We start from the raw sequence: 72089 nt of genomic DNA, 5'->3' as shown, positions 1-72089 counted from the left end.
CTCACACGGCCATGTCTGGGACACGGCCAAAGAACTCTCCTTCTCTAGATTCTTTGCATGGCCATGTCTAGTACACGGCCATGCTCCCTTCCTTCTCTGCAGACTTCACACGGTCGTGTCTGGTAGACACGGTCAGATCCTTTTCCTTCTCTGCATCCTTTGCCTGGCCGTGTGCAGTACACGGCCATGCCCTATTTTACTCCATTTGATGTTTACTCTCCTAATCCACTTCTCCAATACTTCCATGCCCATGAAGAAGTCATGGCCAGCTCATGGAAGTAGATTTCAACCTAAAAACAAAACTAAAACATAGTGAAAATAAAATAAAGATGAAAATACAAACTACAACTAACAAAAAGAACCCTTGGATTGCCTCCCAAGAAGCGCTTGTTTAGGGTCTTTAGCTCGACCAATCCAACTTATTCTTCTCGTTTCCTTGCCCTCGGAGGGCAAACATATTTTTCATTTTTGTTGGGAGTTCTCCTCCCAACATCCTCCACCAAATTGTTCTTTTCATTAGGTGGCCTTCCATGAGGATGGAAATTCCATTCCTCAAGTTTGTAAATGCTTGCCCTGCTAAAGCATTTAAAAGAGAAGAAACATGGTTAGAGACATTAGATAAATCATACTCCAACCGTTCCTTACCAATTACCAATGCCAACTTATGATTTTTAACATCAATAATTGCTCCAGCTGTAGCAAGGAATGGTCTTCCTAATATGATAGGAATTTTGGGGTCCTCTTCCATGTCCAACACAACAAAATCTGTGGGAATAATACTCCCACCAATTTCTACTGGCACATCTTCAATAATACTCATAGGGTACCTGCAGGAATGATTAGCAAGTTGTAATGCCATAGTAGTAAGTTTAATATTTTTGAGACCTAACTTATTACAAATTGAATAGGGAATGAGGCTAACACTTGCCCCCAAATCACAAAAAGCTTTTTCAATGAATTCTGTTCCTATATTGCAAGGAATATAAAAGCTCCCTGGATCCTTCAACATCGGGGATGTGTTCTTCACCAAAAGAGCACTGCATTCCTCAGTAAGTGCAATGGTCTCTTCATCTCCTCTCTCTCTTTTATTTGACATGATGTCCTTCAGGAACTTGGCAAACTTTGGCATTTGAAGAATAGCATCTATAAGAGGAACTTCAACGCATATATCTTTAACCTTCTCCAAAAATTTACTAAATTCTTCATCCTTTTTAAACATATTGAGTCTTTGGGGAAAAGGGATAACTTTACTCTGATGATTCAGTGGGAGAGTCTCTTCAACGTCAATGGTATTCTCCTCATTATTAAAAATCTGATTAGGTGTAGGAGGAAAGAGCTCTTCTTCATTTTGCATCCCTTTTTGAGCAATCACTTGGGGATTTCCCAAGGTCCGTCCGCTCCTAAGCTCAATTATGTTGCAATGCTCCATAGGATTTACATCAGGTTTTCCAGGAAGTTGTCCTGGTGCTCTAGAAGATGAGGAAGCTAGCTAGATAATTTGGCTATCCTGAATCTTTTGATGCTTTTCAGAATTATCCATTCTTTGAGTAAGCTTCAATAGATCCTACTTCATTTCATTTTGAGTGGAGATAATTTCTTCAAGCATCTTTTCAATTTTGGATGTAGGAAAGCCTTGAAAAGATTATTGCTGGAAATTTTGTTGCCCAGATTGAAAATTTTGATCTTGCCCCCATAGATGGTCCTTGATCTTGATTATTTCTGTAAGAGAAATTTGGATGATTTTTCCATCCAGGGTTGTAAGTATTTGAGTATGGGTTGTTCTGTCTTTGATCGAAACCCATGATTGCATCGCATTGCTCCAATTGATTAATTTGTGCAGTGATAGCTCCCAATGGACATGAATCATTTGAATGTTCTGAACTCCCACATACTTCACAAGATACAGCAATGACATTTACCATATTTGAACTAGTCCCCATATTCTCAAATTTGTTTGTAAGAGCATCAAGTTTTGCAGCCAATAAAGTCACTACATCAACATCAAACTTTCCTGATGCTTTTGTTATTGGGTTTATTGAAGAATGACCACCACTTCTTTCATTTGCCCATTGATGATGATTTTGTGCTACACTCTCTATGATTTCCTCAGCTTCATCTAAATTTTTATTCATGAGTGCCCCTCCAGTAGCTGAATCAAGGAACACTTTGGTATGATAATTAATACCATTATAGAAAGTGTGCAACACTAACCATCTTTCCAAACCGTGGTGAGGGCACTGTCTGAGCATACTATTGTATCTATCCCAAGCTTCAAATAGAGATTCCGAGTCAGCTTGTTTGAAACTTGCAATCAAATTCCTCATATGAGCAGTTTTACTTGGGGGATAGAACTTATCAAGGAATTGTTGCTCACATTGTTCCCAGGTGGTGATACTGTTAGGAGCCAAAGAATTCAACCATTGCTTGGCCCTATCTCTCAAAGAAAACCCAAATAATAATAACCGTACTGCTTCAGAAGGAACACCATTCATTTTCATTGTCCCACATATTTCATAAAAGACCTCTAAGTGCTTATTAGGGTCTTCATGTGGTCCTCCACCAAATTGATTTTGCTGCACCATGGAAATGATTGCAGGTTTGATCTCAAAATTATTTTCCTCCACTGAGGGTCTTGAAATACTAGATCTAAAACCCCTAGCATAAGGTGCTGCATAATCCTTTAGTGGTCTATTAGTCATGTTCAAATGCTCTTGTTCTTCAATTTGTCTCTGTAGAATTCTTCTTCTATGAAATGTTCTATCAATTTTAGGGTCAAGAGGAAAAAATTCTCCTGCAAAGTTAGATCTTCGCATACACAAGAACAAGATTGCAATAGAAACTAAATCGAACAAAGAAATTTAAAACAGAGAAAAGTAATATTGGAATGTTAGAAAACATAAGAAATGCAGAATTAAAATTGCTACAAAAGAGTTTCCAAGAAGTTAGAAAGTATACAAGAAAATGAAAACACAAAACTAGAGATTAGTTACAAATATGCAAATAAAAAAAATAGAAATGTTATGTTTAGTCTAACTCAATTGATAATTTCCAATGTTATAGTGCAGTCCCCGGCAACGGCGCCAAAAACTTGTTACGTTCCGCAAGTGTACGAAAATGTCGCAAGTAATACAAAAGATTATCGTATCCACAGGGACTAGAATAAGCACTAGAAATATCTCAAAGCGAATTAGCTAAACAACTAATCAATTGGTTTCAAATGCTAAGGATGAAAAACAAATCTAAAATGAAAGACTAACAAACAAGAATTTGGGGGTTTGAGTTATGATAAAGGGAGGTTCTAGGAGTTTTGGTTTCTTTGTAAGATCTCTTGAATGTATATGGTTTACCAATTCTTATTTCTCAATTGTCTAATAATTGTAGAAGGTTGTCGGTTCTCTCTTGCAATAGATCACCGACTTAGGACTGAAAAACGTACCTAAATGTAATCAATTAGATGTGAATTTACGTTGTCCTTACACAGGATTGCACCTATTACTATGCTTCCCTCGGATATCAACATAGAAGTTCATAACTTCTTAACCCATAAAGATACAAGGATTGAATCATAAAATCTATCCTACCCCTCTTGAATATTCTCATTTCCCCTTCAAGATTATCCTCCAAACGTCCTTACACAGGCTTGCACCTGTCATGTGGATCCCTAGGGAAATCGAGTGAGGGTTTATCCCTACAAAGTCTATAAGATATCCAAACGATCAATCAAGAATGAGAATTAAGCCCTAATCACAATTAATCATTCAAGATCCAATCGATACAAACTAGGCAACATCATAGAAAACAAGAAATGGCAAATCCACAAGAGTTTACATCAATTTATCTCACAAATACTCCCTCCATCCTAGAACAACAAGATCTACTCCATAAAACGAAGGAAGAAGACCAAAGATAAGAAGATTACAAGCATTCTTTAATCCCAATCCAAGAAGAGGAAAGAAAGAAAACTTATCTACAATATAGCTCCATCTTCGGATCCAATCCTCGCTTCCGGTGTCGAATTCGCCAAGATCTCCCTTTAGATTGCCCAAAAATCCTCCCAAGAATCGGAGGAATCCACCAAATCTTGCTTTCTCCCAAAGGGGAGAAGATCCCCTTTCAAATCTCCAAGGAGGCCTTAAATAAAGGGAAGCTTTTGGGCGCCACACGGCCCCGAGGCATGGTCGTGTGAGGTTCACACGACTAGAGCCTTTCCCCTCTCTGCCATCTATACACGGTCGTGTGTGGTACACGGCCGTGGACAACTCTCTTCAAGACCTCCAAGCACGGTCGTGTAGATCCACACGGCCTAGACTGCCCCAGCTTCTGGAAACTTGGCACAGCCGTGTGGTGCACACGGCCAGAACACTTTTAAGCTCTGGGAACCCTGCACGGCCATGTGGTGCACATAGCCAGGGCCTTCTTAGTCTCTGGAAACCTTACACGGCCATGTAGATCCACACGACCATGTAAGGATTGAACTCTGATTTGCTTCAAAACTTGACACGGCCGTGTGAGGTTCACACGGCCTGGACTTCTTCCTTTGCTGTTGCTGTCACACGACCTCTGAACTCCACACGGCCAGAGCTCCCTACCAATGCAAGGTCGTGTCTGGTACACGGCCAGGTGCTTTCTTGCTTGCTTAGCTCATAAGTTTTATCCAAGAATGCAGAATTTTCACTGAATTCTACTCCTGTGTACAGAAAATGCACAAAAGCAGATCTTCGAACAAAAAGAGTAAATATGCTAAAAGGAAGACTGGAAGTACAAAAATGCATAGATCAAGCATGCTCAAAGTATGTAAATGTGTGTCAAAACATGCATAAAAGTATATAAAATCTACGCACATCACTAAACCAGGGAAGTACTAACTACCAACACTAGTAAGTATATATAAACTGCACATATCATAAGACACTATCAAGAGATAAGTCAAAGGGTACTCGTCTCAAATAGAAGGTACACTCAAGTAATTCGCGGTCGATACGCTCGTCTCGAATCAGAGTCCTGCGTCAAACAATATATATATTTTTTATTTAGCTAAATCCAAATGAATAGCTAAATAAAATCCCTCAACTAAATTAAAGCAAAACCCTAATCACATCAATCTCAACCTACCTAATAAATCTAACGGTCAATTAGGGTTAGTTATCTAATCCCTAATCACCAGTTAGATTAGTAATCTAAACCTAAATTAAATCCAATAGTTGATTAGGGTTAATTACCCTAACCCCAATCATTCCATTAAAATAATCTAAGCAATTAAATCTAATCCCACTAATTATGTATCAACTAGTGATATACTAACCAGCTAGTAATCCATATGATCTCCAATTCAACACATACCTAATTCATCAACAATATAAATCAATTACCCTACTCATACCTCAATCCAGCTGTTGTTGATTACTGGAACTAGAGAAGCTACTGGTTGAAGTGTTGTCGGAACCAAGAACAACTCCACAGCAAGAACAGAACCTCACCTCACCTCACTGGATCGGATCAAGATGAGGAGATCACAAATTCAACCAAGCATTCCAAATTCAAACAACAACCTAATTCTTGAAACCAAACCTTACCTTCAACCGTGAGCTCAATTACACCAAGAAACAGAAAAGTCCAAGATCTGATCCAGCGACGTCAGTAGGAAGAATCGAAGAGTAAGGCTCGAAGTTAGGGCACAAATCAGAGAAATAGAAAGAATAAGGTTTGAATTACTTACCCTTGAAGCCCTAATCGCCCCTTCACGTCGGCGATCAAATCTGACTCGATTCCAGTGGTGTCTGCAGTCGGCGCGAGGGAGGAGAGGGAAGGTCTACCGATGGGAGACGATGCAAGATCTAGCTCTCACCGTGCCCTAGCCACCGATCGTCGACACTCGGCCACAGAAATCACCGAAGCAGCGACCCCTCGGTCGAATACAGCTTGGATTCTGTCGAGCTCCAGCGACTTCCTCCTCAGGCAACACCGACGATCGCCGAAGGTGCTCCTCCGATCTCGACGCTAAGTTGTTCATGAGAGATAATCGATGGCGAGGAGAAGAGATCGGGGAAGAGTGGAAGGAGGAGGTCGGGTCTGGGAAAGGATCGGCGATGGGGTTTGGGGAAGAAAAATAAAGGAATTATATAAATAACACATTTCCTCACTTAAATAGGTATTCCAAACAGGCTTTAAATCCGAACCCGAAATTGATCACCTCAAAACTCGTCGTACGAGCTCCGAAAAATTTCCAGAAAATTTCTAAAATTTTGAAAAAATTTTATAAGGTTATTTCCCAAATAACCTATTTATTTAAATTTTTCGATATCTCACAAGCCTAGATTTTGTATGAACATTTGTTTTGAAATATTTTGAAATGAGAATCACTTTGGTCAAATGTTTGCATTTTATATTTATATATATATCAATTCAGTTGTCTATTTAATTTATATTGTAGATAACATGGTGTGTGGTGTCACATAGAAGATCATGTTATCGATTCTTTATAAATTATAAATAGTAGCTCACAACCAAGATGGATTGGAACAAACCATTGAAACGGTTGTAGTTTAATTTGGTATTAGTCCGTCTTGACTATAAAATTACACTAGTACACTATGTGTGTATTGAGCAGGACCGTTTGAGGTTGTTTGATTTGTACTGACTACATAAAAGAACAGAACCTCTGTTATTATGGATGTGCGTCCTCTTAATCCCTATATAATAGCAAGCACGCATACTTAGTATTTATTTCTTTAACTTATCAATGAGTGAGATTTATTTGTTAAATCAATAGGCCCGATGAGTTGGGAGATAATACTATTTATATGGTGTGTTGTTAATTATAGAAGGAATCTGTGTCCTAATTATTTAGGCTGATGATGCCCCCTTGAGGTGTAACGCCCCGCCCCTCCTGCTAAGGCGACGGGGGTTACTTGCGACACATACATACTTAACACAGCGAAAGTCTTACTTAGAGAATTTAAAAACCTTTTCTTACTTAAAAATCACCATAGACATAAAGGAACCACATAGCATACCTATCATAATTTTTTTGAGTCTTGATACCCAAACACATACTTAAGGTCATGGAGTCATAAAATGAAAACATCAACATGGCATATTTCTTATTAAACAAAAGCAGGTCTTTTCCTTTAGCCAGTCCACTACCGCACACATCCTTCTAGCCCCTCCTGCTGCTCCCCTAGTACATCCATTCCTTGCCTTTATCTGTGGTACAAGAAAGTAAGCTGTGAGCACTCATGGCTCAGTAAGTTCCTTTCCTACTCACAAAAACCGTAAAGCATATTAAAATCACAAGTCATAAGGCATAAAGACAAATGTATCATGTCAAGAGCATATCATGGCATATCGTAACATAGCATAAAGTATCATGGCATAACATAACATAATCATCAACATATCCTGTCATAGCATAACATCATCATAACTATCATGGCATAATCATAAAGTATAAGCATGGTAAACTCCTAACATATATCATGCAACATATGCAACATGTCTTTTGAAAACTTATACAATACATACTTAAACATAATCTCAACATGATTGGGGCCCCGGCTTGTACCACATACATAAATGCACGCGTCCTATGTAGGTCCAAGGTAGCAAGTCTTGAACCCTACAAGGCATACATACTAGGCTCGTTTCTTAGTCCATTGACCTAGGGGCACTTAGGAGTCCATCCCTAACGAGGCCCGTTTCTTAGTCCATCGACCCCGGGCGCTTATGGAGCCCACCCTTGGTACAAGCCATGCATAAAGTAAAGTAGCATGTCATACATATCATAGTTCTTATTCTTTCATGCATATCATGTTTCTTGACATATCATAAAACATGCATTTTTTTGGGCACACAGCACATGCATGAATCATAGCATACAACATGAACATATCACTTATCATATCATAAAGCATGCATATTTGGGCACACAGCACATGCATGAATCATAAGCTTGCATAATGAACATATCATTTTATCATATCCTAAAGCATGCATGATTGAACACATAGCACATACATGGATCATAAGCATACATAAAAGAGCATATCACTTATCATAAAAAGGACATAACCATTCATTGAATCATTAAATAACATCTCTTGATTCATTCATAGCATGTGAGGTACATCTAGGTCACTAAACCCATATGACCGAAAGTCATGAGTAGAGGCATGATCTCTAGACAACATACAAACATAAAAATCTCATGCTATCTTCACATACTAGCATAAGAAAGGTCATAAGCATGTTAACCTAAATTTTTAAGCCCTCCTAGGTTTCCAATTCTTTCATGGCCGAAACCTTTCATGAAGAGAAATCAAGTTCTAAGCAACATGCAAACATGTAAACCCTAACCCATATCATATCATATTTCATAAGGAACTACTTAAGCATATTTAGTTTGGGTTCTAAGTTCCTTAAGCTCCTAATCTTATCATGGCCGAACCCTAGCATGTCTCATTCTAGGTTACAAGTAGCATGGAAGTGTTGAACCTTAAGCCAATATCTTATACATTTCATGAGGAACAACATAAGCACATTTGTTTTAAATTTCAAACTTCCAAGACCCATTAACTTGTAGTGGCCGAACCATACCTATCATGGAACTAGGTTTTTAGTGGCATAAGAGCATGGAAAACACAACTACATTTCATAGCATGCATCACAAGACATCATAAGCATATATAAGTTGGGTTCTAAATTTTCTCTAGGCCTTTAAACTTGTAGTGGCCGAAACACATCAAGCATGGGACTAAGTTTCTAGTGGCATAAGAGCATAGAAACCACAACTACATTTCATAGTACTTATCACAAGAAATATCATGAACATATATAAGTTGGTTTCAAAATTTCTCTAGACCTTTACACTAGTATTGGCCGAAACCTATCAAGCATGAAACTAAGTTTCTAGTGGCATAAGAGCATGGAAACCACAACTACATTTCATAGTACTTATCACAAGAAACATCATGAACATATGTAAGTTGGGTTCTAAGTTTTCCTAGGCCTTTAATCCAAAGGTGGCCGAAACATGTGAGCTTGGTTTTGTTTTTCATATGGCCTAAAAGCATGGAAACCCTACCCCATTCTCATGGCATGATAACAAGGAACAACATGAGTAAACTTAGTTAAAAATCTACACATCCTAGCTTTAAAACTTAGTGTGGCCGAAAGTTACATGTAACCAAAATTCTATGTAACAAGCAACCATAAAAACATCAACTAGTTTCATATCATTTATCAAGAAGGTCATGAGCCTCCTAGCCTTGGTTTAAACTTTCCTAGACTTCAAATCTCATCATAACCGAATCTTCATAAGCATGAAATAAGATTCATAACTAACATACAATCATGGCATAACATTTTAGCTTCATGTCTTATCTTAGGAGAAATCTTAGCATGCTTAGTTTTAGGTTTGAAACTCTCCTAGGCCTTTACTTCTTCCATGGCCGAATATTCATGAGCATGGAAATGGAGTTTCAAACAACATACAAGTAAGAGAAAAAGTTAACAACCTCATTATCATAGGGTACATAACACAAGAATAAGGAAACATGCTTAGTTTGAGTCTTAAACTTACCTAGTATTCTTGTTCATGCTTGGCCGAGAGTCTAAGGCTTATGGATCTAAGTTTTCATTATTTATTCTAGCGTGGAAACCTTAGATTAACCTCTTACATAAAAATACATGTCACAAGAAAAATAATGAGCATATCTAGTTACAAATTTCTTAGTCTCTTCTTCTTGTTTTGGCCGAATTTTTCATAAAGCAAGTCCTAGGTTTTTAAGCGATCTATCTTCATGGAAAACCATATAAACTATTGTACCATAGGTGAGGGGAAGCTTACCTAGTGTTCACTTATAAATCTTTAAAGAATTGGTACCCTTGGTGAAGAGGAAGAAGGGAGCTTCTTCTTCTAGCACTCCTTTTGATTTCTCTTGCTTGGAAGGGTACACCTTGAAGGCTCCTTCTTGTAGTTTAGTTTTCTCTTAGGGAGAAACCTAAACTTGGCTTGTGGAAATGAGGGAGGAGGCTTCTAGTTTCGGCAAGGGTGAGGGAGAAGGAAAAAAAATGAAATCCTTTAGTTCCTTTCCTTTTTATGCTAAGTGGGTGGAAGTTACAAAGATGAACTTTGCTTCCTTTCCTCCTTAATTCATGCATGTATCTTTCTAATGATAATATGTCCTCATTCCTTCCCCTTAACTCTTCTCTTCATTGTTCTCTTAAACTCCACGAAAATAGAGAAGAAAAAGGAAGAAAGACAACTTGTCTTTTGCTACTCCTTTTTCTTAACCAAGAGGTAAACAAGGGGAAGAAAGTTACTTGATTTTCTTTTGTTCCCTCACTTAATTATATCTTTACTTGTAACTACAATTTCCATCATTTCCCATTCACATGTTATTCATTATCCTAGTGGTTATCATACATAATTTTATTTCTATCCTTTGTGAGAGGTTCAAGGTTCAAACCTTAACCTCTTCTTTTATTTCTCTTATTTCTTTTTCTTTTTGATTCTTCTAACCTTTATGCTCTAAAGCAACTAACACTCATATACTTATCTTATAATTTTGTGGGTGTTACATGAGGAGCTCATAAGGATTATCATGTAAATCATGCAGGTGGGCTTAGTACGACATGATAATAAAGTTGAGTGGTACTACTCTTGGAATCAGATGTTAATTAATTGGGTTGTCAATAACTCAATTAATTAACGGACATACGATATCTTAAACACAGGGAGATTAACGCACTCATGATAAGAAGGGGCTCATATTTGTTAGTTAGAGCCCTAGAGCCAATCATTTGATGATTGTATGGACTCATTGTATCATATTCTTGTATATTAATAAAGGCATTTGTTTGGTTATTATACTTATTTGTATTAGTACCAAATAGACTAAGTATAATAGTGTCCTTGAGTAGAAGGTTTATACCTATATCAATCGATTAGTTGAATCGATAGTGAGATGATATAGGGAACACTACTCTAAATCATTCCTAGTCGAGTATTAACATTCAAGGACAATGTTAATGCAATAAGACTAGCATGTAGGTCAGCTCGATGACTTGATCTCACAAGTCATGGATATAGAGATATCAAGCTGACACATGGGTATACATTGGAGAATGTATACTGAATGACCCGCCATGAGAAAGTATCATGGATCGTTATATGAGTGTCATGTACTTTCTCATGTGGCTATTAGTATGACTATTAGTCCTTAGACCTGAAGTCACCATGGATCCCTACATAAGGAGTTATGTACTTTGGGTTCGTCAAACGTCACCCGTAACTGGGTGGACTATAAAGGCGATTACTGAGTATATAATGAATTATGCAGAGGGATGTGAGTGATGTAGATGGGATCTATCCCTCTCATATGATGAGAGCGACATCGGTATTCTTGATAGAGTGAGACCACTAAGTGCATGGTCATGCCCAAATGAGTCAACATTAGATGTTGAGCTCATTTGATTGAGTGAGTCTACTTAGAGTTCAAGATTTAGATTGATTAGAGGATGACACGGTCTATGCCTCACATTGATCAATCTAGATGTCTAGGATAGAAGGACAATGTCACATATTGTGAGGAGTCACAATTAGTAGTCACAAGGTGATGTCGGATCTCGACATTCTTGTAACTTGGGTAGTAATGATGTGTTGCTAGATACTGCTCATTACTTATGCTCCTAAATGGGTTTAGGGCATTGCCAACGTTACAAGAACCTATAGGGTCACACACTAAGGACAATTAGATGGAGATTTGGTTCATATGATGAACCAAGAGGATTAGATTCATTTGATGAATCAAATTGGATTAAAAGTAATCCTAATTGGGCTAATTGAGATGGACTCAAGTTGATTCAAGTATTCAATGAGTCTAATTTAGATTATGACTTATTAAATCAATTTAATTTAATGAATTAGATTCATTATATTAAGTTGGCTTGAATCAAATGGTTGGATTAGATCAACCATGGTAGAGATTGGGTCAAGTTTGACTTGACTTGAGAAGGAAGACCAAAGGTCAATTTTGACTTGACCTTTTGCCACCTCATTGGTGAGTTGGCATTAGGTGGACCAATGATGATGTTCCACATCATCATGGTGTGCCACCTCATGGGAGTTACATACCCATTCTCTTTAATGAGGCATTAAATGAGAAATGAGGGTTACTCTTGGAGAGGTGGCCAGCCACTTTAGGGGGTTAATGAAATTCATTTTCATTCACTCCTCATTCACTCCTTTCTTCTTCCTCAAGCTCTCCCTCTCCCTCTCCCTCTCCCTCTCCTCCTTGCTTGGCCGAATCTTACCAAGGTGCTAGCACACCTTTGTGTGAGGTTTTCTCCACCTACGTGTCCGTGTGGATACTTCTAGAGGACCGACGCTTGACGGTCTAGAGATCCGGCAATTCCTTGGACGAGCGGGAACGCGAAAGGGCACGCTTCAAGGTATACTTCTTAATACATAGATCTAGGAGTAGATCTAAAGGTTTTGAAACTCGTACTTGTATTTCATTCGGTTTTCCTTGCACGGATCTACGGCTTTGGGTGATTCGGGGTTTTCGCGACGTGAAAAGTGATTTTCGCGGCCCAAAAAATCCAACAGTGGTATCAGAGTCACGTTCCCCATTCATCACAAGAAAACCAAAACCACATAAACACAGCTTGCAAGGAGGTTCCATCACAATTCCCCGTGCTCAAACAAAGCACCAAAATCCACAAAAGAATCACATCATATACCAAGTCTTACCAGAATTCATATATACCAATACCACCAATGTAATGCCCAGCATAACCTTCACCGTGACAGTATCTTAATCAAAACACGATAATAAAAGATGCACCATCCAAGCACCATAAACCAACAACCCAAACAACAATATCAAGCAAAATCTGGAAACAACATATCCTTCATCCAGTCACCAGCTCCAAATCAAATCACAGCTCTGACAATTGAACGGAAAACCCAGCATGCCCAATCTGTAAATATCCAAACAGAATCCAAAAATTTCTAACAAAAATCCCAGCCGGAAAGGAACACCAGCTTCACAATAAAGGAAAACCTGTGATCAAAAAACAAAAAAACCATGTAACTATAACACATAAGCATCCCATAAACGCCCACTGCATTTGCACAGACTTCGGCCATAGAACCTTTATCTGCAACACCAAAAGAAACCCCTATAGCATAAGGATAAGCCAAGCCAGTGCTCCACAATAAGAAACCCATATGAAAAACCTCCAGCCATAAATGAACACCAAAAGAATTATACCACAAGCTCTTCACAATAAAGAAAAAACAGAGCTATTCATAGCCTCAACACAAAAGGAAAACCAATAGCACCATATAAAGAATTCCACAAAAGAGAAAAACCTGAAGATCAATAAGCGTCTGCTCCCATGGATTATCTCCACCAACAAAAACATAAATGAACCCTCGACCTCATGGTTTAATCAGAAGCCCCAAATCAAACTCCATGATAAAAAAAACCAATTGGAAACCACTTCACCACACACAGAAATGAACAATCATTCCAAAGCTCTACTATTTCCAACCACATATTCGAGCCTCCAACCTTCATCTAACCTAGTTTAGAAGAAAATCGAATATATGGAAGATCACTCGTGTCTAAATTACAAATTCCACAAAGCTCCTTATCGATATCATGATTATAACATATTTTATCTGTGTACAAATCAAGAGGTGCATTCAAGACATTATCCACGAGCGAAATAAAAGCTTAATTGACAAAATAATCAGCCGTTGTGTTAGCCTCTCTATACACATGAGAAAAATATACCTGATACTTATAAATAATACCTTTAATTTTACATATCATATTACAAAATTTCCAAGAAAAGTATGAAGATGACAGAATTTTTAAAGCTACCAAAGAATCATACTCCAGCCAAATCAAGAAAAAAAATTTCACACAATTTCAAACCTTTAAGAATTGCCACCAATTTATCCTAACATTCGACCCCATTTCAATTAATCCATACTTTACCATCAAAATCACAACACCATAATCTTTTATAATAACCCCAAAAGAAGATAAACGTTGATTCTCATCCGAGCACCCATTCGTATTCACCTTAAAACACCCAAGTTTTTGTTAGTGTATGTACTTATGTGCCAAGACACTACTTATGTATTTTGTGAATAAATAATAATTATTTAATAAAGGTAAGAATTTATCATTAATTATTACTTTCCTGTACGTATATGATTAATGATAAAGTCCCACAGATTAATGGGTATATTAATCTGAAAGCAGTCCTTGATCGGATAGATATCTAGAGGGGACATGGATATCTAGATCAACGCTGAGTATGACTAGGTCGAGATAGACCGGAGGGATGGATATCCAAGTTGTACTTGGGGGTGCCTTGAGTTTAGAGGTACACTGGACACGATCCGCTCAAGAGGAGACCACATATTAAGCATCATTGGTTATTCCTCTTATGAACGAGTGTAACTAATCTTTTGACTTGAGACCTTCATTTATTCTATGCGTGGAGTTATGTACTTTGACGCCGTTAAAAGCAATCTTTAATCGGATTGTGATTAATACGGTAGTTGGGTGTATGACAAAATGTAGAGAGAATAGTGTTGAGTCAATAGAGGATTCATCGCTCTCTTGGATTAGGAGTTAACATCCTGGCTGCTTGATAGAGATATTAGTGACTCAAAATCTATGGTCATGGGAGGAATGATTTATCATTCAAGAGGAGTCTATTATATCTTGGAAATCAAGTAAAACAATTAATTTGGTAATGATACATAATGTATCGAATTAATTGGGATGTAGGCTTTAGATGAAGAGATTGAATTACACAGTAATCGGTTCATAGTGGTTTACAGTTTATGACTGATATTAATTTTATCGCGTTGGGTGGCTAAAAACTGTTGCTAGACGGTTACCTTAGTCTGTGTATGGATTTACACTGCCTTCGTGTATAAAACCTAGAGGGTCGCACGCATAACACGTAGACATGAACAAGAGTATCCGAAGCGAGTCAAGATCAAGATCAAATAAGGATTTATTTGATATAAAGAAGAGAGAATTCGAATAGCCATAATCATGATGATTAATGGAGAATTCGAAAAGTCATTATAATGATAATTAATGAAGAATTTGAAGAGTTATCATAATGAAGGTCATAAATGAAGAATTTATGGAGCCTATAACTCTTCATCTTCCTTATTAATGAAGATCATAAATGATGAATTAATTGAAGGCTTAACTCTTCGTATGTCTTGGAAGCTATAAATAGCCATCCTCGGAAAGATTCAACGTAAGGATTTCATTCTCTCCGTTTCTCCTTCGTCAACTTCGTCTTCCATCGGAAGAGATCAGTAGTGCTTCCAAGACTTTGTCGATCCAAGTGGTTAGCACCTAACGGATCGTGTCAAGTTGGTGATCTAGTGCGCGTGGATACCGCTAGAGGAGTCACACGTGGGGCTCTTATCTGTCTTATTTGTCCGTGATATTATTCACACTCATCGAGGACTCGAGGTATGTTTTATATTATTTTTGTGCAAAACTATATGTACCACGAAAAGATCCATGATCAATATATGTCTTCCGCTGCGCTCCGAACCCAACAGTGGTATCAGAGCAAATTCGTGGTCGGATCATATAGTACGAAACCGATTCTTCAAAATTTATTTGAAGGAATCAGTGTTTCGAGAGATTTCGAAGAAATCTTAATTTCTTTATTTTAAGTTATATGCCGTAATATTTCATGATAGAAATAAATTTTGTCTAAAAAACTTGTGAAGTAATGCATGTTGTAATTTAGATATAAATTCCTTGTGGCATAAGTAGATTAATATGTTAAAATCTCCGAAACCTATTGTCTTAAAAGACTATAAGGATTAATGGAGATAAATCTCGTAATGAGATTGTGCAAACGCACAAGAAGTTAATCATGGTGAGACATTTTAATAATTATAAAATCCCTTAAATATATTAAAGTCAAGATTTGTTAAATGCCCTCCACTAATAACTATGATGATAGTTAGAGTTTTTACATAAAATCGGTACAGCTCAGCTGTGGGCTTATGTCAAAACATTTATAATTTATTATAATTATTAGTGGGTCGACTTAACTCAAATTCGTTGACTTGTTTAGCTCAGCTAAGGTTAACTGATTTGAGGGGCAAGTGTTGAGAATATAAGGCTCAACAAGAATATACCGAAAATCACATAGATTTGTGATTGGCAAGTTAAGGCCTACTTGATGAATATAGCATGTAGGTACAGCTCAACTGTGTGCATTCTATATGATTCAGGGTTTTGGTCCTATTAGGAATTGTTACCAACTAATTCCCGATTCTGACAGTGAGGGCTGTTGGACTTGAATAAAATAATAGGAGTTATAAAAGACCTTTATTAAATAATTCCACAAATACTAAAACTCTGCTTTAAATTTTAGATGGCAAACACAAGTACCTTATCTCTGCGAAGCATTCTCGAGAAAGAGAATATCCTCCTCGGTTCCAACTACCTAGATTGGTATAGGAAACTGAAAATCGTCTTAAGACATGAGAGAAAAATTTATGTGCTTGAAGACGAACCACTGAAAGAGCCTACACTCGATGCTTCAGAGGAAGATCAGTCATATTATTCTCAGTATATGGAAGATGCACTGGATGTGCAATGCATCATGCTGTCTTCTATGTCTCCCGAGTTACAGAGACAGCATGAGAACATGAGTGCTAGGGAAATTGATCAGCACTTGCGTGAGCTCTTCCAAGAGAGTGCGAGAGTAGAGAGGTATGAAACCTCTCGAGCACTGTTTCGTACCATGCTGGAGGAAGGAAACCAAGTTGGGCCTCATGTACTCAAGATGATCGGGTACATAGAGAGGCTCGAGAGCTTAGGTTCCAAGTTAGACCAGGACTTGGCTGTTGACCTAGTCCTATCGTCACTACCTCCATCATTTTCTCAGTTTGTGTTGAACTTCAACATGAACAGCATGGACAAGAGTTTGACTGATTTGATGGTAATGTTGAAAACTGCTGAGAAGGATATGAAGGTAAATCCTTCACTGCATGCAATGATGGTTAGAAAGACCAACAAGCGTCCAAGCACCGGGAAGTTCAATCCCAAGGCTAATACAGTGAAGAATCCTAAATATCAAGCTCAGAAGAAGCTTAAGAAAGGGATGCAGGTACCCCAATCTGATGAGAAGGAGGCAATATGCTTCCATTGTGGCAAGAAAGGTCACTAGAAGAAAAACTGCTATATTTTCATGAAGAAGAATGCCAGTGGAGCGGATGCTTCGGGTATCTTTATGATAGAGTGCAATCTTTCTATTTCTTCATCATGGGTCATAGATTCTGGAAGTAGTTCTCACATTTGTGCGAACATGCAGGGTCTAAGTGACTGCAGACGGTTGTCCAAGGGCGAAATGGACCTACGAGTAGCTAATGGAGCGAGAGTTGCTGCGTTAGCTGTAGGAACATATTCAATAAATTTGCCTAGCGGACTTGTTTTGAACTTAAAAAATTGTTATTTTGTTCCTAGTTTCTCAAAGAATATCATTTCGGTGTCAAGTTTAGACACCAAGGGATTTGTATTTCAATTCAAGGACAAGTTATGTTCCTTTTATTTGAATAATATATTCTATGGGAATGGTTCATTGAATAATGGTCTTTATGTTCTTAACTTAGATGAACCGATCTATTGTATTGAAAGTAAGAAACAGAAATTACATGACTCAAACTTAACATATCTCTTACTGTACACTTGGTCATATAACCCAGAAACACATCGCTAGATTACTCAGTAATGGATATTTGGACTCTTTTGAATTAGAGCCCATAGATACATGTGAAGCATGTTTACAAGGCAAAATGACCAAGAAGTCATTCACCAAGATAGGTGAACGGGCAAAGGAACTACTAGAACTCTTACATAGTGATGTTTGTGGGTCATTGCAAGTTCATGCTAGAGGAGCGTATACCTACTTCGTAACTTTTACTGATGATTTAAGTTGATATGGATATGTCTACTTAATGAGACATAAGTCTGAAACTCTAGACAAGTTTAAGGAGTTCAAGAAAGAGGTGGAAAATCAACGTGGCAAGAAGATTAAGGCCCTTCAGAGTGATTAAGGTGGTGAGTATCTAAGCCAAAAGTTCATTGATTACCTAAAAGAGTGTGGGATAATTTTCCAACTTACACCTCCTAGAACGTCAGAGTGGAATGGTATTTTAGAAAGGAGAAATCGCACACTCATGGATATGGTTAGATCAATGATAAGTCATGCAAGTCTTCCAATGTCATTTTGGGGCTATGCCTTAGAAACAGCAGTATACACACTTAACCGAGTTCCAACTAAGACAGTAGATAAGACTCCTTATGAGTCATGGTTTGGAAAGAAACCAAATCTGTCTTATCTAAAGATATGGGCTTGTGATGCTTATGTGAAGAATGAAAATTCTAATAACCTTGCAGCAAGATCCATAAAATGTATGTTTGTAGGTTATCCCAAAGCTACAATGGGATATTATTTTTATCTCCCAAGTGAGCACAAAGTTATTGTTGCTCGGTATGCTACTTTCTTGGAAAAAGAATTTATTTCTAAAGAAAATAGTGGGAGTAAAGTAAGTCTTGAAGAAATTATAGACTCTACAAACAGGTTGGAAGATGAACAGTTGGACAATGAGACAGTGCCACAAACACAAGTGTCTCCTTCATCCGGGACTGCTCAAGAAACGCGAGATCAACATAAGTCTACAAGAATACACCGAGAGCCAAACAGATATGGTTGGCTGGTAACCCAAGATGAGGAAGTGTTACTCATCGAAGATGATGAACCGTCGACTTACGAGGAAGCAGTTGCTTCAAATGATTCTGAGAAATGGCTGGAAGCCATGAAATCTGAAATGGACTCCATGTACACCAACCAAGTTTGGGAGTTGGTTGATGTGCCAGTTGGGGTAAAACCCATAGGATGCAAATGGATTTTCAAGAAAAAGATTGACATGGATGGGAACATAAGTACCTATAAAGCTAGGCTTGTGGCAAAGGGTTTCAATCAACGTCATGGAGTTGACTATGATGAAACATTTTCGCCCGTTGCAATGCTTAAGTCCATCAGAATTTTGCTAGCTATAGCAGCTTACAAGGACTACGAGATTTGGCAAATGGATGTTAAAACTGCTTTCCTAAATGGAAGGTTACAGGAGGAAGTATATATGGTACAACCTCCTGGTTTTATAAAATCCGAGAACGCCGATAAAATATGTAAGCTCAAGAAGTCCATTTATGGACTAAAGCAAGCATCTCGGAGTTGGAATCTGCGATTTGACGAAGCCATTAAAGATTTTTCTTTTGTCAAGAATCCAGAAGAACCTTGCGTTTACAAGAAGGTTAGTGGGAGCAAGATTACGTTCCTAGTGTTGTATGTTGATGATATACTTCTTATAGGCAATGACATCCCTAGCCTAGAATCTACCAAGACTTGGTTGGGAGAGTGTTTCTCAATGAAAGATCTTGGAGATGCAACCTATGTCTTAGGTATTAGAATATACCGAGATAGACAAAGCAGGTTACTAGGGTTGAGTCAAGGTGTATACATTGATAAAATGTTGAATAGATTCGGTATGCAGGACTCCAAAAGAGGATATTTACCAGTGTCACATGGTGTGCATCTTTCCAAAGCTATGTGTCCAGGAACACAAGAGGAAAGAAGTAGAATGGACAAGATACCTTATGCTTCGGCTATAGGATCCATAATGTATGCTATGATATGCACTCGACCAGATGTCTCGTATGCATTAAGCATGACGAGTAGATATCAGTCAGATCCTGGAGAGGGTCATTGGACTGCGGTAAAGACTATCCTCAAGTATCTTAGAAGAGCAAAGAAGATGTTCTTAGTTTTTGGAGGAGACGAGGAATTAGTCGTCAGAGGATATACTGACACAAGTTTTCAGACAGATCAGGATGATCTGAAGTCGCAACAAGGATATGTGTTTTGTCTGAATGGTGCAACTGTTTGCTGGAGGAGTTCCAAGCAAGAGACAATTGCAGATTCAACAGCTGAGTCCGAGTACATAGCAGCTTCAGAGGCAGCAAAGGAAGCTGTGTGGATCAAGAACTTCATAGCGGAGCTTGAAGTGGTTCCTAGCATTGTTGATCCAGTTGTGCTATACTGTGACAATAATGCGGCCATAGCACGGGCAAAGGAGCCAAGGTCTCACCAACGATCCAAGCATGTACTAAGGAAGTATCACCTCCTTAGAGAGATTGTTCAGAGAGGTGATGTGTTGGTTAGCAGAGTAGATACCAGCGAGAATATCGCAGACTCACTCACAAAGGCCTTACCTCTACAGAAACATGAGACCCATGTGAGGAGCCTAGGACTGAGAGTCCGTAGTGTTTGGCAATAGTGCAAGTGGGAGATTGTTAGTGTATGCACTTATGTGCCAAGACACTACTTATGTATTTTGTGGATAAATAATAATTATTTAATAAAGGCAAGAATTTATCATTAATTATTTACTTTTCTGTACGTATATGATTAATGATAAAGTCCCACAGATTAATGGGTATATTAATCTGAAAGCAGTCCTTGATCGGATAGATATCTAGAGGGGACATGGATATCTAGATCAACGCTGAGTATGACTAGGTCGAGATAGACCGGAGGGATGGATATCCAAGTTGTACTTGGGGGTGCCTTGAGTTTAGAGGTACACTGGACACGATCTGCTCAAGAGGAGACCACATATTAAGCATCATTGGTTATTCCTCTTATGAACGAGTGTAACTAATCTTTTGACTTGAGACCTGTTAGAGTGTATACTAAAAGCCTAGCTTTTGGTATAAACATTTATCTAGAAATAAGAATCACATTGGTCAAATGTCTACATTTGTGATAAATGTAGTTGTTCAATTAATTTATATTGTAGATAACATGGTGTGTGGTGTCACACACAGAGGATCATGTTATCAGTACCTTATAAATTATAAACAGTAGCTCACGACCAAAATGGAAAAGAACAAACCATTAGAAGGTCGTAGTGTAATTAGGTATCAGTTTATCTTGACTGTATAATTACACTAGTACACTTAGAGTGTATTGAGTAGAACCATTTGAGGTCGTTTCTTTTATACTGATTTTATAAAGAAACAAAGACCTCGGTTATTATGGAAGTGTGTGCTCTTAATCCTAATATAATAACAAGCACATATATTTGATATTTATTTCTTTAATTTATCAAAGGGTGAGATTTAGTTCGATGAATCAATAAGCCCGATAAGTTGGGAAATGGTATCACTTATAGTGTGTGTTGTTGATTATAGAAGGAAACTGTGTCCTAGAGATACTAGGTTGATAATGTCCTCAAGAGGAGCTCATAAGGATTGTCATGTTAAACCCCGCAGTGGACCTAGTCCGACATGATGATAAGGTTGAGTGGTACTACTCTTGGACTAAGATATTAATTAAATGAGTTGTCAAGAACTCACTTAATTAGTGGACATTCGATATCTTAAACAGGGAGACTAACACACTCATGATAAGAAGGAGCCCAAAATGTAATTTGGGATTGGTGCGGTAGTTCAATAATAGTTCTCTAGTGGAATGAATTATTATTGATAAAATTAAGTTGTGTGTTCGGGGCGAGCACGGGATGCTTAATTTTATCGGGAGACCAAAACCAATTCCTCCTCTCGGTCCCTATCGTAGCCTCTTGTATATAGAGATTTATACCCACCACATACCCACCTTCTTACCCAACCAATAGGGGCCGGCCAAGCTAAGCTTGAAGCTCATGCTTAGGCCCGGCCAAGCCTAAAGGTTGGCCTTAAGGTGGCCGGCCAATAGCTTGGAGCCCAAGCTTAGGTGGCCGGCCACATCATATTAAAAAGGATTTTTCATTAAAATTATTTCTTATGTGGATATCATAGTTTTAAAAGAGAGTTTAAAAATTAAATCTTTCCTTTTAAAAGCTTTCTACAAAAGATTAAGAAAAGATTTGAAATCTTTCCTTATTTGTTGATTGAAATGAGATTTTATTTTTAAGAAAAACTTTCCTTTTTAACCATGATAATAATTTAAAAGAGAAGTTTAAAAATTAAATATTCTCTTTTATTAGTTTCTACAAAAGATTAAGAAAAGATTTGATATCTTTCCTTATTTATAGATTGAAAAGAGATTTTATTTTTAGAGATAACTTTCCTTTTGGAAATTATCCACATGTTTAAAAGAAGAATTTTAATTTATAAAATCTCCTTTTTATTAACCACCATGAAGGGAAAATTATTGGAGAAATTTTTTATAAATTTCTGGAGACAAATTAGGAAGTTTTAATTAATTAAAACTCTCCTTGTTTATAGCTTGATGGTATGTAAATTGAGAATAGGAAAATTGTTTTTAATTAAATAAATTTTTCTTTTTCATGGCAAAAGAATTAAGGAAGTTTTTAATTAAATTTCCTTATTTGCCAAGACCAAGGATTATAAAAGAGGGGGTAGAGGTGCCTTCATGGGTGATCAACTCTATTATTCTTCTCCTCTCTTTTCCTCCTTGGTGGCCGGCCCTAGCTTCTTCCTCTTCTCTTCTTCTTATAGCCGGTGGCAACCTCTCTTGGAGCTCTTGATGGTGGCCGGTTCTAGCTAGGAGAAGAAGGAGAGAAAGGTGGTTTTGTTTCTTGCATCCCTTGGAGCTTGGTGGTGGTGGCCGGACCTCTACTTCTCTTGGAGAATTGTGGTGGACGAAACTTGCAAGGTAGAAGAAGGTGCTTGGTGGTTCTCATCTCGGAAGATCGTTGCCCACACAACGTCCGAGGTTAAAAGAGGAATACGGTAGAAGATCAAGAGGTCTTTTTAGAAGGTATAACTAGTAATTTTTCCTTTCCGCATCATGCTAGTTATTTATGGAAATAATACCAAATACAAGAGGCTTACGATTCTAGTATTTCGAATATGTTTTTCGAAGTTGTGTTCTTTTATTTTTCTTTTCCTTGTGATTTGATTGTTCTTTTTGGTTGACCGAAAGTTATTTTAGGAAATTAAATATTAGCTTTCCATAAAAGGTTTTGTCTAGTCGGTGGTGGTTGTTCCCGTATCCAAGAAGGCCATGTGCCTCGCCACGTCAGTACTGGGAACCAATTATGGAAATTAATATTTAATGGAATTAATAACTTAGGTGATTTGGATCAAACGTGTTAAGTTCCGCAGGAGATCCAAGTCTAAACCTTAAAGAACAAATAGATTAAGTTTTGGATCAAACGTGTTAAGTTCCGCAGGCGATCCAAAAATTTAATTTAAAAGAACACATGGTAGCTAGGAAAATGTTCAGACCTTTGTACAAAATTTTTGTACAGTGGAACCTCTAGGTTTTCCGAGTAGCAACCAACAATTGGTATCAGAGCTAGGGTTTTGCCTCTGTGTATTTGGTATTAGGTTAATTATGCACATGTCATACATAATTTAGGCAGGTTAATAGTAGGATGTGCTAACTTTGTGGATGCAGGATCCAACTATTATGACTTTTAATTATTATGTGTGTGATTGGACCCTTGGACATGTCAAGGGCATTTATCTGTGTGTGCATGATTGTATTAAAATACAGCAGGAGCTGTATTTAGTTTTATTAGGATTTTATTTTTGATCTAGATACATGTACATTCCTTTTATGGAATATAGGATCAAAATGTAAAATTCTATTTATGTCGCGGATCGAATCTTGCAAAGCGTGGAACCTTCTAAGGACCAGAGGCGCAGCGGAACTAGGAGCAAGATGGATGCGACAGCTAGACCCGGTGGTGGTGGCTACACTTGGGATGACAACACACGGAGAACAATTAGAGATAAAAGCCATAATAGTTGAAAATTAAATTTTCTATTTATTGTTTTTATATAATGCTGTGTGTGCATGTTAGTTTACAAGTTTTAGTAGGCTAGCATAGTTAAAATTCCTCATTTATAAATAACTAAGTGGGAGAGAGATTTTTAAATAAATCCCATGGTCTCCATTACTGGTTTGTAAGTGATGCAAACAAGCTTGCGCGTTGGCTCTGAGTGCCTTCCTCCATAACGAATGAGCTTGTTTGCGGATCACTAGAACAGACTTCCATTTTTGGATGACTATAGGAAGTTAATTAAGAGCGTGTGATCTTCCCCAACGGAAGGGGCATAATCTTATTAATGGACTTAGTGTCAAGTAATGGTATACACTTAGACACATCTAATAGTATCCTCCCCATCGGAGTCACTGCTATTATTTGCGTGACCAAATGAAACCAACTATTAATTTGTCATAAAATTAGGTTGACAAGATAATAAAATTAAAGGGTTAAAACCCCTCTTACAAATGATTGATTTTGTATACGTCCACACTAACGTGGCATACAAAATTAACGGTGTTTGAGATAATTTTATTTGTCATAAAGTTACGTTGACAAGATAGTTAATGGGTAAAACCCTCCTTTTACAAATGTTGAATTTGTATACGTCCACACTAACGTGGCATACAAAATTCACGGTGTTTGAGGTGTTGGTGAATTTAAATAATATTGTTTGAGGAATCAATATTTTTTTTTAAAATTCAAAAGTTTTTGACCAAATATTTGATCAAAGACAGATCAACTATTAATTTTATTCGTCATAAAGTAAAGTTGACGAGATAATAAAATTAATGAATAAAATCTCCTCTTCGATTTTGTATACGTCCACACTATCGTGGCATACAAAATTTATGGGAATTTTTAAGGAGTTGATCTTGACCAAGTATTTTTGTGATTCTTAAGATTTAAAATGTTTGTCAATCCCCTAGTAGTCATACTATAAGAAAGACTTAGTAATCTCAAGTGTAATGATTGGAAATAGGACTTGGCCATTAAGGTAAACTGTCTTCTTAGAACTAAGAACAATTTAGGTGTATTTAATTCATTAGTTGAAACATGTCTAGTGGTGTTATCTACCAGAACCTGGAGAGTAGATACAAGATGCCATTAATCATGTCTGCAATTCATTGCAGGGTTCCAGGAAACCCGACAACTAAATGAAAGGTAAATCACCGTCCACATGGGCACTACTGTAAAAGTGGTAGCTATTGCAGTGGGAGATGTTTATCCTTTGATAAGAATAAAATATGGATTTTAAGTAATTGTCTTTACGTACCAAGTTTAGAAAGAACCTGATTTCAGTTTCTAAACTATTATAGATATTGTGTCTATTTTGATAACAAAGTTGTTATCAAGAAAAATAGGGAAGTTATCTATTCTGGTATGATGGTTGATAATTTATAATCCAATAACTCCCACGATGTAACAAATGGAAATTAGTAACACATCTTCTAATTTTAAGAGAAAGCAACCTTCGGAAATGAACCAATTATATCTTTGGCATCTAAAAGCTAGGTTATACTTGAGTAGGATTCATTGGTAGCTAATGAACTTTTGGGTTCATTGGTAGTGGAAATATTTCCAACCTGCGAGTCTTACTTGGAAGGAAAATAACCAAGAAACTTTTAAGTCCAAGGGGTATGGAGTCAAAGATATGTTGAAATCGGTTCATTCTGATTTGTGTGATCCTATGACTATCCAGACAATAGGTAGTATTGAATATTTTGTCTATTTTATAGACAACTATTCAAGATACAAATAAATTTACTTAATGTACCGCAAGACTAAGTACTTTGATTAGTTCAAAGAGTACAAGGTTGATGCGGAGAAATATTAAAGTAAAAAGTCACTATGGAAGATCGTAGTGGCAAGTACCTCTTGAGAGATTTTAGGAGTCACTTATCAGTAGTTGGATTTCAACCCCAACTAACTGCACCTGGTACACCCCAACAGGATGGTGTAGTAGAAAGAAGGTAAAGGACTCTTATGAAATAATTAGATAGATGATGAGTTATTCAGAAAATTACCAAATTTGTTTTAAGGATAAACTCTGATAACGAAAGTGAACATAGTACCTTCCAAGTTAGAACTCTCTACTCATATAGAATTGCTGAATAGGTGAAAACCCATTTTGAAGCATATTCGGATTCGGGTAATCCAGCACATATGTTAAAGAGAGACAAGGAAAAGTTGGATAGGAGTTCACTTGTTTGTAAGTTATCCTAGATAAACAAAAGTAGGTTTATAGTCTTAAAAATCAGAAGGTCATTGTTAGCATCAATGACTGATTTTTTAGAAAAAGACTATATAATGAACCACGTGCTCATAAGTAAATTTGTTCTTAAGGAAATAATAAAGGACATGTCTAACCTAGTACCAACTGTACAAGATGAGATACCACAAGAAAACTGTAACACGTATCACAAATTGATACACAATTACAGAAAGTGTCTTGTTGTAGTGGGAGGGTTGTTATGCAACCTAAATAGGTTCATGTTTTGGGAGAGTTTTTGGACTCGATCCCTGGAGGACATGAACCTGATCTCCGGTCATATGATGAAGCACTCCAAGATAAAGATGCAGCATCTTGGCAAAAAGTAATGAATAAAAGAATTAGAATATATGTATTCTAATAAAACTGAAGCTTGTAGAATCACCAAATGGTGTAAAAGCCGTTGGGTGTAAAAAGTCTATAATAGGAAAAGAGGATAGACAGGAAGGTGGTAACTTTCAAAGCAAGGCTTGATGAAAAGGAAACTTTTCACCGGTAGTCATGCTTAAGTCTATCCGGATTCTTTTATCTATTTGGCAAGTGGATGTCAAGACAGCATTCCTTAATGGAAGTCTTGAAGAAAACATCCATATAAAGCAACCAGAAGGGTTCATTGCAAAGGGCTAAGAGCATCTTGTGTGTAAGCTCAATCAGTCTATGGACTGAGGCAAAGCTTCAAGGTCTTGGAATATCCGGTTTATCAAAGTAATCCAGATCTATGGATTTAGTAACCGGATAAGTCTTGTGTATACAAAAGATGTGATGGAAACGTGGTGGTATTTTTTGTACTATACTTAGATAACATTTTTGGTAGTTGGAAACAATATCAAAATGTTGTCAGAAGTAAGGGTATGGTTGTCCAAACAAATTCGATATAAAGAACTTGGGAGAATGTATATATTCTTGAGATCAAAGTAATAAGGGATCGCAAGAAAAGAATATTTTACTTATCCCAAACTTCATACATCGGAAAAATCCTTGTTTGTTTTAAGCATACAAAACTCCAAGAAAGGTTTCTTACCTTTTCAGGATGGAGTAACTTTATCTAAAGATATGTCTCTGTAGACATCAAAGGAGATAAAGGAAATATAGGTAGTTCTTTATGCTACGGCTGTTGAAAGCCTAATGTATGCTATGCATGAGATCAGAAATCTGTTTTGCCAAAGGCATAGTTAGCAGATATCAAAATAACCCTGGACAAGGACAGTGGACTGCAGTAAAGCATATATTGTAGTACCTTAGAGGCACTAGAGATTATATGCTAGCTTACAAGACAGTTAATTTGGTCCTTGTGGGTTGCATGGATTTTGACTTCCAATCGGATAGGGACAATAATAAGTCAACCTCGGGGTTTTGTGTTTACTTTAGGAGGTAAAGTCATAACTATGGAAGAGTGATAAGCATAGGTGTTTTTCTGGACTCCACCATAGAAGCTTAGTATATGGCAAGCCTCTGAGGTAGCTATAAAAGCTGAATGACTCAATAATCTCAAGATAGACTTAGATATGATTTCTAGTTTGTCCAAAGATTATTACAATTTATTGTAATAATATCGGTGCAGTAGCAAACTCGAAGAAACCATAAGTCTATAAAGGCAAGTAAACACAAAAGAGCGCAAGTACCACCCAATACGAGAAATCGTATAAACGAGGAGAAGTTGTTGCCGAGATTACATCGTGTGATGACCTATAGATCCTTCCACCGAGGTCCTTAAGGCAAGAGCTTTTGATGGACATGTTGAAGGGTTAGAATCAGATGTATGGCAGCATATAGCAGCTTAGTCTTTTAGTATAAGTGGGAGATTGTTAGAGTGTATACTAAAAGCCTAGCTTTTGGTATAAACATTTATCTAGAAATAAGAATCACATTGGTCAAATGTCTACATTTGTGATAAATGTAGTTGTTCAATTAATTTATATTGTAGATAACATGGTGTGTGACACACAGAGGATCATGTTATCAGTACCTTATAAATTATAAACAGTAGCTCACGACCAAAATGTAAAGGAACAAACCATTAGAAGGTCGTAGTGTAATTAAGTATCAGTTTATCTTGACTGTATAATTACACTAGTACACTTAGAGTGTATTGAGTAGGACCATTTGAGGTCGTTTCTTTTATACTGATTTTATAAAGAAACAAAGACCTCGGTTATTATGGAAGTGTGTGCTCTTAATCCTAATATAATAACAAGCACATATATTTGATATTTATTTCTTTAATTTATCAAAGGGTGAGATTTAGTTCGATGAATCAATAAGCCCGATAAGTTGGGAAATGGTATCACTTATAGTGTGTGTTGTTGATTATAGAAGGAAACTGTGTCCTAGAGATACTAGGTTGATAATGTCCTCAAGAGGAGCTCATAAGGATTGTCATGTTAAACCCTGTAGGTGGACCTAGTCCGACATGATGATAAGGTTGAGTGGTACTACTCTTGGACTAAGATATTAATTAAATGAGTTGTCAGTAACTCACTTAATTAGTGGACATTCGATATCTTAAACACAGGGAGACTAACACACTCATGATAAGAAGGAGCCCAAAATGTAATTTGGGATTGGTGCGGTAGTTCAATAATAGTTCTCTAGTGGAATGAATTATTATTGATAAAATTAAGTTGTGTGTTCGGGGCGATGCTTAATTTTATTGGGAGACCAAAACCAATTCCTCCTCTCGGTCCCTATCGTAGCCTCTTGTATATAGAGATTTATACCCACCACATACCCACCTTCTTACCCAACCAATAGGGGCCGGCCAAGCTAAGCTTGAAGCTCATGCTTAGGCCCGGCCAAGCCTAAAGGTTGGCCTTAAGGTGGCCGGCCAATAAGCTTGAGCCTAAGGTGGCCGGCCACATCATATTAAAAAGGATTTTTATTAAAATTATTTCTTATGTGGATATCATAGTTTTAAAAGAGAGTTTAAAATTAAATCTTTCCTTTTAAAAGCTTTCTAAAAGATTAAGAAAAGATTTGAAATCTTTCCTTATTTGTAGATTGAAAGGAGATTTTATTTTTAAGAAAAACTTTCCTTTTTAACCATGATAATAATTTAAAAGAGAAGTTTAAAAATTAAATATTCTCTTTTATTAGTTTCTACAAAAGATTAAGAAAAGATTTGATATCTTTCCTTATTTGTAGATTGAAAAGAGATTTTAATTTTTAGAGATAACTTTCCTTTTGGAAATTATCCACATGTTTAAAAGAAGAATTTTAATTTATAAAATTTCCTTTTTATTAACCACCATGAAGGGAAAATTATTGGAGAATTTTTTTTTATAAATTTCTGGAGACAAATTAGGAAGTTTTAATTAATTAAAACTCTCCTTGTTTATAGCTTGATGGTCGGCCATGCAAATTGAGAATAGGAAAATTGTTTTTAATTAAATAAATTTTTCTTTTTCATGGCAAAAGAATTAAGGAAGTTTTTAATTAAATTTCCTTATTTGCCAAGACCAAGGATTATAAAAGAGGGGGTAGAGGTGCCTTCATGGGTGATTAACTCTATTCTATTCTTCCTCTCTTTTCCTCCTTGGTGGCCGGCCCTAGCTTCTTCCTCTTCTCTTCTTCTTATGGCCGGGGCAACCTCTTGGAGCTCTTGATGGTGGCGGTTCTAGCTAGGAGAAGAAGGAGAGAAAGGTGGTTTTGTTTCTTGCATCCCTTGGAGCTTGGTGGTGGTGGCCGGACCTCTACTTCTCTTGGAGAATTGTGGTGGCCGAAACTTGTAAGGAAGAAGAAGGTGCTTGGTGGTTCTCATCTCGGAAGATCGTTGCCCACACAACGTCCGAGGTTAGAAGAGGAATACGGTAGAAGATCAAGAGGTCTTTTAGAAGGTATAACTAGTAATTTTTCCTTTCCGCATCATGCTAGTTATTTATGGAAATAATACCAAATACAAGAGGCTTACGATTCTAGTATTTCGAATATGTTTTTCGAAGTTGTGTTCTTTTATTTTTCTTTTCCTTGTGATTTGATTGTTCTTTTTGGTTGACCTAAAGTTATTTTAGGAAATTAAATATTAGCTTTCCATAAAAGGTTTTGTCTAGTCGGTGGTGGTTGTTCCCATATCCAAGAAGGCCATGTGCCTCGCCACGTCAGTACTGGGAACCAATTATGGAAATTAATATTTAATGGAATTAATAACTTAGGTGATTTGGATCAAACGTGTTAAGTTCCGCAGGAGATCCAAGTCTAAACCTTAAAGAACAAATAGATTAAGTTTTGGATCAAACGTGTTAAGTTCCGCAGGCGATCCAAAAATTTAATTTAAAAGAACACATGGTAGCTAGGAAAAGGTTCAGACCTTTGTACAAAATTTTTGTACAGTGGAACCTCTAGGTTTTCCGAGTAGCAACCAACAAGACCTTCATTTATTCTATGCGTGGAGTTATGTACTTTGACGCCGTTAAAAGCAGTCTTTAATTGGATTGTGATTAATACGGTAGTTGGGTGTATGACAAAACGTAGAGAGAATAGTGTTGAGTCAATAGAGGATTCATCGCTCTCTTGGATTAGGAGTTAACATCCTGGCCGCTTGATAGAGATATTAGTGACTCAAAATCCATGGCCATGGGAGGAATGATTTATCATTCAAGAGGAGTCTATTATATCTTAGAAATCAAGTAAAATAATTAATTTGGTAATGATGCATAATGTATCGAATTAATTGGGATGTAGGCTTTAGATGAAGAGATTGAATTACACAGTAATCGGTTCATAGTGATTTACAGTTTATGACTAATATTAATTTTATCGCGTTGGGTGGCTAAAAACTGTTGCTAGACGGTTACCTTAGTCTGTGTATGGATTTACACTGCCTTCGTGTATAAAACCTAGAGGGTCGTACGCATAACACGTAGACATGAACAAGAGTATCGGAAGCGAGTCGAGATCAAGATCAAATATGGATTTATTTGATACAAAGAAGAGAGAATTCGATTAACCATAATCATGATGATTAATGGAGAATTCGAAAAGTCATTATAATGATAATTAATGAAGAATTTGAAGAGTTATCATAATGAAGGTCATAAATGAAGAATTTATGGAGCCTATAACTCTTCATCTTCCTTATTAATGAAGATCATAAATGATGAATTAATTGAAGGCTTAACTCTTCGTATTCCTTGGAAGCTATAAATAGCCATTCTCGGAAAGATTCAACGTAAGGATTTCATTCTCTCCGTTTCTCCTTCGTCAACTTCGTCTTCCATCGGAAGAGATCAGTAGTGCTTCCAAGACTTTGTCGATCCAAGTGGCTAGCACCTAACGGATCGTGTCAAGTTCGTGATCTAGTGCGCGTGGATACCGCTAGAGGAGTTACACGTGGGGCTCTTATCTGTCTTATTTGTCCGTGATATTATTCACACTCATCGAGGACTCGAGATATGTTTTATATTATTTTTGTGCAAAACTATATGTACCACGAAAAGATCCATGATCAATATATGTCTTCCGCTGCGCTCCGAACCCAACAGTTTTGGCTTCTTCCAACTCACCATCAAAATGGTATTAGCAATTTTTAGCCTCACCAAAACCCTTAAATTTTGAGCCATCATGGTAAAACCCTTCCAATGCCTTGATTTAATGATCTCCATAGTTATACCAGAAATAAAATATTGAAGGACTTTCCAAATAGTCTTCTTTGCAATCATCCTTATACATGCTTAGCGTCATTTCGTGCACACCATAAATACCATATAATCAAAAATGGAATAGTCTCTCTAACATGACTACCATGAGACTAAAACGGGCCAAATCTCCACCTTTCAAACACCAAAAATTGATCAACTGTAAACAATTGGGAAAAATAACTCCACACTTCTAATACAATAACTCCATGATAAAACAAATGATCCCAAGACTCCACAGAATCACAACAATAATATTTTGAAGCTAAGTAAACGCCCTTCCTCTATAACACTTCATCTACATATAAACGCTTGCTTAAGAAATGCCAAACAAAAATAGGGATACTTGGGAAGATAAGACTGAAATTGATTGATAATTTTAATTCAGCGTATTCTCCTGTATCTCCGGTAATAAGCAAATGGTTAGCTGTTGGTAATTGATGATTTCCTCCCAATTTTTTCATCATAGTTTTCTCAGGTGTTTTCTTAATGATGATTCTTCAAACCAAACCGGATTCAGTTGTTCTCGAGTGGGCTTAATTAGGAGAAAAAACAACCGGGTCGGAAAGTCTCTCTGACCGAGCCGAGAAGGCCGGTTCGGCCAGCTGGGCCTCTATCTGACTATCTCCCTTCCCTTCTTCTTCCATGAGATCGCACAACCCGCGGCATCTCCTCTTCGACCACGATCGGTCGATCGACAACTGAGAAGCCCTAGCTTAATCCCAATGGCCGCGAGCCTGTGGCGATCGGTGTTCGGATCCACAGCGTTGGCCGCCGCGGAGGAGGACGGCGGTGTCGCGTTCTGGTCCAACCCTGAGCGCGCCGGGTGGCTGACCAAGCAGGGCGAGTACATCAAGACGTGGCGCCGCCGCTGGTTCGTTCTGAAGCAGGGGAAGCTCTTCTGGTTCAAGGATTCCCAGGTCACCCGCGCCTCTATCCCCCGCGGCGTCATCCCCGTCGCTGCCTGCCTCACCGTCAAGGGCGCCGAGGACGTCATCAATCGAGCCTTCGCCTTCGAGCTCTCCACACGAACCGAGACCATGTACTTCATCGCCGATTCCGAGAAGGAAAAGGAGGAGTGGATCAATTCCATTGGCCGATCCATTGTCCAGCACTCCCGGTCGTTGGCCGATGCAGAGGTCGTCGACTACGACAGCGTCAGACGTGCTGCCATAACTTCGTCCTCCACTGATGCGAAACCCTCCAACACCGATCAAGAATAGCTGATCCATGATGTACAAATAGGTGCGCCTCTATAAATCTAGGGTTTGTATTTTGTCACTATGTTTTGAGTAAGCTCAATGATGCGATTTCTTCTTGTTGATTGGAGATATCTGTGCAATCTCCATGTTTAGTTGGATGCTACGTCGATAATGGTGTCTTACCTTTCATCTGCTGAACAACTTAATCGGCTTGTAAAATTATCCTTTCAATAATTTCAGACATCATGTTCCTCTTGCATTTTGCTCGCTGTTCTTTGTCAGATCTGAAATTTCTGTCCCATAAGCACCGTAGTTGATTATTCCAAAAAGTTACTCGTCATGAAAAGATTATTTTTCATTGAAGAATGGTATGCAGACAATTGATATTGGTATAGCCTTGGCCCCTGTTTTAAAAAAAATTGTAAAAAGTAGGCTTTGTATAATTTAATTGTAACAAACTGATTGTTTCCTAAAATCACATAGTTGGTTGCTTTGGAGTGTTTTTGTGCTTTTCGCTTTACTAGACATAAAGGGTGACAGATATGTCATTTTTCTCATGCTTGCGGATGATATTTGTGTTATCATATTTTATTAGTCTCTGTATAAATTTTAAGCTGTTCTATGTTGAGTGTCTTGTTCTTGAACCATATATTGAGGATGGTTTAGAAAGAATCATGTCAACTAATCAAATTCTGTTCCTTTATTAGAGTTTTCAGTGCTTCTTTGAATTTGTTCTCATGACCACATTACTAGCCTGTCTGCAAATGTCTAAATGCTACAAAAATTAGGTTGTCCGAATCATTTTGATTTATTTTCTTTCATTTGATTAACTATTAGAACTATATCTAATTGGCTATGGCTATGATATTAACATTTATTTTTACTTAATTATAATAACTCCACACATCCATTTTTGTATTTTTCAGCTATAATAATTCTTCTATACATTGTTATATCTCGTACTGTAATTTTTAAAAAATTTAAATTTCTCAGTCTCTTTTCATTTTGACTATGCGATATAGTCTCATGTTATCTCAACTCTTTACTATACAACTTTATGTCTATTCCAATTGACTTTTTTTTTTTTTTTTTTTAACAAAAATTTAGTTTTGGATCAACTTATCACAAGACATTTAGGATCTTCCCACAATTCGATCTTTGAATTTAATTATACTCTTATTAATTGACAAACTAGGTAGGGAACAATATGTTTTTCCTTTCGATTTGGACCATGTAAACAGATGAACAAAATAAAGTGAAAAAAAGCTTCTTCAGTTCTTGCCGCCTTATTCTCTACTGCAAACGTAGCTTTACATCACATCAAGTGTTGAAAGTGAAACTGTTCGATTTACCTTCACCTAAGCTACTTCATTTCTTGCCTTCTTGCTTGCTCGCTACTGTAAGTTCTTGCCTTCTTACTCTCTGCTGTAAACGTTGCATTACATCATATCAAGTGTTGAAAGTGAAACTGTGCCATTTGCCTCAGTGCCTCTCCTAATTGTTGTTTATTTATTTTCTGAAAAAAAAGGGTTATCAAGAAAGTTTCTGGATATGTAGTAAAAGGGAAAAAGAATACTTACAGGTCTGTAATGAAATGAATTACCTGCCCTATCTCCTCTCTAATAACTATCAGCTACTGAAGATACTAATAGAACTGTGGAAATGAATACAACTTTCCACAGTTAATAAAATTGAGCTGCTAACAGAAGTAAGATCCAGCTGATAGACCTTCCAAAACAGTTTACTTTCCCAGTGGGTCTTGTCGTTTAGACACTCACCATGTTGATCGCTCCTCACATTATGGCACATCTTTGCACAAGGTTACCAGCTGAGATTCTTCTTCTTCTTCCTGTTAGTTGGTGAGTTCATAGAGAACAGGCCTCAACTGCAGCAAAAATGTGAAGCTGTTACTTTAATCCTTTTAGACGGCCCCACGTACTCTAGGAGGGGTCAATCATAAGGCATGTATGGCCGTTCAACTTTTATGTTTATAATTTGTCTGTGACAGTGCTGCTCGATTAATGGCATGTCGGAGAGTAAATGTCAGATTGCTGGAGCATCTACTTGTGTTTCCTAATGCGTATTATTTGGAGGACTAGGGGTATTAAAAATTTAGTATATAGCATGTATTCGTGCACGGAGTCATACTGATATTATCGATATATTAAAAATTTTAATAAAATATTATATCGTACTGAATTTTTCAAAATCAATATTATTAGTGTAATATTTCCTAAATCATTATTGATCAGGTTGACTAAATTTGAGTTGGCTCAAGCTGGAGTCCTGAAGTTAGAGTTTCGATATTTGACAATATATGAAAATTGCAAAAGCAATCGTCTGATTGGGGAGATTGAAATGTAATTCTCCTCTGGTTAAGCTTTGACCAGTTCGATGTGAAGTAGAATCAAGTAGGTCAAAGTTGATCGGATACTTGATTGGGTAAATCCTAACTGGAAGTTAGAAAGTGGAAGTCTTGGTGAGTAAAGTCGGACAGTTGAAAATCCTGGTGAATTAAGTCAAGTGAAAGACCTAGTGAGTGAAACTAGACAGTTGGAAAATCCTGATAAGTGAAGACAGGTGAAAGACCTAATGAGTGAAGCTAGACAGGTGAAAGTTCTAGTAAGTGAAGCGGGGCAGTGTGGAAGTCCTGGTGAGTGAAGTCAAGCATGTAAAAGTCCCAGTGAGTGAAGCAGACAGTGTGAAAGTCCTAGTCAGCGAAGCCAGACAGATGAATGTCCTGATGAATGAAGTCGAACAATGTTAAAATCCTAGTGAGTGAAATTAGGTGAAAGTCCTGGTGAGTGAAGTCAGGCAGATGGAAGTCCTAGTGAGTGAAGCTAGGCAGATGGAAAGTCTTGGTGAGTGAAGCCAGACACAAAGAAATCCAGATGGGTCAAGGGTGACTGGACATCTGGTGGAAGGAAGTCCAAGTGGCTCATGGAGGACCGAACACTTGACACGAGATGGTAAGTCCTGTTAGGGTCGATTTGTAGTTAGAGGAGAGGGGGGGGGGGTGAATAGCTCATCACACTTCGTTTCCTTATTTCAGTGTTGTTGATATGCAGCGGAAAGAACTCAAAACAAGACTCACAATGCTAACTCATAGATTTACTTGGTATCCACCTCAAGAACAGTCGATTCACACACGACGCACTCTCCACTAATAAAATCACTCCTCAGTAACTACCAAAGGCTGAGAAGCCTTGTACAATTTCTCAATACAACAAGAAGAAGCAAAGAAGGAAATATAAAGAAAATCTTACAAGATTTTACACAAATGAAACTCTAGCTAGCTTCTTCTTCTTGTGTGGAACATCTCTTGACCTTGGAAGTGCAACAACACTTTGCTCCAAGAAGCTTCAAGAACTAGCGAGAAACTGTAAGATAAGATTGCAAGAAGTGGAGAGTCAAGAGCTTGGAGAGATGATGAATCACAGCGAGGAAAATGGCTTTAAACTCAACGCTTCCTTCGTAACGGTCACATCCCAATCGATTGGGGAGGTTTGAATCGATTGGTCAATCGATTCAGAGCGCCTCTGTACTCTGCTAGAAAAGCTTGAATCGATCGCCCGATCAATTCAGCCTTTATCGCGTCGCGCGCGATTTCCAACTACTAATCTATCGGGCGATCGATTGGTAGTGCACAATCGATCGACTGATAGATTGGGGAGGTTTCTGTGCGCGCGATATAAGCTCCTAATCGATCGGTCAATCGATTGGGCTGTTGTTTATCGCAACATTCTTCCAATCGATCTGCAGATCGATTGGGCTTTGGTTCAATCAATCGGCTGATTGATTGAGCGCCTTTGACTTGGTTAACTCAAGCTCAAGGGCCCCCAATTCCAACATCCGATCAACTGTGACATGTTGGGGCTTCTTCATACCTAGCATCCGGTCAATTTTGACTTGCTGGGACTTCTTCACCAAGTGTCCGATCAATCGTTTGACCCGCTTGGACTTACCGTCTTGTGTCAAGTGTCCGGTCCTCCATAACCCACTTGGACTTTCTTCCACCAAATGTCTGGTCACCCTTGATCCATCTGGATTTCCTTGTGCCAAGTATTCGGTCACTCCTTTGACCTACTTGGACTTTCCAACACCAAGTGTCCGGTCAACCTTAACCCACCTAGATTTCCACGTGTCTGGCTTCACTCACCAGGTCTTTGCATCTACCTAGCTTTACTCACTAGGACTTTCCATCTGCCTGGCTTCACTCACCAGGATTTTCCATCTACCTACTTCACTCACCAAGACTTTCTATCTACCTGACTTCACTCACCAGGACTTTCACATACCTTCACTCACTAGGATTTTCCATCTGTCTAGCTTTACTCACCAAAACTTTCTCACTGCCTGGCTTCACTCACCAGGACTTTCACCTGCCTAACCTACAGTTAGGACTTTTCCAATCAAGTATCTAGTCAAACCTTTGATCTACTTGACTCTTCTTCACATCTAACTGATCAATCCTAGACCACAGGAGAATTGTATCAACAATCTCCCCAATTGGACGATTGTTTCTGCAATCTCTATATATTGTCAAACATCGAAATCCAAACTAAGACTTAAACTTGAGCCTACTCAACTTGGTCAACCTTGACCCAGGGGATATTGCACCAACAAGTCCAAGTGGGTCAACGTTGACCGGACACTTGACACGAGGAGAAAAGTCCAAGTGGATCAAAGGTTGATTGGGCACTTGGCACGAGGAGAAAAGTCCAAGTGGGTCAAAGGATTGACCAGACACTTGATGAAGAAACCCCAGCAGGTCAAAGTTGACTGGATGCTAGGAATAAAGAAGCCCCAACAGGTCATGGTTGACCGGATGTTGGGTTTGGTAACCTTGGGCTTGAGTTAAGCAAGTCAAATGGAGCTCAATCGATCAACTGATCGATTGAACCATGGAGCAATCGATCAGTCGATCGATTAAAGGTGTATTGCGAGTGAAGGTTGGACCAATCGATTAGGAAGCATTATCAAGAGCATAAAATGGTCTCCAATCGATCAATCGATCGATTGGGCATCACCAATCGATCGGTCCATCGATTGGGGTTGATTTTCTCGCGCGGACACGAGGAAACCTGAATCGATCGATTGATCGATTCAGGCTGTTTCCAGCAGAGCACAGAGGCACTCTGAATCGATTAGGCGATCGATTCCTAATCGATTCAAGCATCCCCAATCGATTGGTCAATTGATTGGGAAACAACCGTTGCACAGAATAAAGGTTTTGGACGGTTGAGATCGCTCGGATCTGATGTGGCAATCGATTGGGAAAGTGCCAAATTGATTGGGAGCCCTAGAAGTGCAGATATAAAGGCGATGACGAGTTCAAATGTTGCAATGATTCTCCTAATCCTTCTCTACTAAGCTCACGACTTTTCCGCAAGTTCTTGGAAGCTCTTTAGGACAAGTGCTCCTGCACTTCCAAGGTTCAAGAAGCGTCCTTCATCAACAAGGCCAAGCAAGAAGAGAGTTTTTCATTTTCATTTTTGTATTTTCTTCTTGTGTGTGTTGTATCTTATTGTGTGAGTCTTGTACAAGGTTTTTCCATCTCCGGTAGTTACCGAGAAAGAGTGTTTTTCATAGTGGAGAGCGTGTCATGTGTGGATCCTTGGATTATTCATCTCTTCTTGAGGTGGATACCAAGAAAATTCTCGTGTTAGCGCGGTAAGTGTTGCTTCGAGTTCTATCTACTGCATATCATTATCACGAAGCAAGACAACAAGCGGGACGAGCTATTCACCACTCCCCTCTAACTATAAATCAACCCTAACAGATATTGATATGAGATTTAGTATCAGTATATCGTATATATTGTACCGATTATAAAATTTTAATATAAATTGTAGGGATTTAGATTATACCAAAAATTCAGTATATCAAAATTTTAGTACGGTATCAATATGAATTTTTTTATGCCAAATTTTTCAAAACAATATGTGATATATGAATTTAGGATTTGATATAATTATCAAACTCTCTATGTAGGATCCAATCTTCCTTGATTATGAGTTTCATGGGTTGACATAGTAGTAAGTACATAGGTAATTGCTCCAATAAATCATCATGTCAATTCAGAGAATATAAAATGTCTGGTTAGATATCTAATCTAATATGCAAAGGATTGTTATGTTAGGATAAAATGCCCCTACGATTTACTTATCTATATGTAAGAGGGACTGATGATATTAGGTTATTTGAGATTAGTGTTATCCTGTTTTTGCTCAACTCTTTATGATTTTGTTTCAGTATCATATATTTCAATTTAACATAATGATGATTTGTTTTTAGTTTGCTTTTGATAGGACCATACCTATTAGAACCCAACTGGTAAGTGAACTGGAAAAACTTCGGATCACTAGTTCTAGTTCAAGTGGAGATCAGCCCGGTCAATACAACTAAGATAAACATATTTAGTTTGTAGAATCTAAAAAACATGCATATTAGAAAATCACGAATGTATAACTTTATCAGATGGTTTCAAAAAATCTGGCCGGTCGAACTGGTTTAAAACCAACAACGACGTCAAAATAACTAGCTTCCAAGGGTTTATTCCACTCTCTTATTATTTGATTACGATGAGAGTTGCGTCGATCACTGGACTCTCGTATTTTTATTTTTAGTTTTATTTTACACTTGATCGACAACAATTATATTAGCTATACACATTCCCATGGCATCATTATTCCATTAAGTGATTTAACCATATTAACGATGATTTTGTTTAAAAATTTAAAAATATTATAGTAAAATTTTGAAACTCAAAAAGGCTTGTTAAAAATATATATAAAGTTCAAGGAAGCAAAAATGCAAAATCCCTCCGTGGAGGTCGGGTCGGGTTTCTGGACCGGCTGGTTCAACCCGTTTCGTTGACCAGAGACTGGATTGAACTGGTATCGTCGTTGGCTTAATTACCGTAGCGAGGGTCCGGAGACCGTAGCGCGTCGTCCTCCGAGGGCAACCTGGAAAGCACTTGAATTGGTCCCTTTCCAATCGCCGGGTGCGGCTTCGCTTCCTCCCACAGTTTCTGCTGCCTGCCTCTCCCAACCCCCGATCCCCTGCCGCAGTTATCGCTTCCACCCTAGCTCAATTCGCCATTCCCATCCTCTGATTAAACCCTGACACCAACCGCAAGAGTGCTTTTCACGATCAGCGAGGAGGAATGGGTGACGGAGCCAGCAGCAGCCGGAGCGGTCGAGGAGGAGTAAAGGAGAGAGCGAAGGAACGAGGGGGGATCGGCGAGTCGGTGGTGATTGATCATGGCAGGAGACGTAACTCTTGCGGATACTGCAGATCCACATCCGCTTCCAGCGTCTCCCACGGTATGAGCCAAAACACTTGTTCATCTTCCACTTCCTACTTATCTGTTGCTATTGATTGATCAAGGACTGATCTTGAACGGGTGCTTGCGTTGACTGACAAACTAAAGATCGCAATTTCACATCCGGCCAGTTTGTGTGTTTCAATCGTACTTTTGTTCCTCTATCATACTGTTCTCGTTGAGCTTTCGCGATTAGAAGATTTTGGCGTCTCATCTCCATTTCTAAAAGACACTTTGAAAAGTTGTGTTTATAGATTGATATCTCTCGGTAGGAAGAAATTGCGTCAGAGCCCAAAGGTGACCGAGCTGTATATAGCATGCAACTTTCGAATTTACCATTTGTTATTTGTTCCTGAATCAACTTTTTTCTTTCATTTTTTCTAAAGACTTGGGGCTTCACGAGCTACGTTGCCTTCTTAAACAATATGCACTCTTATGCTCTAGCTTTTCAATGACATTGCTTATAATTCTTAGTGTGCTTGTGCAGGTTTATGGGCGAATAGTTTAACTGCTGAGGACTACCAAGGTTGGAGCCTTTTTTACCAATTCTATATTTCTATACTAGGAATTGAAAATGTGTAATGATAAATCAAAAAGTTAATGCAACATGTGAATTCTCCCTGACCTAGTACTGATGTTTGCTTTGCTTTCAAATTCATGTTATCAAGTGTTTTCAGGTATAAAGTTGTTTTATGTATATAGTGCCCATGCTCACTTTATATTCATGGAAAATTCAATCAAACAAGTTCATAATTAAGAACATTCAATGCTTCAAACACTAGAATCATGAAGCCATTTAACTACCCACTATGATTTATTCCTGCATTGCATTCTATGCAAGGCCTGGAACATATATCTTCATAATTCACATGAACATGAAGACTTGCAAATACAAGAATGAAGAAAACAATGCTTTCAATTGACGTGAGTGAAAATGTCATCATCATAATCAAATTTCTCACCAAAATCATGTGAAGCATCTTTGATATTCAATTCCAAATGCAAACATTTACAACAAATGACCTTAAACTAACAAATCACTACACAATCTTCTATTTTACAATTCATGAGTCTTCTCGAAATAAACATAAAGTACAAGGACTGTATTTATGGTTCAACTTGGAAATATTAGGACGATACTCTCACAAAGTAGGGGCATAGCCACCTTTTTAGTGAAACACTTTTAACAAATTTTTTGAAAACTAAACTTCTCATTTTCTAATGACTTCAATAGTATAAAATTTTGTGTCAATATTTCCAATACTAATTATCTTACTGATATTATCATTAAATGTCACAGTGCCCTTCTTTGAAGGGGAGTTTTGGCGCAACGGTAAAGTTGTTGCTTTGTGACCAAAAGGTCACGGGTTTGAATCCTGGAAACAGCCTTTTGCAAAAAGCAGGGTAAGGCTGCGTACAATGGATCTTTCCTCGGGACCCTGCATAGCGGGAGCTTCGTGTACCGGACTGTCCTTTTTTTTTTTTTGTCACAGTGCCCTTCTTTACTTGAGAGCAAAATGAATTAATCGTTGTTTCCAAACATGTGCTTTGAGTATCCACTATGAATGATCAAAGTTCATTGAATCCAATCCTTGCTTTTCTCTTCTTACAAGAGATCTTGTAGAAATCACTTTAAATACATAAATAGATATTGAGTTTTGGGGCTTAGATACCTTAAGAATGTATATCCTTTCTTTTGTTTCCTTTATTTCTCAGGCACCTATGTACTGTATCATCAGATCAGGCATGTAGCAATTTGAACATTAATCAGTATTTTTTGTCCAGCTTAAGTGGAGTACTAGTGTCTGTTTTTAGAATGCATAGGTTTAGTTCTGCAAAGAGTATTTAGTTAGAGTTCTTATTGTGGAGTTGTGTTTACGTGGGTCGAACTGTTTGCCAACTTCTGAATAATATAGTTTTCTCCTTCCAATTGCACCAAGCCTAAGAAGGTTGCATAGGTTTTTTAGATCAAGGTACTTGACTTGGATAGACAAGGAAGTTCACCATTTTACATCCAAATCTATCCTAAACTATCAACTTCATTATAAATTGGCCACCTTTATTCTAATATTATATATCCAAGTCTTTAGGCAATAATATCTTCTTTGATAATTTGTTGCATTTTGATGTTTTGAGCTTCCTTTTACACTTGTTCCTTAAAATACAAATTAAAGTATCATGAGTTCTCTATCTTAGTTTGTTGTCAAATTGTCATTAAAACATCTCTTGTAATTACATCAAGAAATAAAACCTTGGTCTTACTCCTTGATCTAGCAATCCTTAGTACCCTAAAACATACTAGATTACATGTGTTTGATGAAGTAACTTGGTTTACTTTTATCTCAGGTGTCACATTGATACAATTTTTAGCCATTAAAATTGGATAAATGGAAAAATCTCATAATTCGCTGAATTTTCCTTATACATTGTTTCCTTAGCCATCATGTAAATATCTCCATCCATATTTTGTCTTTTATATAAAACTTTGTTGTATTCTGACAGCTACATCTTTCTATTGTGAATATGACCACAGAGCTTCTTGACCATGGTTGGAGGAGATCTGGTTGCTTTCTTTACAAACCTGAGATGGATAGAACATGTTGCCCATCTTATACAATTCGTCTGAAAGCCAATAATTTCTATCCCTCTAAAGACCAAGATCGTGTATATAAAAGAATGCAAAGGTATTTCTGCATGTCTCTCTTTCAGATAAGGCACTTTTCAGGTTCTTTAAATGATATAATCTACTATTTTCGAGATCTTTGGCCTCTTGGCTAGTATATAAGCAAAAATCCAGATTAGTTAAATTTTTAAAAAATATTTGACTTCAATATGCAGGTTCTTAGATGGTGCTACATCAATGGATAAATATGACAATTTAAAACAAACAGCTAACTCTTGTAAGGGCTCGGTCAAGCTGGTCTGCAGAGAGTCCATACCGGAAATCACAGCAGTATCAACAAAAGGATCTGCATCTAGTACATGTGAAAAGCTGTCCAGTGAATCTGTTATTATTCATGCTTTGTCAGACATTATTGATAAAGCTGTGAGCATTCTTTGCGGGAGTATATCTCTTCCTGTTGCTCAGTTTCCAAAGGTTAATGTGAAGAAAGTTACAACCCAGGCCAAAAAAAAGCTGATGAATATATCAGAAGATTTAGCATACACTAGTAATATTGCATTTCAAATAGCTGCAACTATTCGACGCTCTCAAGCTGCAGATGCAATAAATAAATCCCTGGAGCCAGAATTACCAGATATCAATCCAAGGACTATTGCTGAAAAGCTTTCGGGTCTAGTTATGCAACAAGAGGTACCTTCTGAGCTTTTAACAAAAGCTTGCAATGGCCACCTAAATTTCTACTCAACCACCAAACAGATAAGCTCAGAAGCTAGTAATCTGAAACAAAAGGCACAAGAACCTAGAGGCAGTCAAGGTAATGCAAAAAGGATCGCTACCTCAGAAAATTGTATAATTATGCCTCCGAAAAGAAGAAAGCTTGAAATCCGGCTGAAAAGATCTAGTTTTGATCAGGAAGAATATGCTCTATATAGAAAATATCAGATTGAAGTACATGATGATAAGCCAGAAAAAGTTACAGTAAGCTCATACAAACGATTCCTGGTGGACACTCCTATCATTTTTTCTCCACCAATTAGTGGTGACAATTCTGTTGTACCTTGTGGATTTGGGTCTTTCCATCAACAATATTTGATTGATGGGAAACTTGTTGCAGTTGGTGTAGTGGACATTCTTCCCCGATGTTTGTCAAGCAAGTATTTGTTTTGGGATCCTGATTTTGCCTTCTTATCACTTGGAAAATATTCAGCTTTGCAGGAGATAGATTGGGTTAAGGAGACTCAAAACTGTTGCCCTAGCCTCCAGTATTATTATCTAGGCTATTACATTCACTCTTGTAGCAAAATGAGATACAAAGCGGCATATCGTCCATCTGAACTGCTTTGTCCTCTTCGCTACCAGTAAGTTTCTCTTTACTTTTCATCCATATTGTGTATATGTGCATGTGTATGTATTCCTATTATGGGAATTATCATGTGGATACTTGATGCTTATATATATCTTATGCATCATTTACCTATGAAATGTAGTGTTATTTATTGATTAATACACTTTGTATATTGCTGCTCACTGCTTCTGTGGTTTGTGCAACACATTTATATGTTCTTTTTCTAGTATGGTGAGCTTACACATTAGTTTGTATTGGCAATATTTTCTAATCAAAATGCAAAAGCTTATGCTATCAATTATGCTTTGGCATAGGGATGCGGAAAGGTTTGGTACCCACTGTTTTTGCTACCACCTAAATCATAGTTTGATTAAATTCCTTCCTATAGGAACTTGTCTCATGTTTGTTTCTTCTGCCGTGACCTGTGGGTACCGAATTAAATCTGTACTACGTGGGTATTAGGTCCATGTCTGGGAACTTAATCAAACTTGAAGCCTATTTGTGCAAATTGCTATGTGAACCAAATTTGATTATTATCCTTAGCAAATTAAGTAGGTCAATTCAGTGCAAAAACCCTAAAATAACAGTATGCATTGTCATTCCCATTTCTGGCATGAACTGTTTAAAATGACAGATAATGTGTGATAGGAACTTGTGTCCTATCTGGTAGGAAAATAGAGAAGAGGATGAAAGAAAGGGGATGAGATGATCATTTCGAGGGGATCGACCTCCAATAATCAAAGTAATTTGATTAATTAATTGAATCTCTTTATTGCCTGTGTCAAAAGATTACACAATGTCTCTCTATATAGCTATATAATAATGCCAAATCAATATAAAAATTATTAATAAATCTAATAACCTATTCTAATATTTTAATAGGGTAAATAATAATAAATCTTATAACCTATTCTAAATTATAATATTTAGAAAGAGGAAATTAATAACAAATCGAATAGCCTATTCTAAATAATAATATTTGAAGCGGTTATTTGAATATGTTTATTTGGGAATCGTATCAATGTGAATCATAAAAATGCAACTGATGTGATTTATGGAAATGTTGTGAATACAGAACTTCTACAGTTGGGAAGATGAGTTGTGTATATGTGGTTTATTAGGTGCAACATTAAGATGTTGATCAAAATTGATGAATTAGTTTGATAATCTTATTTACTTTTTTTTTTCCCATTTTCACATAGCCTCTATTGTCAAATCACAAAATCATAATTAATATAAAGTTATTCCCTGTTGCTTTTGTGCTTTATCTATTGACATTGTATTGGTCCTGTTGGAAATGGTGTGGCATTTGTAATGGTGGTAACTACAAACGATGACAGTTGGAACGATGGTGCTAGATGCAAGGAAATTGTAGTCACTGCAAATGATCATATGATGGCAGGAGGAGATTTTGTGTTGTAGATCGTGGTATGGTGGCATGTAGTTTCTAGCAATGGAGGTGGAAATGCTGATAGTAGTGATGATCATGACTCATAATTGCAAGCGGTTCAACTCGATTCAGTATTTACAGTGGTCTGGATTCAGTACCATCTGAGCTGTAACAAATTTATAAGAGGAAACGAGTTACCATAAATATTGTGCTGACTGAACAAGCCATATATGCATGGACCAATATCTGTTCTTTTATGGGTAGTTGTGTGCTTGCTATACTAGGCAATAGCATTTGAGATATTGAACTGTCACAATGTTGATGATGATGATGGGAAGAGTATGATGAGGTTCACCGTGTATATTAATATGACATGTGAACTGGCACAAGGGCAATGTCAAATATGATGATAATATGACCAACTGCTAGAAATATTGGTAGAATTATAAAGTGATTATGGTAGTTTTCATGGAAATAACAGTAACAATGTAGCATAACTGATAGGGCATCTAATGAAGGTCCAGAAAGCATTTGAATGATATTGGTGCTTCAAGCCTGCTTCAATGATTGCTGAAAGGTGGGAATGATTTAACTGTACAATGGTGACAATGATGCTAAAATGATGATTTTCAATGACAGAAAATATGATCAAAAAGGGGAAAAAAAATCCAATTGAAGGTTTGCAAAATCTTGCAGTTTGAAGATTTCAAATAACTAAAATTTAATTAGAAATGTATATCCCATGATCAAACAACCAGGACAATTAATGCTTTTTAAATTTTGCTCAAATAGATACAGGAATTTCTGTTTTTTTTTTTATCCAGCATGTCATTTGTAGATCCCCACTTTTCACATTCCCACTTCTCACAGATCTGATGTAGCCAGCATGTCATTTGTAGATCCATAGTTTCAATTTTTAACAAATGTGAGAAGTTGTTGCTACAAGTACAGATTGTCATTATTGTGTTACTACATCAGATGCTTGTATTATCTAAGGTTTTGACAGAACGGCACATTATTAGAAAAGATAATTATTGATTATTGCAGGTGGGTACCATTTGAAATTGCAAAACCTTTACTTGAGAGAAAACCTTATGTTGTCCTATCTGATTATCTGGTCGAGCAACAATCTGCAATGCTATCCAAGCATGCTAGTTCTGTCGAAAGATTCGACACTGATACTGCTGGTTGTGCTCATATAGAAGATTCGTCTGATGAAGACAACGATGAAATTGACTTCCGATATAAAGATACAGATATGGATATAGGGGATGAGTCAAGTTTCTTAGCCGATGGTGCACCAGTGGCTGATGGTTCTCCAAACTGTGATGTTGGTGACATTGTGCTTGCTGTGAATGGTTTGCGTGTCAAGTTCAAGGTGTGTTCAATTTCCTCTGGACTTTTCTTAAATCCAGCTATTATATTGACCTGTTAAGTTATTTGCAATTTTCGCCAAGTCCCTCTTATAATTCTGACTTCTATATCAAGTCTGAATTCATATATTTTCCATACCCAAGCGAGTAACACATGATCGTTCTAGCAGACTGAAGATTTACCATTGTAAAAACCTTACATGACTCTGGAAACAGTTTTTTTTTTCATCCGTTTGATCCTTTCGTTTTGTTTAATATTCTCTTCAAGTAATTATAAGGTGAGAATCTCTAGTAGCTTCTCTTTAAGTAATTATAGAAGGATGATCTGATGTAGTATTCCCAATCAAAACACTTCCAATGTATTTGCGTTAGCTTGACCTGATTTATTCTCCTTTGTTTCTGAGTGTAGGACCTTGAGAAAGTTCTCGGCTGTGTTGATAAGAAGGTCATTTCAGGACTTGAAAAACAACTGATGAGTTATGTAAGAGTAGTTGGGACGGAGCTTGCTGGCCATATGGTATACTGCCTCTCTTAAATCTATTTGCTGTAACCAATGCCACACATCATTGTCTCAACTGTTTGCTCAAGGAACCTGAAATCACGGATCGCATTTATTTGACGTTGGAATTGCTATAAATTATGTCATTTAATGATACTTGACATTGTGTTTGGATGACTAATCTCACTCTTTAATATACTTTTTCATAGAACTAAAACTACTGACTGTTTCAGCTGCTCAAGACCTTGAACTTGAAGTGATACGTCTCGTCGTCTATTTATTCATGAGGTAACTTCTTGCAATCTGTACTTTACATTATGATCCTCCAAGTCTCCATCTATATGGCTGTCTTATTGCATGTTCTTCTTCGTTATAACTTCGCAAAAAAAATTGGAACTTTTTTCCTGACAGTCAAAATTTTATTTGCACTGATTTAGTTAGATGCTGATGGATAACTAAAAAATGGGATATCCGATCTAACAATTAGAACACCTTCAAGGCATTCAGGAAAAATTAACACCATTAAACGGCAATATTTTCTAGTTAAATTGGTCACATTAGAGATAATTCGCCACCACGTCAACATAAAATCTAAAAGCGACAGGATTCAAGCATAACGGTATATTACATCACACTGACAAAAAACAACGCTACTTGGAGATATCGCCGGCGCGCGGCAGCTGGTTTAGCGGTGAGTCTGCTGCGGCATGGGGCCGGCTGCCAGCGGCGGGGGAGGTGGCTTGGGGCACTGGTAGCACTTGGCGAAGAGCCCGAAGGTGTTCACTTGCCTCACGAAGTTGGTCGTGCTCGCCCAACCGCCGAGCCCGAATCCGACCACCAAAACCCACCCCACAATGAAGGCGTTTACGACGAACATCGCCGTCCAGTTAGGGAGGAAGAAGGGCGGCTTCTCCGCCGCATTCTGCATGAGTCGGAGTTCAGCAAATTTTCATCAAAATGGTCAGTCGGAGCTAGATGGCATACGGACCTGGCGCGCGGCGGGGGTGCGGTAGGTGAGGATATGAGCCATGGCGGGGATGACGTAGACGGTGAAGCTGACAAGGAAAGCACCGACGGCGGAGTTGATGGGGCCAAAGAAGGGGAAGATGATGGCGAGGAACCAGATGGGGACGACGACGGGGAGGCGGGCGACGGCGCGGACGCAGAAGCTCTTGGTGTCGTGCATGCCGATCACCTTCTCCCACACGAAGTACAGCGGCGTGCACGCGAAGCCGAAGGTGATGAACTGGTGGATCAGCATCAGGATCACCGCCGCATCGCGCCACCCCGACTTGGGCAGCAGCGAGAACGCGTTGGAGTGCGTCAGCAGCTCGTCGCCGAACGCCCAGTAGACGGCCGCCGCCGACGGCAGCGTTAGCGTGAACACGTACAGCGTGGCCATCAGGTAGATATATTTGAACTTTTGCGGCTTCCACATCGCGTGCATGATCTCACTGTCCATAGCAAACAAGTCAACCGTTTGCGGCTTCCACCAGCAAACTCTACACAAGTCAAACGAACACTCACACGGTGACGGCGTGGCCGCCGAAGGTGTAGAGGATGTTGGTGGCGCCGGTGAAGTAGAGCACCAGCTTGGTTGGACCGGAGTGCGCCACGCCGTCCCGCTGCATCATCCCAAACACCGACACTTTTGTCACCAAGAACAGGACCAGCAAACTGAACTGCTAACTGTTTAGTTAACTACCTGGCCGTGGACGACGGCGGCGATGGCGAGGTACCAGGCGGTGTAGCTGGTCATGCCAAGGCCGAGGAAGGACCAAATCCTGTAGTTGTGGAAGGAAGGGATGAACACCGTGGTGGCGCAGCAGGCTCCAAATATATAGGTCCACGTCCTCTTGTCTAGCCGATCATTGATGTAGTAAATGTTACTGCACGCTCCAAAATTAACCAATTTTTTTGTGTGTTTTACAGATATGATTAATCTCTGCAAAATAAAGAGAAGAAACGAGAGGAAGAAAATGAAGTGTTACCTGGCACAAGCAATGAGTTGAATGACGGAGCCAAACAGGAGGAAGGTGCAGTTGAAGGCGAGTCCGACGACCTTCCAATACGGCCCCAGCAACCCATCCAACACTTCGAACCACTGCATAAAGTCAAGAACAGGGAAAGGAAAAGGGGGTGCTTCAGTCATATTAATATCGACCAAATGCGAGGAGAACCGAGAATTTGCTAATTGTCAGGCTCCCACAGAATCTTGTGAATCGGAACAAATGGGAAAAAAGCGAGAACAAAACATAACGAAGCAGAGGAAGGGAAAAGGAGGAAGAAGGGTACGGTACTCGGAGGAACAAAGCAGAAGAAGAAGGGTGTGTGACCTGGATAACGTGATTCTTGAATCTGACGTTTTCCTTTTCCTTGCGGGTGCGGTACTCGATGTAGAGGACGCTGATGAGGTACGCCGTCCAGCTTCCGAGGATCCCGTAGAACAGCTGCAAGATCACCCCCGACAGCATTCCTAGCTGCGAGAATGAGTACGGCAGCGTCAGCAGCACCTGCGCCACCTGCGTTCGATGCAAAAGGAGCAATCTTTGGACGAGATCGATCGTTGTATGCGCAAAACGGAGGAGATGAGATATTAAAGGTAGTAACTTGATTAGAGGCGCAGCTGAACCAGGCGTCCCAGGCAGAGCCACCGTGCCATAGCAGGCCCTTCATGCTGAGTCCGTGTCCGTCTTCCTCCTTGCCATCGCCGCCGTCCCCTTCTCGCTCTGTCTCATTGTTGGAGCTAGTAATGCCACCAGCCGCAACGATGGCCGCCTCCTCCGCTTGCTTCTCCGCCTGCATCTTCTCCTCAGCCTCCAAGCCTCACCGCCTCCAAACAGTTAGTTTAAGATCTGAGGAAATAAAAGCGAACGCATTGGGTAGAACAGAGGAGAGGAAAAAACAGTAGCTGGAGAATTAAAAGAAAGAAGAGAATGGAATGGATTCCTGGTTACCTTTCCCTGATAACTCAGTTTTGCTCTTGTCGCTGGAGCACTGACGCGTTCGCCGGCCAGCCTTTAATTAATTCCGAGGAAGGCGGCCCGTAGTAAATGGAGGCGCTCGGAGCTCGAGCATAGGGGAGGAATCGAGTGGTGGTGGCAGGCTTTTGGCCGAAATGTACCTAGAAACCGCAGGGTGTTATCGTGGTGGATTTAATGGAGGAGAGATTGAAGAATGATCAAGAACAGGGGTATCAGATAACCGGAGGGAATGTGGTATTTGATGGAACTGCAACCAGCTGCTGCCGAAATGGTGAGCTCGTGGGCCAATGCGTTTCTCAATAAATTATATATATATATATATTTATAATAATAATAATAATAATAATAATAATATTATTATTATTATTATTATTATTATGTGAGAAATTATATAAATTAGATCTTCTATATCAAGATTTTCATGTCCTTCGTCGATCGGACGATCATGACATTCTCATGATGTGCACTTTATCTTTGAGATATGATCTAATTCGACCGATCGATAAATGAACATGGAGATACGAAAATTTTAACACACAGAATCTGATCTCAAAATTATAATAGATTTTATCACATTTTAATTTATACAAAACTAATTCAATATTGATTATTTTATCCCAATTTTACTATATTTATCATAATTTAAACATTTTTAACTATATAAATGTGATCAAATCTATTATAATTTCGATATCAGATCTGTTGTTCCAAGATTTCCATGTCCCCTCGCCGATCGATCGGGTTAGATCATATCTCAAGGATGTAGTGCACATTATGAGGATGTCATGGTCGTCCGATCGACGAGGGGCTTATATATATATATATATATATATATACGGAATCTGACCGGCCATCTCGAGTGGATTTTGGTCGCTCGGAGAGCCTGGACTTAGTGAGAGGTGCCCATGATCGGCCACGAAAGGGATGTGCAGAGTAATACCCTTATATATATATATATATATAGTGCATTGGGATTTTATTTTATTTTTTAATATCGTTGAGACGCCGGGATTAAATCTAGGCGCTTCACTTCTTTATTTATTTTCAAATATATTATATGTATCTAGGGTTCAAAATTTTAAAATTTAGAAGTTAGGTTATAATGAATTTGAGTTAATAAGATTTTTTCTCTCTAAGATTCAGACTTTCTTCTTTATTTATAGTATAAAGATTAACAATTTTAGATACTCACGAGGTATATTATAAATTTTAGGTCTAAAATTTTAGAATTTAGGTATAGAAATAAAGAGAGCATTTTCTTATAGGATTGAAAATATTTAAGATTCATTTTCCAAAACTAGGATAAATGCGGTTTTTAAGAAAATTTAAATGAAAATGGCTCAAACCAAATGCTCCCTTAGATTTTCAACCCACCAATCGATTGGTGTCGGCTATCAATTGAGTAGAATCTCTCTCTCTCTCTCTCTCTCTCTCTCTCTATATATATATATATATATATATATATATATATATATATATATATATATATATATATATATATATATATACACACATACACAATTTTGATACCCTGCACATCCTTATATAGGTGATAGCATCGCGGTCATCTAACGCAACCTAAACTTGAATTCTGTAATCTCTCTTTCTTCGCATTAGCTTATTTGTTCTCGTTCTCTTCCTTTGCTTCCCTCTCTTCCCTAAAACGAAAGCCCTAGACCCTCTTCACCACTCATCCGCTCCTCTCTTCCTTTGCTTTCAACTCTAGATTTAGGTCATCTTCTTCAACTCTCAGTTCGTGCCAAGTGAGTTGGGTTTTCACTCACAACTAAACAGCTGGTCATCTCTCTCCTCTTCGTTTTCTACTCATGTTTTAGAATCCATATTTCATATCGACTTTATAAACTCCAATTGTTGGTTTTAAGTTTCCAACACAAATGTTGAGCTATTTTTTCTTTCAAAATTCAGTACCAACGAGGTGATTTAGAAAGACTAGAACAAATGTTGAGCTGATTTTCTTTCAAAACCAATATCAACGTGTAGTGAATGTCTTTCAAAACCACCATCACATCGGTGTTGATTTTCTTTCAAAACTAGCATCGACTAGCACCACATTAGTGTTGGTCTTTTAAAACAAGCACTACATTGGTATTGGTCTTTTAAAACTTGCATCACATTAGTACTGGTCTTTCAAAATTAGCACCAACTACCAGCAACGACCAGCATCACATTGGTGCTGGTCTTTTAAAACCAACACCAACTTGCTAGTCTTTCAAAATCAACATCAACTACCAACACCAACCAATACCACATTAGTGCTGGTCATTCAAAATCAGCAGCAACTTGGTGGTATTTTTTTTTTAAAAAAAATAGCACCACATTGATGCTAGTTTTTTTAAAACAAGCACCAACGTGGTGGTGATTTAAAAAAAGACAATACATACAAAACAACAAAACCATTGCATATGAAACTTCCAAATAGCCCTTAAAATTTTAGCTTCTATGCTCTGCTATCAATTAACTACAAAATTAATCATGAAATATGATGAAAAATCAACTACAAAGTTGGTGTTGGTTCTGCAAAACCATCAGCACCACGTTGGTGCTAGTTTTTAAAAAATAGCATCAACATACCTAGTATTACAAAGTATTTTTTTCTAGATTTTGTATCATTATTATTATTATCATAATCATTTTGTAATTCACATTAACCTCTATAGAATTCTTCCCTTTTTTGCTTGATCAAAGAAACTTACAGGCATGCTACATTTTGGATGAGATTTTGATTACAGTGCGCTTCAAGAATCAAGCAAGAAAATTGTTTCTTAACTTATGGTTATCTAGTAACTGATATGCTATTTGTGCTCCCATCAATACTATTGCTCGATTTTCTGAATTAGATATTCTATATTAATGGAAGAAAATCTTTGTGATAATTAGCTATACATTCCTCAAGTTGTTAATGATCAAAAGCTAAAAACTGAGATGAAATTTGCATCACTGAAAGAGGTATTTTCGTTTTATAATCAATATGTTCAAGAAATCGGATTTAGCGCAAGAATAAGCAATAACCAAACAAATAAGAAAACTAATGAAGTAGCCTAAAAAAAATTTGTATGCTTTAAAAAAGGGCATACAGATGTTCAACGAAATATACAGATACAAGGTGATAAAACAAAAAATAAGAGCACGTGGCAAAGTTAGAATTGGATATACGTTAAAGATTTCATTAGTGAAGGAAGAAACTGGATCGAATTGGGTTATCACTAACTTCATTGAAAGTTATAATTATCCACTCTCGTCTTCCTCAAGGTGCATTCACCACACTCACATCGTAATGTTTCAACAGCAAAGAAAGCATTGACTCAATAGTTTTTAGAGGCTAATGTGTCAATCTGTCAACAAGTAAGATTATTGAATATAGAGTTTGGATGCCCTGAGCATACAGGTTGTACAAAAAGAGATATTAGAAACTTCAAGAAAAAAATTAAGGGATGAACAAAAGGGTATCAATGCTGAAACACTGATTGAGTTATTTACCTCTGAGAAATAGAAGAATTCAAGTTTTTCTTTGATTGTGATACTGATTTAGATAATAAATTTGGTAGGTATTTTTTAGCAGATCATGTATCAAGGAGGGAATATAGTGTATTTGGTGATGTACTTGTATTTGATACGACAAATAACATCCATAAATATGAGTTAATTTTTATACCATTTGCAAGAGTTAATCATCATCAGATAATTATTTTTAGTTATGGGTTTCTAAGTGATGAGAAAATAGAGTCTTTTGTTTAGTTGCTTAAGAAGTTTATAGAAATTATGGCTAAAGGTACATTAAATATGATCATCACTAATCAGGATCATGTAGGATCGAAAGCGGAATGGGGGGGATGAATAACGCTCGTGGCTTTTTTACACTTTTCAAAAAACGTTAGCATAAGGGCTTATGCAGCAAAAATATAGAAAAGAAGGAAAACACAATCAAGCTAACACAATTGAGTTTTACTTGATTCGGATCCTGTGACGATTCCTACTCCAAGGCATACGATCATTGATTATTTTCATTGGACAATCACTATAGTTTTAAACAAGATTACAATTTCAAGTACAAAAATGAAAAGAACAAATATTGCAAATAAAAACAACGTTTATCTGTTAGACTTTCGAGCCGCAAAAATCGTTTTTTGCGTTGCGGAAATCTCGAAGTTAGCCACGGATCCGTGCGAAGATAAATAAAAATTCATGTACATGTTTGTCTACACTAGATCTACCTTAGATCTACATGGAAAATGTTTTACCCTTATAGCGATTGTTGGTGCAATATCCCTCAGGTCAAGGTTGACCTGGGTAACCAAGCTGAGTCTTGGTTTGGGTTTAGATGTTTGACAATAAGATATTGATTGAAGAAGAGTCAAGTAGGTCAAGGTTGACTGGATACTTGACTGGGAAGTCCTAACTGGGATGTTAGGTAAAATGAAAGTCCTGGTGAGTGAAGCCAGGCAGAAGAAAAGTCCTGGTGAGTGAAGCCAGGCAGAAGGAAGTCCTAGTGAGTGAAGCTAGGCAGATGGAAATCCTGGTGAGTGAAGCCAGGTGAAAGTCCTAGTGAGTGAAGCTAGGCAGATGGAAAACCCTGGTGAGTGAAGCCAGGTGAAAGTCCTAGTGAGTGAAGCTAGGCAGATGGAAAACCCTAGTGAGTGAAGCTATGTGAAAGTCCTGGTGAGTGAAGCCAGGCAAGGGAAAATCCAGATGGATCAAGGATGATCGGACATCTGGTGTTGGGAAGTCCAAGTAGGTCAAAGGATTGACTGGATACTTGGCATGAAAGAAAAGTCCAAGTAGGTCAAAGGGATTGACCGGATACTTGGCACAGAGAAAAGTCCAAGTGGGTCAAAGGGATTGACCGGACATTTGGTAAGGGAGTCCTAGCAGGTCAAGGGAGTGACTAGATGCTAGGCATGACATACCAATAGGTCAAGGTTGACCGGATGTTGGTTTGGGATGTTTGGGACTTGGTTTTGGACAAAAATCAAGTGTTGGATCGATCCGTGGATCGATCCAGGATCTGGATCGATCAGTGGATCGATCCAAACCTGTCCCAGCGAACAGAGAGCTTCTGGATCGATCCGTGGATCGATCCAGAGGTCCCAATCGATCAGTGGATCGATTGGGACGCGGCTGCTTCGCGCGATAAGCGCTGGATCGATCCAGGCGCTTTGCCAGAGCGCTCTGGATCGATCCGTGGATCGATCCAAAGCCTCCCCGATCGATTGGGAACATTCGAATCGATCGGGATCCGACCGTTGGCGTCGTTTATAGCTGCAGGCGTTCGATGGCTGCGGCATGAACTTCTCCGATTCACTCCAGAGCTCTCGCCAACTCCTTCACAGCGCTCACAAAGCTCAGATCGCCAGTTTTTGAAGGATCTTGGAAGCTCTCCAAGTCAAGAGGCGGATCAAAGCCAAGAAGAGAAGCTAGGGTTAGGGTTTTGTACTCATTGTAAGCTTGTAAGCTTGTATTTCTTGTATCCTTTCCCTCTCTTCTTGTATTGAGTATTGTAGGGCTTCTCCGCCCTTGGTAGTTACCACAAAGGAGAGTTTTATCTAGTGGAGGGTGTGTGTGTTGGTGTGGATCCTTGGATTAGTCACCTCTTGTGAGGTGGATACCAAGTAAAACCAACCGTGTTAGCGTTGTGTGTTCGTTTCTGTATTTTCCGCTGCACATCTTTGAAGGAACAAGCAACGCCGAGCACCGAGCGAACGCGACGAGCTATTCACCCCCCTCTAGCTGGTATCAGAGCAAGGCCGCTCTTCACCGGAATCATCGCCGGAAGGGTCAAGCATATCAAGAAAAGCTAGAGGGTGAAGAAGTTGGAGCAAATTCTTCAAGTTCAAGATTCTATCAAGCTCAACTTCAAGATGCAATTCCAAGATGGACTTGGATTTGACACAAGGGTGGCTCCACCGTACACATCCAAGCTTGATTCTTGGAGATCAAGAATCGAAAACTTTCTTATGATGGAGATAGAGTAATGGTTTGCTCTAATGGAAGACTTCAAAGCTCCAACGAACTCCAAGGGCAAGCTTCTAAAGAAAAGCAGATGGAGCTCAGAGCAAATTCAAAGGGGCGAGGCAAATGACAAAGTGACCAAGCTTCTGGTCAACTTATTGCCTAGCCACATCTTGGCTCGAGTTGGAGAATTCGAAGATGCCAAGGAGCTTTGGAGCAAATTGGTCAAGCTTCATGAAGAGATCCCCTCCACTGTACAAGATCATGAAGAATCCAAAGAGGGTGACTCTTTGGAGCAAGACCAAAAGGAGGATTCCGAGGTTGATAGATGCTCAACCTCCCAAGAAGAGGAAATCCAAGAAGCTTTATCCTCAAGGGAATGCAACGAAGGGAACAAGGAGGGAGCATACTCCTTGTTTCATATTCAAGATGATGAAGCCTCCACCTCTAGGATTGAGGGGGAGCAATCCTTGGTGACACCGGATCAAGAAGAAGGAGAAGCTTCTACATCCGGGTCAAGAGACGAAGAGGAGGAAGTAGATTCTACCTCCACAAGTCAAGAAAAATCAAATGGAGGAGAATCAAGGTCCGATCAAGAGGAAGCTTCTACCTCCGGATCCAAAGAAAAAGATGCCACCCCTACAAGCAAAGGTATAAATATTTCAATTAATAATAAAAATCATATAATATGTTTTGAGTGTAGGGAACATGGGCACTATAAGAGCAAGTGTCCCAACTTGGCCAAGAAGAAGGGCCAAGTGGCACAAAAGGGCAAGGAGAAGCCCAAGGAGACCACCCCCGGGACAAAGAAGAGCAAGGAGCACATTGTGTGCTTTTGTTGCAACAAAAGGGGCACTCCCGAAGTCAATGCCCCAAGGGGAAGAAGATGGTCAAGGCTCAAGGAGGCACTAGTCAAGGGGGAGCCTCCAAGGTAAAAAGGAAGGTAACTTTCATTGAGCCTATTCCCTTGCAAAATGGTAAAAAGCATGCTAGGTCAAATTTTTATCATTTTAATGCGATTTACCATAAGAATAGGAAGCATGAGGGCTTTAAGGAAAAGCATGTGGCCCTACATGTCAAAACTACTATCCTTAAGGCTAGGAATGTAGGTAAAAACCTAGGCAATAACCCTAAGGATGTAAGATACAAGCCTAGAAACAAAAATGCTCATGGATCAAATGAAAAACCTAAAACTAAGGACTTAGTGATAGAAAATCAAGTCTTGAGGTCAAGACTTGATAAAATGGAAAAGACCCTAAAAAGGATGGAAAATATCCTATTAGGGCAAAATGAGCATAACCTAGGTTTAGGGGTACAAAAGCCATCCAATGGCCATAGAGGTTTGGGATACAAACCAAAGGCTAAGAAGGATGTGTCCTCTTATCATAGAGTTCTATATAGTTATGGAACGAACCCTAAGTCTAGAGGTCAAGCCAAAAATGCTAGGGAAGTCATCCCTAAGAGTATTTTTGTAATAAATGTGACTAAGACTTCTAAGAAGTCTAAGAAAGTCACAAACAAGGTCACAAGGGAGGTTATCCCTAGAGTGGACCTAGAAAATGTGACCAAGGCTTCTAAGAAGCCCAACAAGGTCACTAGGAAGGTATCTAGGGAAGTTATCCCTAGTGAGTACCTAGAGCATCCAAGGAGCACCAATAGGTGTTGGGTTCCTAGGAGCATCTTCTCTACCCCATAGATGGGTTAGAGAGTGTCAACTCCGATTAGAAGGGTAGTTAACCCAACTTTGAGGAAATTGACACTCAAGGAGCATTTTCAAGGTTTTAGTTAACCTTTGAAAATGAAATGGAATTATTGATTACTCTTTGAAAGAGTAAAATGTGCCTAATGGTGGAAGAATTGATTTTAATCTTAAATGACACATATTGGAAAATTCATAAGAACTATCAAGTGGGGTTTTTGGTATGTTCTTAGGCAATTTAAGGCAATCCGGGCCTTAAATTTAAAAGTGCTACTCTTGAGAAAAAATGGAATATGCCAACATTTGAGGAATATGCTTAATTTTAATTGGCATAAATTAATCAAGGGAATAAGAAATGCAAACTTAGGCTTTGGCATTTTCTTGAAGCACTTTAGGGCAATCTAGGTTTAAGTTGTAAGTTTAGCTAAGACTTTAAGGATACTTAGATAGTTAATCTAGGTATATTTTATTTATGCTAAACCTTGCCATGATTGTTTGCCCATCATATGCCATGACATCATGTCTATTTTTGCATTCATGTTTTATTATGAAAAATCCAAAAATACCATGTCATGACATTCATACATCATGTAGCAATAGGATATTTTCTTTTGAAAATTATTTTCTTTTGATGTATGCCATAACATAATCATGCATTAAGTTTAATTCCTTGTAATTAAGGACAAATGGCATCTAACGACACTTATTGACAAGTGACATCCTAGGTGGATGTCTAATATTTCTAAAATGCCTAGATAAATATGCATGATCCCTAGATTAGGGCAAAACCAAAATCTACATCTCACAAAGACTATAAGGTGACTTGTATGTGTTTTAGTGCATATTATATATAAGTGAGATGTTAGGATGATGAACAAAACTCAAGATGTTGATTTAGTGCATTCTTTTGAGTTTTAGGTTCATCAAAACACATAGTTATGTGTTTTCCCATCATTGGGAAAGCTAATGTACAAGTCATGTGCATTAAGCCCAAAGAATGTGATGGGATATTGGTTTTGAAAATGGTTTTAAAATATTTTTGGAAAACCTTGGTAAAGGCTATCTTTTGATAGTAATCACCATTGAATAGTTAGACACAAACTTGAAGAAAAACACTAAAGTTTTTGCAAGTTTTCAAGTTTGTGTCAATCTTTGAAAATATGATGTATTTTCATAGAAAGCTATTTTTCCATGATTGAGTATGCCCTAAATAATGTCTACACGAAATTTCATGATTTTTGGATTTTTGTAGAATTTTCTAGGGGTTTCTGAAGTTGACTGAAATGGAATTTCAGCAACTATCAGAGCTCTGATCGATCCATGGATCGATTGGAGTGCCCGAATCGATCCATGGATCGATTCAAACGGCAATTCCCGCGAGCAGAAGCTCGCTGGATCGATCAGCCGATCGATCCAGGGAGTCTGAATCGATCCGTGGATCGATTCAGAAAGGTTCAATCGATTGGAACCCAACTCCAATCGATCCAAGTTGCTGATTTTGGCCGGGAAGGCCTGATTTCAGCATCTTTGAACCTCTTTGAGTCTAGGTAACCATTCCAAACCCCTTAAATACATTTGTATACATACAAAGGGTGTTTTCATGTTGAAAACAAGGATGGATTGGTTAACGAAGACTAAGTAGAAGTTTAGGTTGAGGTTGTTTCAAATTTTGAATATTTGAACCTCAAAACTTCTAAATTTGGGTTTCCTAAAGGTTTAGGGATTCCAAGTCATTGTTGGTGCAATGACAGAAGTTACCACCATGTCTTTAGGGGGAGGGACTCTTTAAAGACATGAAAATTATTTTTCATGAACCTTGGAAGGTGGTTAACCTTCTGTTGTGAACTTGCTCAAGGTTGAGCATTTAAACTTGAAATGGGGAGAAATGGGGAGTGGATATCCTCATTATTTCAAGTGGACATTCAAGTGGTAGATAATGCTCAAGGTTGAGTAGTTGTCTACATGAAGGAGAAGTTAAGGATAAATGAAGGGTATGGGACCTTCATTATCGTGTTGATCACAACGAGTGATGTTGTGAACAACGATGAGCAACTCTTCAGGGGGAGAGTCTTCAACAAATGGATTTGTTGAAGTGTGCCCAGAATTGGAGCATAGGTTGATGTGTGTCCAACGATGGGTTGATGTGTGCCAATAGGGGGAGAATGTATGGTTAAGCTTAGTCCTTCATTACCTATGGGAAGGTCATAGGGGGAGAATGAAAGGACTCATGAAAGGGAGTAAGTTAGGCTTTCATTACCTAGAGGGAGTTTGCCCTCTTAGGGGGAAAATGAAGAGCTTAATTTATGCTTTCATTACCTAGTGGCATGAAGAAGGAGGCTATGGGATTAGCCTAACTTACATATGGGATTGTAAGTGTTATTGTGGTATTGTCAAACATCAAAAAGGGGGAGATTGTTGGTGCAATATCCCTCGGGTCAAGGTTGACCAACCAAGGTGAGTCTTGGTTTGGGTTTAGATGTTTGACAATAAGATATTGATTGAAGAAGAGTCAAGTAGGTCAAGGTTGATGGATATTGATTGAGGAAGTCCTAACTGGGATGTTAGGCAAAATGAAAGTCCCGGTGAGTGAAGCAGAAGAAAAGTCTGGTGGTGGTGAGGAAGCCGAAGTCCTAGTGAGTGAAGCTAGGCGGATGGAAATCTGGTGAGTGAAGCCGGTGAAAGTCCTAGTGAGTGAAGCTAGGCGGATGGAAAACCCCGGTGAGTGAGCCGGTGAAAGTCCTAGTGAGTGAAGCTAGGCGGATGGAAAACCCTAGTGAGTGAAGCTGGGTGAAAGTCCCGGTGAGTGAGGCAAGGGAAAATCCGGATGGATCAAGGATGATCGGACATCGGTGTTGGGAAGTCCAAGTAGGTCAAAGGATTGATGGATACTTGGCATGAAAGAAAAGTCCAAGTAGGTCAAAGGATTGACCGGATACTTGCACGAGAAAAGTCCAAGTGGGTCAAGGATTGACCGACATTTGGTAAGGGAGTCCTAGCAGGTCAAGGGTGACTAGATGCTAGGCATGACATACCAACAGTCAAGGTTGACCGGATGTTGGTTTGGGATGTTTGGGACTTGGTTTTGGACAAAATCAAGTGTTGGATCGATCCGTGGATCGATCCAGATCTGGATCGATCGGTGGATCGATCCAAACCTGCCGGAGCTTGGATCGATCCGTGGATCGATCAGAGGTCCCAATCGATCGATGGATCGATTGGAGAGAATCGATCGGGATCGATCGATGCTTCGCGCGATAAGCGCTCGATCGATCCGTGGATCGATCAAAGCCTCCCGATCGATTGGGAACATTCGAATCGATCGGGATCCGACCGCTGGCGTCGTTTATAGCCGCAGGCGTTCGATGGGGCATGAACTTCTCCGATTCACTCCAGACTCGCCAACTCCTCCACAGCTCTCTCAAAGCTTGGAAGCTTTCCAAGTCAAGAGGCGGATCAAAGCCAAGAAGAGAAGCTAGGGTTAGGGTTTTGTACTCATTGTAAGCTTGTAAGCTTGTATTTCTTGTATCCTTTCCCTCTCTTCTTGTATTGAGTATTGTAGGGCTTCTCCGCCCTTGGTAGTTACCACAAAGGAGAGTTTTATCTAGTGGAGGGTGTGTGTGTTGGTGTGGATCCTTGGATTAGTCACCTCTTGTGAGGTGGATACCAAGTAAAACCAACCGTGTTAGCGTTGTGTGTTCGTTTCTGTATTTTCCGCTGCACATCTTTGAAGGAACAAGCAACGCCGAGCACCGAGCGAACGCGACGAGCTATTCACCCCCCCCTCCTCTAGCTACTTTTGGTCCTAACAGCGATGCCCTTCGCTTATCCCGCACGTCCAAATGGTTGTCGGATCTGGTAGAGTGTCAAGTGTACACTCCTCTACACGTATCCACATGAACAAAAGATGGAGAAAACCACTTAGAGTGTGCTAGCACTCTTGAGAGATCTCAGCAATGGAGGAGAGGGAGAGAACAAGAAGAGAGGAGGAAGAAGAAGCCTTGAATGAGAATTCACTTACCACACTAATGTGGTCGGCCACTTAATGGAGGTCTTATACCTCCATGTAATACCAAGAGTCATGACTCTTGGTCTTCCTCATGAGGTGGCACATAATGATGTAGACTTGATGATGTGGAACACCATCATTGGTCGGCCCATGCCAAGTCACAATGAAGTGTCATTTGGTCAAGTCAAACTGACCCTTTATCTTCCCTCTCAAGTCAAGTCAGACTTGACCTGTTATCTCCCATGGTTGATCAAATCTAACCTTTGATTCAAATCAATTTAATTTAATGAATCTTTATTCATTAGTTTAAATTGACTCAATGAATCATAGTCTAAATTAGACTCATTCGACGCATGAATCAAATTGAGTCCAACTCAATTAGTCTAATTTGGATTACTCTTAATCTAATTTGGTTCATTACATGAACCTAATACTCTTGGTCCATCATATGAACCTAATCTCTATCTAACTGCCCTTTGTGTGTGATCCTATAGGTTCTTGTAACGTTGGCAATGCTCCTAAACCCATTTAGAAACATAAGTAATGAGCGGTATCTAGCAACACATCATTACTACCCAAGTTACAAGAATGTTGAGATCCAACATCACCTTTGTGACTACTAATTGTGACTCTCACAATATGTGACAATGTCCTTCTATCCATGACATCTAGATTGATCAATTGAGGCATAGACCGTGTCATCCTCTGATCAATCTATATCTTGTACTCCAAGTAGACTCACTCTAATCAAATGAGCTCAATATCTCATATTGACTTATTTGGGCATGACCATGCACTTAGTGGTCTCACTCTATCAAGAATAATGATGTCACTCCCATCATATAGGAGGGATAGATCTCATCTACATCACTCACATCCCTCCGCATAATTTGTTACATACTCAGTCGTCGCCTTTATAGTCCACCCATTTACGGGTGACGTTTGACGAAGTCAAAGTATGCAACTCCTTATGTAGGGAACCATGGTGACTTCAGGTCCAAGGGCTGATAGTCATACTAATAGTCACATGAGAAAGTATATGACACTCATATAACGATCCATGATACTTTCTCATAGCGGGTCATTCAGTATACATTCTCCAATGCATACTCATGTGTCAACTTGATATCTAATATCCATGACTTGGGAGATCAAGTCATCGAGTTGACCTACATGCTAGTCTCATCGCATTAACATTGTCCCTGAATGTTAATACTTGACTAGGAATGATTAAGAGTAGTGTTCTCTAGATCATCTCACTATCAATTCAACCAATCGATTGATATAGATAAGAACCTTCTACTCAGGGATGCTATTATACTCAGTTATTTGGCACCAATATAAGTAAGTATAATAACCATAAAGAAATGTCTTTATAAATATATATAGGAATATGATACATCGAGTCCATACAACAATCATCACATGATCAGCTCTAGGGCTCTCACTAACAATCTCCCACTAGCACTAGTGTCAATCAGTGTAGGCTCTAACACCCAATGACCTAGTGTGACCATCATGCTTTCTCTGTGCCAAATCCTTGGTCAAGGGATTAGCGATATTAGCCTCTGTGGGTACTCTACAAATTTTCACATCTCCTCTATCGATGATCTCTCGAATGAGATGGAAGCGTCGTAGTATATGTTTGGTTCCGTTGGTGTGAGCGAGGTTCCTTAGCCTGCGCAATTGCTCCATTGTTGTCACAATAGAACTCTATAGGATCGACTATGCTTGGAACCACCCCAAGCTCAATAATGAACTTGTGGATCCAAACTGCCTCCTTTGTTGTTTCTGATGCAACAATATACTCGGCCTCTGTTGTAGAATTAGCAACTGTGCCTTGCTTCGAACTATTCCAGCTCACAACACCACTATTTAAGCAAAACACGAAGCCAGACTGTGATCTATAATCATCCTGGTCAGTTTGGAAGCTGGCATCACTGTAACCCTTTATAGCTAGTTTGCCATCGCCTCCAAATATCAAGAAATATCATTTAGTCCTTCTCAAGTACTTAAGAATATTCTTGACCGCTATCCAGTGACGTTCACCTAGATCTGACTAGTATCTGCTCATCATGCTCCAAGCATACGAAACATCAGGACGAGTACATAGCATGACGTACATGATAGATCCTATGGCTGAAGCATAAGGGATCTTATCCATGCGGTCTCTCTCCTCTCTAGAAGAGGGACTTTGAGTCTTCGAAAGACTCACACCATATGACATCGGCAAAAATCCTTTCTTAGAATTTTGCATGGAAAACCGTAGTAATATCGTGTCAATATATGTACTTTGACTTAGGCCAAGCAATCTCTTAGATCTATCACTGTATATCTTTATGCCTAGAATACAGGCTGCTTCACCTAAGTCCTTCATTGAGAAACAATTCCCCATCCAAGTCTTTAAATACTGCAGAAAAGGGATGTCATTTCCAATGAGTAGTATGTCATCCACATACAATACAAGGAAGACAACTGTGTTCCCAACAACTTTCTTGTAGACACAGGGTTCATCTTCATTCTTGATGAACCCAAACTATTTGATTACATCATCGAATCGAAGATTCCAGCTCTGAGAAGCTTGCTTTAGTCCATAAATGGACTTATGCAGCTTACATACTCTGCCAGTATGTAGTGGATCTACAAAACCCTCAGGTTGTGTCATGTACACATCCTCAAGCAAGTTTTCATTCAGAAACGCGGTTTTGACATTTATCTGTCAAATCTCATAATCATGGTATGCTGTAATAGCAAGCATGATCCGAATGGACTTAAACATCACTACTGGAGAAAAAGTTTCATCATAATCAATACCATGGGAGAGGAAACGATGTTCGCGGTCGAGCCAGTCAACAACCGAAGGAAAACATCACTGGCAATGTGACCTACACGACCATGTCAAAGAAGCAAGGAGGAAAATGACCTTGGTCGTGTGGTGCACACTAGCCGTGTGGCTTCACCATAGGAGGAGCATGACATGGGCGTGTGGACCCCGTAGAGGGATGCCCTAGATCGTATGACCGAGGGACACGCTCGTGGCAGGCAGTCCCACTAACAGACGTCTGGGGTGTCTTCTTAAAAGGTAAACCAAGTCTCTACAAAGAGGTGGGATGGTTGAATGTACTTAATACCTACATCATTACGTGGATTGAGTAGAGATGTGTTTCTGTGTCGTATGATCAAGGGACGCTAGTGGCAGGCAGTCCCACTAATGGACTTCATAGGGATCATATCTATTTATTCGGTTGTGGTGTAGATTAAGGTCCCTTGTCGGTTGTCTTCTGCAGGAGAAAACTGGAAACTTCCTACAAATGCATGTTAATTGAGGATATGAATTGGTAAATCATATTACATCAATAAATATCACAATAAAACTGAACTCCTAGAACACTCATAAAAACCAAGTTCCTTCATTTATTTTTTTATTTCTATTTCTAGTTGCTTTACTAGTACATTCACTAACTTTGTCAATTGAATAGCTAATTCGTCGTGAAACATCTCTAGTGCGTATAACCAGCCCCTATGGGATTGATAATCTTTTATTACTGACGACAAAATCGTGCACTTGCCGTTGCGTAACAAGTTCTAGCGTTATTGTCGGGATTGTGCTTATAACAATAGAGAAAATTATTTGAGTTAGACTAAACATTTTTTTCTCTTCCTATTACTAACTTGTAACTAGTCTTAGAAATTCTATTTTTGTAAATTTTAGCTTGCATTCCTTATTTCTTCTTTTTGCAATTTTTCTTTTTGCAATTCAAATTTGGTATTTTACATTTCCAGTACTTTAGTTTAGTTTTTATCTTTTAAGTAAAAAAATCTGTGATAAAAAAAAATATTTGGAATCTTATTCTTGTATGCGTAGATTTAACTTTACAGAAGATCTATTACATCTTGATCCTGAGATTGACAGAACTTTTCATAGAAGGAAAATCTTATAAAGACATCAAGAAGAACAAGAACATTCAATCATGGCAAGCAAACCATTAAAGGATTACGCAACACCATATGCACGAGGACTTCGGTCTAGCATCACCAGCCCACCCATTAAAGCCAACAATTTTGGGATAAAGTCTACGATAATTACCATGGTACAACAGAACCAATTTGGGGACGAACCACATGAAGATCCGAATCAACACCTTGTAGTCTTTTATGAAATTTGCAGTACAATGAAAATGAATTGTGTTCCAACAGAGGCAGTGAGACTGTTATTATTTGGGTTTTCTTTGAGAGATAGAGTCAAATAGTGGCTAGATTCTTTACCAGCCAATAGCATATCCACTTGAGAGCAATATGAGCAACAATTTCTGGACAAATTCTATCCCCCTAGTAAGACTGCTCATATGAGAAATTTGATAGCAAGCTTCAGATAGATAGACTCTGAATCATTATTTGAAGCATGAGATAGATTTAATAATATGCTCAGACAATGCCCACACCATGAACTTGAAAAATGATTAGTATTACATACATTTTATAATGGCATCAATTACCATACAAAAGTGTCCTTAGATTCTGCAGCTGGAGGGGCATTAATGCATAAAAGTCTTGATGAAGCTGAAGATATAATTGAAAGTGTAGCACAGAACCATCATCAATGGGCATCAAAAAGATGTGGAGGCTATTTTTCTATAAACCCAACAAAAACATCAGGAAAATTTGATTTAGATACAATCACTTTAATGTCTGCAAATCTAGATGCTCTTACCAAAAAGATGGAAAATATGGGAACTAGTTCAAGCACGGTGAATGCCATAGTATGTGTTTGTGAAACATGTGGAAGTTCAAATCATGCTCAAGACTCATGCCCCTTGGGAGCCATCTCTGCACAAGTCAATCAAACTGAGCAATGTGACACCATTATGAGTTATAATCACAGGTAGAATAATCCATACTCTAACACATACAACCTTGGTTGGAAGAATCATCCAAACTTTTCTTATCGTAACAACCAAGAACAAGGACCATCCACGGGGGCTAGACCAAGCTACCAGCCTGGACAATAAAGCTATCAACAACAACAACCTACTCAAGGTTATTAGTTATCCAAATTGGAGAAAATGCTTGAGGAAGTCATTTCTGGTCAAAATGAATTGAAGCAAGAAATCAAGATGTTAAATTAGAGAATTGATAGTTCTGAGAAACACCAAAAAATGCAAGATAGCCAGATTGCTCAAATAGCTTCATCATCTTCAACAGCACCAGGACATTTTTTAGGAAAACCTGATGTCAACCCTATGGAACACTGTAATAGAATTAAGCTTCGAAGCGGATGGACCTTGGAAGATCCCCAAGTGACTGCTCCAAAAGGGATGAAAATTCAAGAAGTGCTCTCTCCTCAAACACTTGAATCAGTTCAGATTCAAGATGATGAGGGGAATACCAAGAAGGTTGAAGAGACTCTTCCACTCTACCCTCAAAGACAAGCAATCCATTTTCCACAAAGATTAGTTATGATGAATAAGGATGAAGAATTTGACAGATTTCTTGACAAGGTAGAAGACATTTGTGTTGAAGTCCCTATAATTTATGTCATTCAACAAATGTCAAAGTTTGTCAAGTTTCTAAAGGACATTATGTCAAATAAAAGAAGAAAATGAGACATTGAGACGGTAGCTCTAATAGAAGAATGCAGCGCTTTATTTGAGAACACTTCCCCAAAACTCCAAGATCCTGGAAGTTTTTATATTCCTTGCGCCATAGGATCTGAATTCATTGAAAAAGCTTTTTGTGATTTTGGGGGCAAGTGTTATCCTCATACCATATTCGATCTGTAATAAGCTAGGTCTCAAAAACTTTAAACTCACTACCATGGCATTGTAATTAGCTGATCATTCTTGCAGGTACCCTATGGGTATTGTTGAAGACGTGCTGGTAGAAGTGGGTGGCAGCATCATACCCAGAGATTTTGTGGTACTAGACATGGAGGAAGACCCAAAAATTTCAATTATGCTGGGAAGACCTTTCCTTAAAACAACTAGAGCCATAATTGATATGAAAAATCATAAACTTTCTTTGGTAATCGGTAAGGAAAAGTTGGAGTATGATTTATCTAATTCTCCTAACCATGTCTCTTCTTTGTTAGTAAGCATTTGCAACGAGGTGGATGCTTATAAAGTGGAGGAATGGAGCTTCCATCCTCATGGGAGGTCGTCGGATGAAGAACATGATCTGACAAGCATTGGGAGAAGGCCCCCAATTAAAAATGATAAATTCTTCTGCCCTCCGAGGGAAAGAATTAAGGAAGATAAAGCATCATCAACTTGAGGAGGAAAATCCGTGCCACCTTGGGTATAATCCGTGAAAACGGAGATGGGGTCGAGCTAATGACCTTAAACAAGCACTTCTTGGGAGACAACCCACGAGTTCTTTAGTTAAATTCAGTTTGAGTCTTCTTTGTCATTAGTAAGTGTTTTAAAACTTTTGTTTTCTTTGTTTTCAAGTTGTATTTTTCCTCCATGAGCTGGCCATGGTTAATTCATGGGCATGGAGGCATTGGAGAAGTTGGAAAGGAGGAAATTCAACAGTACTGAACCTAACTAGGCTCGGTCGTGTACTATACACGGTCGTGTGACATTAGCAGAGAAGAAGAAGGAAGTGGTCATGTGACACACACAGGTCGTGTGAGCTCAACCAAGGAGAAGGTGGACAAGGCTGTGTAAATTCACACGGTCGTGTGAAAATCCCAGAGAAGAAGAAGAAAGAGGTCGTGTGGCACACACAGCCATGTGAGCACAACCGAGAGGGAGATGATACTGCCCGTGCCAATTGGCATGGCCGTGTGGATTTGGCCGAGAAGGGGAAGACTTGAGTCGTGTAGATCTACACGGCTGTGTGGAGTATTAAGATTTGGCCGTGTCTCTGAGACATGGTCGTGTCAAGGCCGTGTCGGCCACACCCCCAAGCCAATCTCTTCTTCCCTAATCCCTCTCATCTTCAACCTCTCTTCTTTGCTTCTCAGATCTAGATCTCTTACTCATTTTTCTCCATAGACAAGATCTAGATCTAAATAGTAAATCCTCTCTTCCTCAAGATCTACAACCTTCTTTCTCAAGATATATTTTCTCGAGATCTCACTTCTCCAATCAAGCATCTTACCCTCTCTTAACTAGACATCATGTCTAATCTTTTGAAAAAGAACTTTGGAAAGAAAGTGGTGGATCCAATGGAGGAAAGGAACCAACAAAAGAAAAGGGCAAGGAGAATCAAAGGGAAAAGGCAAGAGGATGGCATGCGACAAAGGTAACGACAATTAATTCAATATTATCTTTAGAAATGATGATCATAAAACTAGATTTAATATTCTTGTCGCAAGAAAGATTGTGTGTACATGATATATGGACCCAACTGTTTTGGATACTTTAGGAATTATAGATGATATGGATTGGTTGATTGATTCTCTTGATTGGGATGATATTATGTATACACATCTATCTACATATACTTGAATTATATTTGAATTCTTGAGTTCATTAGATGTCCACTACTCAAATGAAGATGATTATATTGGCAAAATTACTTTTAGGTTAATGAATCAAGAATTTCAGTGGATATTTAGTGACTTTAACAGTTGTTTTGGTTTGTCTACTGGTGGATCTCGAAGGTTTGAACCTAGATTTAATTGGAATAATTTTTGGAACTCAATTTCCAGATTGAACCAACCTTATGAGCCCTCTAGAGCTAAGGCTTCCCATATGCAAAATTTTATCTTTAGGTACTTACACCAAGTCATGAGTAAAACTATTTTTGGTAGAGGAGAAAGCGATGGAGTTATTAGGAAAGTGGAACTTTATGCTCTTTGGGCTATGTTGCATAAGGTTGACTTTGATTCCGATTTCTATTTTCTGCAAGACCTTGTGAGAGCCGGGAAAGCATCTTCGGGATTGATTGTCTTTGGTGGCTTGATTACCCAAATAGCTATAAATCTAGGTTGTGATCTAGATGAGTTAGAAATCATTCATGGCAATAACATGATCGATATCGATACATGTCTTGCCATGAAGATGATTTGTCAGGATGAGAATGGGTTTACCTTTCTTGGGAGAGATGATTTCCCATTACCTCTTCCTTGTCCCCAGTGGACCCCAATTCGCAACCCTACTAATTGGGTGATCATCGATTCAGTTCCTGAGTATGTCCCCTCCTTGTCTGGAGACACTGAGCCCCACCTTGATCCCTCATCATCTGGACACCCGCAGCCGTTCGGATATCCGGAACCTGCTAGGCACTCTTTTGTCTATGGTATGGGTCACTCCATATTTGATTTTTCTGATTTTCGCACCTCTTTGGATTCACTTCACGAGGAATTTTCAAGGTTAGGAGGCCGAATTTGTCTAGAATTATGACATTGATCAGGCTATAATGAGAGAATTCATAGAGGTCATGAGCACTACTAGTCAACAAGTTGATGCCCTCTACGAATATGATAGGATCCTGAGTCAGTCTCCGGGCTTTCCTAGTTTTCCTTCTTGCCAACCACGTAGACCTCCATTTCCCCGTCCTTCTCTACCACCATCACAATATTGATTTCATCAGGATGATGAAAAGTTTAAGTCTGGGGGTATTTGTAACCTAAATTTTTTGTATTTTCTTTTACATTTTCATTTGTTCTGCATTTTGTTTTACTTTGCTTGCTTTCAATTTCTACTTATTTCAGTTTTTACTTACGTCCTGTATTTTTCTTTGCTTTTACTACAACAAAATTAGCTTTTCGGAGTGTGTAAATTCACTTTCTGCAGCGCACATTGCAAGCTGCACAATTGAAAGCTGTTGAAAGTTCTAGGTTATTGGCAGTGTGCAATGCATGCCACGGATATTATTATCCGCAACGCGCAACGCACGTCGCGGAAAATAATATCCGCAGCATGCATTACACGCTGCGAAAAGTGCCTTGCATGTTACGGATATTATTATCCGCGGCGCGCAATGCACGCCGTGAAAAATAATATCCACGGCATGCATTGCATGCCACGGAAAATAATATCCGTAGCATGCGTTGCGCGCCACAGTTAAAATACCATATAATTATCACTAATATTGATATAAAATATATAATACAAATTTAAAATTTAGATATTATTACAATTCATACACCACTTAAAATAGTATAAAAATTATAAAATAAAATCAAAATGTGAATACATAATTTTTATTCATCTAATAATCATTTTACAAAGCTCATCAATTTCTCTAAACAACAATATCAATATTGACATGAACCAAAGAAAGACCCTAAGTCTATTGCCCAGTACAAAAGTTACATGGTTGGACCATCTGGATCTATCATCGCGGTGATACTTCCTTTTGCATATGGCGCAAAGCTTCGTGTAGATGGTGCACAACAGTGTCGTAGTTCACCCAAGAAGAGCAACAAGCTCTACTAAATGCTTCAGAATATTCTTTTGTAGCAAATCCCTTTCCTTCAGAAGATGAGATAGTATCTTCAAAATGATCCTAATTCTCCTGCCTAGGTACTCATTTCAAGGTATATAGAACAGAAATAAATATTGCATGTTTACTATTTCTTTTCCAATTTCTAATAATTCTTTAAGTGAATTTTGTAGCAACAACAACTTCAAGTGCTTGTGGAAACTTTGAGCATAACAGAAACATATTATAGAGCCACATTATATCAGGTGTGTGAAGCACAATGCAATGCTACAACCAAGCATGTTTGAAAATTTCAATGTGCTAAACCAATTATGTGGGATAAATGAAAAGGGTAAGTGAAACTTCACTGCCTGGATTAGAATGTCATCTGAATCCCATCTTACAAATTCAAGTAGTCGGTATATCCAAAAAAAGGAAATTTGATGAATTTGCCAATTAGCTTGAAATTTTTGTAGTAGATATTTTAGACAGATACATGATACTTCAAAAGAAAGCCAACATAATCTT

The 72089-nt window shown here is 38.5% G+C and overlaps 3 protein-coding genes, 1 long non-coding RNA gene and 1 other non-coding gene across 5 annotated transcripts; 3 read left to right on the top strand and 2 right to left on the bottom strand.

Moving 5' to 3' along the window:
- Window positions 1–32396: 32396 nt before the first annotated feature.
- Window positions 32397–33235, top strand: LOC122001186 (pleckstrin homology domain-containing protein 1-like). Its single transcript, XM_042555801.1, has one exon. It carries the CDS (start codon window positions 32500–32502, stop codon window positions 32995–32997), a length of 498 nt encoding a protein of 165 aa, XP_042411735.1. The 5' UTR covers window positions 32397–32499; the 3' UTR covers window positions 32998–33235.
- Window positions 33236–39894: 6659 nt separating this feature from the next.
- Window positions 39895–47886, top strand: LOC122001184 (arginyl-tRNA--protein transferase 2-like). Its single transcript, XM_042555799.1, has 7 exons — window positions 39895–40304; window positions 40791–40829; window positions 42837–42987; window positions 43142–44284; window positions 46709–47039; window positions 47444–47551; window positions 47767–47886. Exons 1-7 carry the CDS (start codon window positions 40145–40147, stop codon window positions 47791–47793), a joined length of 1959 nt encoding a protein of 652 aa, XP_042411733.1. The 5' UTR covers window positions 39895–40144; the 3' UTR covers window positions 47794–47886.
- Window positions 47887–48041: 155 nt separating this feature from the next.
- On the bottom strand, window positions 48042–50901 carry LOC122001185 (auxin transporter-like protein 2). Its single transcript, XM_042555800.1, has 8 exons — window positions 50491–50901; window positions 50144–50388; window positions 49870–50055; window positions 49525–49637; window positions 49239–49422; window positions 49061–49158; window positions 48522–48987; window positions 48042–48455 (listed from the first exon to the last, which is right to left on the bottom strand). Exons 2-8 carry the CDS (start codon window positions 50336–50338, stop codon window positions 48219–48221), a joined length of 1479 nt encoding a protein of 492 aa, XP_042411734.1. The 5' UTR covers window positions 50339–50388; window positions 50491–50901; the 3' UTR covers window positions 48042–48218.
- On the top strand, window positions 48804–49876 carry LOC122001188. The gene is made up of 3 exons (XR_006117294.1): window positions 48804–48938; window positions 49030–49377; window positions 49466–49876. It is a non-coding gene; the product is annotated as an uncharacterized LOC122001188 (long non-coding RNA).
- A 15632-nt stretch (window positions 50902–66533) lies between the features above and the next one.
- LOC122003224 lies at window positions 66534–66639 on the bottom strand. Its single transcript, XR_006117878.1, has one exon. It is a non-coding gene; the product is annotated as a small nucleolar RNA R71 (small nucleolar RNA).
- Between the last annotated feature and the right edge of the window lie 5450 nt (window positions 66640–72089).

This window comes from Zingiber officinale, chromosome 7A, assembly GCF_018446385.1.
Source record: "Zingiber officinale cultivar Zhangliang chromosome 7A, Zo_v1.1, whole genome shotgun sequence".
Lineage (NCBI taxonomy): Eukaryota > Viridiplantae > Streptophyta > Magnoliopsida > Zingiberales > Zingiberaceae > Zingiber > Zingiber officinale.
This window is presented reverse-complemented; position numbering and strand designations above follow the sequence as displayed.

Excerpts from the sequence above, each read along its gene's own strand:
- LOC122001185 (XM_042555800.1), bottom strand. The coding sequence starts at position 50,338 with ATGCAGGCGGAGAAGCAAGCGGAGGAGGCGGCCATCGTTGCGGCTGGT. Across the intron at positions 49,159-49,238 it reads CCGCCGTCGTCCACGGCCAG|CGGGACGGCGTGGCGCACTC; the intron begins GTAGTTAACTAA and ends GGGATGATGCAG. Across the intron at positions 48,988-49,060 it reads GGCGGCCACGCCGTCACCGT|TGAGATCATGCACGCGATGT; the intron begins GTGAGTGTTCGT and ends TGCTATGGACAG.
- LOC122001186 (XM_042555801.1), top strand. The coding sequence starts at position 32,500 with ATGGCCGCGAGCCTGTGGCGATCGGTGTTCGGATCCACAGCGTTGGCC.
- LOC122001184 (XM_042555799.1), top strand. The coding sequence starts at position 40,145 with ATGGGTGACGGAGCCAGCAGCAGCCGGAGCGGTCGAGGAGGAGTAAAG. Across the intron at positions 40,830-42,836 it reads AACTGCTGAGGACTACCAAG|AGCTTCTTGACCATGGTTGG; the intron begins GTTGGAGCCTTT and ends ATATGACCACAG. Across the intron at positions 44,285-46,708 it reads CTTTGTCCTCTTCGCTACCA|GTGGGTACCATTTGAAATTG; the intron begins GTAAGTTTCTCT and ends TGATTATTGCAG.